This window comes from Nicotiana tabacum, chromosome 4 (genome assembly GCF_000715075.1).
Source record: "Nicotiana tabacum cultivar K326 chromosome 4, ASM71507v2, whole genome shotgun sequence".
Taxonomy (NCBI): Eukaryota; Viridiplantae; Streptophyta; class Magnoliopsida; order Solanales; family Solanaceae; genus Nicotiana; species Nicotiana tabacum.
Genome location: NC_134083.1, coordinates 103,279,856 through 103,351,944, shown reverse-complemented (window position 1 = coordinate 103,351,944; position 72,089 = coordinate 103,279,856). Strand labels below are relative to the sequence as shown.

At 40.7% G+C, this 72,089-nt stretch overlaps 1 protein-coding gene across 1 annotated transcript; it reads left to right on the top strand.

The window, feature by feature from the left end:
* Positions 1-53,419: 53,419 nt before the first annotated feature.
* LOC107793648 (uncharacterized) lies at positions 53,420-55,755 on the top strand. The gene has a single exon (XM_016616039.2). It carries the CDS (start codon positions 53,610-53,612, stop codon positions 55,572-55,574), a length of 1,965 nt encoding a protein of 654 aa, XP_016471525.1. The 5' UTR covers positions 53,420-53,609; the 3' UTR covers positions 55,575-55,755.
* Positions 55,756-72,089: the final 16,334 nt, after the last annotated feature.

Sequence of the window (72,089 nt, the reverse complement as noted above, 5' to 3'; positions counted from 1 at the left end):
CCTTTTGCTTGAACAAGTGCTGAAGACTCTGATGGTCAGTATAGACCTCACATGGAATGCCGTATAGATAGTGCCTCCAAATCTTCAGCGCGTGAACAATGGCTGCCAACTCTAACTCATGCACAAGGTAATTCCTATCATGAACATTCAACTGGCGAGACGCGTAGGAAATCACCCTACCATCTTGCATCAACACTGCACCAAGTCTAATACGATAATGTATCACAATACACAGTGGAAGATCCTGCACCCGTAGGCAACACAAATACTGGGGCTATAGTCAATGCAGTCTTGAGCTTCTGGAAGCTCACCTCACAACTCTTCGGACCATATGAAAAGAGCACCCTTATGGGTCAACTTGGCCAATAGGGCTGGGATAGATAAAAATCCTCCACGAACCGACGATAATAACTCGCCAAACCTAAGAAGATCTGAATCTCTTTAGTTGAAGTAGGCCTAGGCTAGTTCTGAACTGCCTCATCTTCTTAGGATCCACCTTGATGCTCTCGGAAGATATAACATGCCCCAAAAAGTCAACTGAGTCTAACCAAAACTCACAATTCAAAAACTTGGCATATAACTGACGATCCTTCATAGTCTTAAGTGCGATCCGTAGGTGCTACTCATGCTCCTCTCGACTACGAGAGTAAATCAAAATATCATTAATGAAGGCGATCACGAAGGAATCCAGATAAGGCTTGAATACCATTTTTATCAATTCCATAAAGGTTGTTGGTGCATTGGTCAAGCCAAATGACATCACCAAAAACTCGTAGTGACCATACCGAGTCCAAAAAGTTATCTTAGGGACATCTGATGCCTTAATCTTCACATTATGGTAGACAGATCTCAAATTAATCTAGTTAAACACCTTGGCATTTTAAGTTGGTCATATAAATCATCAATCCTCAGCAACGGATACTTGTTCTTGATAACGACCCTTTTCAACTGTCAATAGTATATACACATCCTCATCGATCCATCATTCTTATTCACAAACAACACCGGTGCACCCTAAGGCGAGACACTAGCCTAATAAATCCCTTGTCAAGAAAATCCTACAACTGCTCCTTCAATTCCTTCAACTCAACTAGAGCCATACTTTATGATGGAATAGAAATAGGTTGAGTGCCCAGAACAAAGTCAGTGGAAATGTTAATGTCCCTGTCGAGTGGCATACCCGGCAAATCCATGGGAAATACCTCTAGAAGCTCACTCGCCACCAGAACAGAATCCATGGAAGGCACCTCGACAGTATAATCACGGATATAAGCCAAATATGCCAAATACCCCTTCTTGACCATACGTCGAGCCATTACATATGAAATGACCCTGTTAGTGGAGTGATCGGGAGTCCCTCTCCACTCTAATCAAGGTAATCTCGGCATGGCTAACTCACAGTTTTAGCGTGACAATCCGAGATAGCGTGACATGATGACAACTAATCCAGGCTCAAAATCACATCAAAGTCCACCACATTAAGTAATAAAAGGTCAACCCTAATCTCATAGCTCCCAATGGTGACCAAAAAAGAACGATATACTCGGTCCACCATAATAGAATCCCCAATGGGCGTAGACACATAAACAAGAGTGCTTAAATAATCACAAACATATTCAAACATGAAGCAAAATAGGATGACACATGAATAAGTAGAGTCCAGATCAAATAAAACTGATGCATCTCTATGGCAAACCAAAACAATACATGTGATGATCGTATCAAATGACTCCGCCTCATGTCTATTTGGGAATGCATAGCAACGGGGTTGATCCCCACCAATCTGACCCCCCCTCTCAGACGTCTTCTCACTAATTGGCGTCCACCTCTAGTTTCCTGACCTTAACCTATGGCTACCTAACCCCCTCCTCTAGCTGGCTGAGCTGGTGGTGGAGAAAACGGTGCCGGAATCATGGCACGAGTACCCTGTTGTGGCATATTTCTCTAAAGTCTGGGATAGTGCCTCCTGCTATAACCCATACCTCCACACTCAAAGCACTCTCTCTGTTGACATGGCTGTTGAATTTGGGACTCACCTTGTCGATCCGAAAAACCACTATGATAGCTGTGAATCGATGGTGTACTAATGGGAGATGAAGGTTTATTGCATGCTAGTTTCTCAAGATGAGACCCATAAGAACCACATCTGCCCGAAGCACCATGTGATACCTGAAGTGCTAACTGAACTAGCCTGATAGGATGGCCTCTACCAAATGAATCCCTGCCTCTAGACGAGGCACCACTAACACTACTGAAATGATGAGGCCTCTTCTCAAAGTTCGCCTCTCTACCCTGGCCACGAATCCTCTCGATCCGCCTAGCGATCTCCACATCTCGAGTGAAAGAGATAGCATCCTCACTTTCTAGCCATCTTTAGCCTGATGCCCTAAGTAAGGCCATCTATAAATCTCCTCACCCTCTCCCTCTCAGTAGGGATCACGATAACTGCATGGCAGGAAACATCCACGAATTTGGTCTCATATTGAGTAACAATCATGCTACCCTGCTAGAGGTGCTCAAACTAACTACGGAAGTCCTCTCTCTGAGTGAAGGGGATGAAATTCTCCAAGAATAGCTCTGAGAACTGAGCCGAAGTGAGAGGAGGTGAACCTGTTGGTATGCCCCGAACATGCTCCTGCCACCACCTCTTGGCAGAGCCATGCATCTGAAACATTGCAAAGTCAACTCTGTTGGACTCCACTATACACATGTTGCGCAATACCTTATGGCAGCGGTCCAAGAAATCCTGGGAGTTCTCAGAATGTGTACTACCAAAGCGAACGAGAAACAACTTGGTGAACTTGTCCAACCTCGTCAGCCCCTCGGCTGACATCGTGGGTCCCTCCCCAGATTGTGTAGCAACAACGGGTTGAGCTATCCCAACTGGTAGAAAAATTGGTGTCTGATATTCATGAACTATCTACTTTGGAGTATGAGTAACGGGAGTCTAGGCTCCTCCCCCAGCCTGAGTGACAGGTGATTCCATAGGGAACACACCGACCTGGACCACATCTCCATAAGGCCAACTAGGTGGACTAGGGTATCCTGAAGTACTAGGGTAGCAATGAACCCCTCTAGGACCTGAGATGGTCCAACTGGATTGATCGGAACAGGTATCTCCTTATCCTGCTCGATCTGAGGCTCGACAATAGGTACTGCTGTGCGTGATCTAAGCTGATCTCTGCCTCTGCCTCTGGCCCTACCCCCTACCCCTGATAATGGTTGTAGCCTGGGGCCTGATCAACTACTGATGTAGTACGTGTCCTTACCATCTATAAGAGAATAAGAATAGAATAATTCAAACTCAATGATACAATATAGTCGCATGATAGAGAAAGAAAGAAAGTAAAATTTCCTAAAGCCTTATAACCTCTCGTGTTTGTACTGATTCTCAAGACACTACTAAGCTTGCTCATGACTCGTGAGACCTAGGTAACCTAGTGCTCTGATACCAACTTGTCACGACCCAAAATTCCAACAAATTAGAGTCATGATGGATCCTAACACCACTCTCTAGGCAAGCCAACACAACAAATAATACGAAAAGAAAAGCAATAAATATCTCACAAGTGAACAAATAACATAACGTAAAAATAACTATGTGATAACATAATAAGTTCTAAAACCAATAACTAACGTAAACCACCCCAAGATTTGGTTTCATAAGTACATGAGCTTCTATATCCAACTAAATACAAGGTTCTGAAAGAAATACAACACTTTCCGAAACAAAATGGAAACAGTACAACAAAAATAGGAAAGTGACTATAAGGCTTGTCAACGGGATGCAGTTCTGCCTCGAATCACTATCTGGTATCCGCTAAGTGTCTTTTGGGACTCCGCTGTACCAAAGTCAAAATCTGCACAAGAAGTGCAGAAGTGTAGTATGAGTACAACCAACCCAATGTACTCAGTAAGTGTCGAGCCTAACCCCGACGAGGTAGTGACGAGTCTAAGACAAGACACCTACTAAAAACGTGTGCAGACAAAAAAACAATTAAAGCATCAAAAGTAACAACAAGGTGGGACATGTAGAAAGGGCAATAAGTGGAACAATTAGTAAGAAACACCAAGTAAATCTATTTCAAAAAAATCACCAAAACCATCAAGTCAAGTCCATATTTCAAATATCAAGTCAAAGCAATAAAGTCAAAAAAGTGCACGACATCACCCTTTATGCTTTTACTCTCATCATCACCATATATCATAAATGCAAGTGCACGACATCAGCCTTCGTGCTTTTACTCTTTTCCTAACCATATATCATAAATGCAAGTGTACGGCATCACCCTTCGTACTTTTATTCTCATCCTCACCATATAGTGTAAATAAGCATGTGCACGGCATCACCTTTCGTGCTTTGACCTCACGTTCACTCAAACAAAGATATCAATATGCGAATAAGTCACGGGAACACCCTTCATGCTTTTCACTCTTCCTCACCTAGCAATCCCAACAACATAATACCAAGCAGGGTGGGAAGCAAGTTCGCCTTCAACAATAGTATTGAACTCTACTCGTCATATAAAAATCTTTCCAAAATTAGAGCCAACAACCAATCAACAATTTCCACATTTTCAACACCTAATATAGCAACAATCTCAATATAAGAAGTATCTTGAAAGCGAGTATTCAAAGAATTTACAATCTATCTAAGCCAGGGAAGACACAATAAGCAAATTAACATGGTACAAGTAAGGCAAATTCCACACACATGCTTATCCCATGGCCGCGCATATATACTCGTCACCTTGTATATACACCGCCCCCAATACATAATTCACATAGCAAATAGACTCAATTCTACTTTAATTCCCTATAATCGAGGATATGATAATCAAGATACTTACCTACTTCCGCAACAAAATCATCAATCAACCACGGCTTTTCCTTTCGAACAAGCCTCCAAACCAACTGAATCTAGCCAATTATCATTCAAACAATTCAAAACAAGCTTTAGAAACTACTCACGAATGAAAAAGGTTTAATTTTAATCATATTTGAAAAAGTAAAAAAAGTCAACCCCGGGTCCGCTTGGTCAAAATTTGAGATTCGGACCTAATTCCGATTACCCATTCTCTCCTGAGCTCGGTTATGTGATTTGTTTTGAAATCTGACCTCAATTTGAGGTCTAAATCTCAATTTTACAAAATTCTAAAATTCTACCTAAAACCCCTAGTTTCTACCTTGAAATTCATGGATTTAATGTTAAAATTCATGGAAAGGTAATTGGCATTGATTGAAAACTAGTTAAAGTTTCTTACCAATGAATTTGGAAAGAAAATCCTCTTCAAAAATCGCCTCTAGAGAGTTTCGGGTTGAAACATGGTGAAAAATGAGCTACGTCCCGATATTTCCCAGCCTTCACCCAGCTGCACGTGTTGCAATTGTGAACTCTTGTTCGCTATTGCGATATTTGTAAAACCGAACAACTTCTCGCAAAAGCGAAGAATCTCTTTACCCCTGATGTCACATTTGCGACCCAAGACTTCGCATTTGCAAAGTCCCACCTATTACAAAAGAAGTCCTGGCTTCGCATTTGTGAATCCCTCTATTACATCCTTTCAGTCGCAAAAGTAACATTTTGATCGCAAAAGCGAAACCCACCTGCTTGCAATTGCGAAGCTTGCCTGCCCAGCCCAAATTCATATTTGCGATCCGAGGATCACAAATGCGAGGCTGTAAGGCACCGTAAAATTTTTCCAAGGAATTTAAGGTTGTATGGTGCCGGACGGTATAGACTTTTTAGGTTGTAGAATGCATTGAGGAGTTGGTGGAAAGTTTTTCAGAAGGAGGAAATTCTGCTGTCCGTTTTGCGACTGCAGATCCATTTCGCGGGCCGCACACCCATCGCTGAGTTGAGTAGAAAAAAAAAGTTAAATTTTGAAGGTCGTTTGTGGTCCATTATGCGACCGCATTTCTGTTTTACAGTCTGCACTTCCGTTGCAGATTCAACAAGAGAAATTCCGGAGGGGTGAGTCTGCGGTCCATTTCACGATATATAACTGGTCTGTGGACCGTAAACCTACCGCAGACCTGACCCGACCAGCCCAGTTTTGGAGGATGATTTCGCGCTCCTTTATGCGGACCACATACCTGTTCTGCAGTGCACTCTGCGACCGCATAGTTGAGTTCGGAGGGTCCATTTTCTATTTTTATAACCCGACCCCATTTTGATTAAAAGCCATTGGGGCTCGTTGTGAAGGCAAAAACCTGATGTTTTAGAGTGAAGAGAGTATCTTAGAGAGAGAGAGGGAGAAGATCTATCAATTCTACTCATCCATTCTTTCCCCAATCTTCAAGAATCAAGGAAGCCACTCACTAGGCCATCAAGTATCCAGGTAAGTCTTTCTCCTAAGCTTTCATGCAAGATGTTATGGGTCTAAGTTAGGGGTGGCTAGTGGGCCGGTTAGGACCGGGACCGGCCCAGGACCGCAAGCCCACATGGGCGGTAGGCCTAAACGGTCACCGGATAGGACCGGGACCGTGGGGTGGTGGGCCGGGTAGTGGGTCGGTCTCATAGGGGAGGCCCGCGAGATCGGGACCGGCTCAGAAGTGGGCCGGTTCAAGCGGTCCTAAACGGTCCTAAACGGGCCCAACGGATAATTTTTAAAAAAATAAAATTTGACCGTTTGGCCATTTAAAAACTAGCTGTTTGGTCTGCCAAAATAGTCGTTGGCTATTTGCAAAATAGCCATTTAACCCCCCAAATTTTGTTTTAACCCCAAACTTTTTATAATTACACTTTTCCCTATTTTCAACTATAAATACCCTCTCATTCTTTCATTTTTCTCGCAAAATCATCAATCTCTCCCAATTTCTCTCTAATATTCTTCTATAATTGCTTACTTAATTGTTACAATTTGTGCAAAATTGTGAAGTTGGTGAATTGAAGTCTTCAAGTCTTCAACGATAATTATTTTTCAACAAGTTGTTCGTCAATTCGGTAAACTCATTCCAACTCTTAAGTTTTAATATTATAGTTTTGTTTGTTTTATTTACTTTGCTTGATTAATTAAGATGGCTTATTCCCTAAAAAGAATATTTAGTAAAAATAAGGAAAAATCCAAGAGTGGTGAATCTAGTGGCCAATCTGTTCCTCCTCCACTTCCCCCGGCTCCCCGGCCGAAACCTGTTACCCGTCCTACACCTGCTATTCTTGATAGCGATAATAGTTTGTTACAATTTACCGAGAGTTAATTTTGCCATAATATTGCACCCGGTGAACAATTAAACCATGAATATATGAATGCTCTTTATGGTAATCCAACTATTGATGAAAATGATCCGGATGATGATACACCCACTAGTCCTGCTTCTGAAGTTAACCCAACTAATAATAATCCAAATGATCCACCGTCTGACCCTCCTGTTACTGCTCCTACTTTTTCTAGACAACCTTCTAAACTGGCAGAAACATCTCTTATTTGGCCATTTTTTACTCAACTAAGAGAAAAAAATAGGGCTAAGTGTAAAACTTGTGGCAAAGAGTTAGCTTTTAAATATGTTGGAAGTCGGGAGGGAGGGGGAGGGGGGACGGGAAGTTTGACTAGACACATATTGCTACACCCTCAAGATAAAGCTAGATATTTTCGTATGAAAGCTTTGGCCGAGGGGACAAGTGCACCTAGTCAGGCTGACCTTAGTACCGGGTCAAATCAATTTCAACCGGGAATTAACACTGTTACCGGTGGTATTTTATATTATGATCCAAATAAAGATCGGGAAGAATTGACAAAAATGGTTACTGTTATGTGCTTACCCTACAGTTTTCCTACTAACCCTCACTTTGTGCATTATATTAGAAAAGTTTATAATCCTACTTATAAAGGTTTTCCTCGCACAACCGTAAAGAGTGATATTTATAAATATAAACATGAATATGAATAATATTTTCGCTATTTATTTACTCATATAAATTGTCGTGTTGCTATTACAACTGATATTGGTAGAAGTGGTAATGATTGTGATTACCTTACTGTTACCAGTCATTGGATTGATGAGGATTGGATAATGCAAAAGCGCATTATTGCTTATAGAATAATTAATTCACGTCACACAGGGCAGTTTATTTCTAGCACGATTACAAATATTTGTAGATATTTTTGCATTAGTGATAAAATAATGTCAGTTTCAATGGATAATGCTACTAGTAACACAAATGCTGTAACCTTGCTTACCACTACACTAAGTCCTGCATTTAGTAAAATTTTTCATGTTAGATGTATTTGTCATATTTACCATTTAATTGTGGGTGATGGTATGCGAATTTTAAATGTTGAAATTGAAAAGGTTAAAATGGCTCTTAATTGGCTTTTTTATTCAAACCGTAGAAGTAGACTTAGAGAATATTTTAAAAGATGCGATGAATTTGGCCTAAGAGAAAGAAAGGTTCCTAAACCTTGTCCAACTAGATGGAATTACATGTATGAAAGTTTAGTTGTTGCATATGAATATAGAAACCCCATAAACTCAACGTTTAATGCTCATGTAAGTGATGATGATGAGCACCTTACAAATGTGGATTGGGCTAATGTTAAAATGCTTGTAGATGTTTTAGAAAAATTTTATATTGCTACAAATGAATTTTCTGGGCAATATTATCCTACTATTTCTAACTGTTTAGTTTATATTGCAGAACTTGCTAATTTGTTTGATCATTTTTCAGAGGGTGGGGAAATTTATCAACTTGCTATTGATTCCATGAGAAAAAAATTTAAAAAATATTTTTTTCCTATTCCCCCTATTTATGGTGTTGCTGCATTGTTAAATCCTACTATGAAATTAAGAGGTCTTCAATTTTGGTATGAAACTGTTTATAGTGGTTTAGCACTTGAAGATGAGGAGTTGTCTACACTTGCGGACGCAATAGCCTCAATTAAAATAAATGTTAAAACTATTTATAATGCTTATCAAGTTGCATTAGATCATGCTAGACCAAATGTTCCAACTCCTTCTTTTTCTAGTTCTCAATCATCTAAAAGAACTGCGGGAGTAAGAGCACTTAGTGCTTGGGCAGGGTTCAGGGGTTCTCAAGGTTCTAGTACTAGTGATTTTTCACAACTATATGAGCTTCAAGTTTATTTGTCACAGGGAATTGAGGAAGTGAATCCCGACGGCTCCTTTAATATTTTGGAATGGTGGAAGGACAAAGAAAAACACTTTCCGATTCTTTCAAGGATGGCCCGAGACATTTTAACTATTCAAGCTTCAACAGTGGCATCAGAGAGCGCTTTCAGTCAAGCAAGACTTCAACTCGGTGATTATAGAGCGTCTATGAGGGAGAGCTTGGAAAAATCAGTACTTTTCAGAGATTGGATCCGTTCGGAAAGAAGAAATTTTGGACTTGCTGAATCACAACCAGAGGTAGACGAAGCTTATGAAGAAATGCTAGCTGAACTTGCAGAGGATGATGCTTCGCCTGGAAGCGGTGATGACCAAGCTTCATTTCCGCCACCACCAACGGAAATTCCTCCGGACCTTGAAGGATTTATGAAATTTGTAAGAGATACCATGTAAATTAATATATAACTTGTATTTTGGCACATCTTGATTAGTTTCTTTTTCTTCTCAATGATGGTATTAGCACCTTGTTGTGCTCATTCCATAGGGGGGAGGAAGACTAAGAAAGATATTTCCATGATTTTTTAATGCTATAATAAAAATATAACGCATTGTTTTGAATATCTCTTTACAATATTTTTGTCTTTTTATATACCTTAAGCTATACATATAGTATAATATAGTATATACTATACTCTCTCTCTCTCTCTCTCTCTCTCTCTCTCTCTCTATATATATATATATATATATATATATATATATATATATATAAGATGTATATATAGTATAGTATAGTGTATATATATATATATATATATATATATATATCTTAAGCCATATTCGATAGTATATATATATATATATATATATATATATATATATATATATATATATATATATATATATATATCTTAAGATGTATATATAGTATATAAATTGAATAATAATCTTAAGATGTATATAAAGTAAATCGAATATAGCTTATATATCTTAAGATGTATATATAGTATAGTATAGTATATATATTATAACGCATTGCTGTGAATATCTCTTTACAATATTTTTGTCTTTAAATTTGAATTAAAAAATTTAGGTGACAATTCTATAATATAATTTACTAGGAATTGCCTTAGATATTTTTATTACCATTTTTTTTTCTAACTTGTATAAAAATAATTTAAAAAATAAAAAGTTTTCGTTGGGCCTACTTGGGCCCGCTTAGGACCGTTTGGGCCCGCTTAAGCCCGGGACTTGCCCACTTAACACGGGACCGCTAGTTCGTGGTCCCGGTCCCGGACCGATTCCAACGAGAAGCCCGCGAAGCCCGGGACCGCCTAGGACCGGCCCGCCTAGGACCGGACCACTTAGGACCGGGCCCGCGAAGCACACTTAGGACCGGGCCCGGCCCACATGCCACTGCTAGTCTAAGTACGTTGTGAAGTTGGAGATAGGCCATGCATGTTCCAATAGGAGGTAGTATGTGGGGTTGTTGAACTATTTCAGATAGTTTCTTGTTGAAATTGGTTGAGGGAGGAAGGGATTACCATTGTAGAGCCTTGCATTCGATTTTTCATAGTAGGTGTTTGACGAAATTCCCAAGAGACTTATATCATGAGAATCCTTCTAATTAGTATTTGATTTTCACTATCTTCCTATAGATTGAAATTACTAGAAGTATTGGGATGTTGTAGTAATCTAAGGAAAGCTCAAGCAAGGTATGTTGGCTAAACTCCCTTTCTAGAATCGGAATCTATGAGTTCTCCGTAAAATCTAAATGTGGTTTGTTCAAACTCTCATTCCAACTGTTCCAAATTGATTCCGAAAGTTGATTTGCCAAAATGCTTATGTACTCGAGTCATGTTCGAATTGATCCTATCCTATTATGCTTCCCCTTAATGGAAAAATGTTCAAACATGGTTGTTGTAACTAATGCATATGATTTGAATCCATATTTCAATCGTAAATCACCATGCTCTCCTTTGTAAGTGTTCCCAATATGTTTTGAGTTCTTACATACTCATGAGTTGAAATTGTGTATTGCCTTTGAAAAATGTATTTCAAGAATAAATGGTGTATTACGCGTTTATGATTTTAACTTGTGCTTTGATTGCCAGTCATTTTGCTCCATTATTTGGAAATAAATCCATTGTGTTTAAAGCCTTCACTACTAATGAATTTAAAGCTATAATTTCCAGAATATTCTATATGTTGATGTTCATGATAATGATACTTGAAAGTAAAGAAATGAAAGTGTGAAATATGAAATACGACCATCGTTCCATGAATGAAGAACTCTATGTATGGCCAAGAGAGACAATAAAATAATGATGTTGTGAGTGGTTGAAAGTACTAATGAAGCCATATATGGTGTGAAAGGTTATGATATGAATGCATTTGTATTTATATTTCCTTTGTATACAAAAATATTTTTGGGAGTATCATTAGCGAGCCGAGGAAGGGTGGGTTGTAACGACCCACACCTGAAACTACACGTGCCGGTGTAGGAGTTGATTGAGATTATTCCCCTTAATTGGAATGATATTGATGTATTGAGATTATTCCCCTTGATTGGGATGAGATTATTGCTGGCCTTGGATTGGATGTCGACTCACGCGACATATGTAGGGAGATGACCTAGCCGATCGGGTGGTGATCGGACGCCATGTCGCACGCATGGTGGTTCCTCCTTCTTATTATCATATTTTATTTGCATCACCATGTCAATACACATTGATTCGTGGAGAGATGGATCAGACGATCGAGTTTGTGATTGGACTCCATGCCTCGTGTATGGTGTGATGATCGGAGGCTAATGATCTCCCAACCAATAATGTTAATATCTTATTTTGAAAATTATTATGTTTTGACTTGACATTTGGATATCTTTGGTTTTTCATGGTGGCTTACATGATTTTTCCCTTTTTATATTGGCATTCTATTTCATGAGAGGGTATTTAGATTTACATACTAGTGCTATTCCATATATACTAACGTCCCTTTTATCGGGGGCGCTGTATCTTTAATGGATGCAGGTGGTTCCTCACCATGTGGTTCTGATCCTCGTTAGTAGTTACCCTCTACTTAGCAGACTTGGTGAGCCATATTTTACTTTGGGGCCTTATGACATTTGATTTTACATATTGTGTTTTGAGGTATAGTCGGGGCCTTGTCGCCGACACTTCCATACTACTCTTTTGTTGTACTTAGAGGCTCCATAGACAGGTTGTGGGTGGTGTTCGGTTTGGGAAAATGAACTAGAAATGTTGTAGTTTCCAATTATGTTTTTTCCTTCGTAATTATGAACGTGTAATATTTTGAAAATTGTGAATGAAGCCTCTACAAGTAATGGATAAAGGATGTGGTACACTTTACTTTCCTCATGTCTATTTCCTGTTACTAATTCTTAAAATGTTCATGGGTAAGATTGGGTAGAAGGCATCAAGTAGGCTTACTTGACTGGAATGTCTCGGCCGAGCGCCGGTCGCAGTCCCGAAGGTCGGGGCATGACAGAGGCTCACAATTGCTATTAGGTCTTCGCAAATGCAAGACCTGCAACCTCAACGCACCAGATGTTGCATCAGCAGTTCAAAACATCCCAAAACGCATCTGAGCCCCTCGGGCTCCAATCTGAACATCCACACAAGTGTAATAATATCATATAAACTCGCGCGCTACCTCAAATCATCAAATTAATATCTAGAATAATGAATCGATCATCAAAACTCAAAATTTCAAGTTTAAAACCAAATTTTCCAATCTTTCACATAATGCGCCGAAACGCCCTTGGGTCACTTAGGACAATTCAAAACACCGATCTGAGGTCGTTTACCAAAAATATTGAATGTGGGTAACTCTACCTTATTTTAAGTCAAAAATCACATTTTTCAAAATTTCACATAAAAGTTTTTCGGAAAATAACACGGACCACGCACGTAAGTCATATAATACCAAATGGAGCTATAAGAGGTCTCAGAACACAGAAATTAAGGCTAGTAATCAAAATGACATATCGGGTCGTCACAAGCACAAAGTAACACTGTCCAGGAAAATGCCCTACGTGATCACGTCTGAGCCCCGCAATTGCGAAAGCCAATGAACATCAGAAGAGAGAATGCAAGCCAATCATGCGAACGAGGAAGCCAATGAGCCAACGTGCCTCCAGCACACTCCGCGATTGCGAATTGACGAATGCAATCACATAGCCGGCTCCACCACCTTTCGCGAACGCGAACATGTTTCACAAATCGCCAGTTGCCCAACAACCTTCTACACGATCGCAAAGTTTCACCCGCAATCACGAAACGCATCAGATGCACCAGAAACCAGCAATGCCCAACACCTCAAAAATGGTTCGAAATTTCCCCGAATCACATCCGAGGACCTTAGGACCCCGTCTAAACATACCAATAAGGCAAAATACGTTATCCAAACTTATCCAAAAGCTCGAAACTTCATAAATAATATCAAGACCAAGAATCGAAGACCAAGATCATTCTCTTAACTTTCATACCTTCAAACTTCGTCGAACGCGTCCGAATCTATCTAAATCAACTCGGAATGAAACCAAAATTTGCACACAAGTTCCAAATGACAAAACGAAACTATTCCAACATCTAAAATAACAATCTGAATATGATATCATCAAAGTCAACTCCCGTTCAAACCTATAAACTTCTAAATCTTTAAATTGCCAACTTTTGTCAATAAAAGCCAAAATCTTTTGGGGACATCCGAATTCGAATACGGACATACGCCTAAGTCCAAAATCACCATACGAACCCATCGGGACCATCAAAATACAAATTCGAGACCATTTATACAAAAGTCAAACCTTGGTCAACTCTTTAACTAAAAGCTTCCAAATTGAGAATTACTCTTCCGAATTACTCCAAAGTTCCCGAAATTAAAGACCAACCATGCACGCAAGTTGTAATACCTCATATGGAGTTACACAATACCTCAACCCACCAAATGGAAATGTCAAGGCACAAAACGATCGGTTGGGTCATTACCTTCTCCTCCACTTAAACATATGTTCGTCCTCGAACGTGCCAAGAGTCGTTCCAAATCCATTAAATAGCCGAATAAACTCATCATACCTATACCCATGGGAGGTCCCGGGTCACCAAAACCTATATAAGCCCATTAGCACAATCCAGAATGAAGATTCTTCCTCCACCTTAATCCATAAACCTTATAACCCAAGCTCCAACATTTGAGGTTCCTTATAAGATCTTATCCTTGTATATATACATTGTATCAATCTCAACAAACGGAATCAAGCCGTCAATACACTGCCTATATCAAACCAGACGATGTACCACATAATTCATGTACTCATATTAATATCTTCATACTATAATAGTTGCTCATTATCAAACTCGAAACCGGTAATATACCGCATATAAAATAAAACCTTGTTCCAAACATTGAAAACACTGCTAATGATGAAAGAAACAAGCAGAAATTCATAACCACCAATGAAATCAATAAGGCATGGAATCCTCACTCCCGACAAGAACCATCGCCAAATTCTTAGCCGACTAATGACATTATTCTTCCAAATATACCTTATCCAAATCTAACTGCTCTAATTCCAAGTCCAATAACCTCATCCCACCTGGTACAAGTTGCTCGACCGACATGCCACACCACATGTCACCTAGTCACATACAACGCAATCCGTGCACCTAACAAGTAACAAATCAAATACAACCAAAGATACAAGGAGAGCCAAATAAGAGAAGCACCCACTAACTTTAACAAATACCATTGCAAAGCATAACGCTATAAACCCATCTCATAAGGGAGAAGCAAAGCACACGAAGTAAGCATGAAGAATCATGTCCTATCATATCTTCGTTGTGGCACGTAACCCAGTCCAAACATACCGACCCACATGAAATACATATCGAACCATAATGCTCATAATCAAAAACCACATGTGTATCAACAACAAACACGCAAAATGCATGACCATAAACATAGAAAACGGATAGCAAAATATACCACATACAGAAAAATCATAACCAAGCGCAATAAACAATTCAACTCCCTCTGAGCCATCTCTCTCGAATCTTACCACAAGGCCTAAACAGGTCCACATCATATGTGTAACTTGTCAACAGTCTCACAACCCATCATAGCACAAGAGAGAAACACATGAGACATACCAGGAAATGGATAGATCAAATCTAGTCACTAACGCACACCCAACAATAGATGTATTGAGTAAATAATCCTGATACGATACAGAATACACATTCTCATTAAATCTACCAATGTGCCCCCAAATCGATTTCGATCATCCTAAAATAGGTAAATAACCTTCCAAAAGTCAACAATAACATATATAATCAACTGTCTAACTCTTAACATATCTTCAAAGTCCATAACCAAGGATTAGTCTACCTCTGAGAACATCCAGTCTCTAAACCTCAAGAGTATAAGAATCTCCATATCCGATCCCAACTCTACCACTCAATAACTAACACGTCACTCATAAACAATCATCTCACAGAAAATACTCACACAAATCTTCTGCGCCATGTAGCAAAACCTAAACCTCTGCAGCCAACAACCAGGTGATTACACTGAACAACATGTGCTCCACCAACATATGAATATCCAAAAGAAGCAATCAAGTGATTCTTTTTTTCCTTGCACTCTACATCCACAACAAATACCACACCTGAATCATTGCAGACTCACCAATAAAGTATAGTACATCATGCACCCGACGGTCTCCTTGCTCGTGTCACCCTCAAACTCATCCTCTTCAAGTCATAACTAACCCATCAGTGTCCTTTAATCTAGAAACCAATATAACACATGACCATGCGATTTGATTGTGGATAGCAGACTCCCCCACTTGGTTCGAAGCATAGAACACATCATTTGTAACTCATAGTACTCTTTCTTTATAACTGCCCCGATCTTGCACTGTTAACCAACTGGATACTTCATAAACTAATGTAACACCCGATATAAAACACTCCAAAGACTCTGCCAAGTGCATATTCATCTTGGTGATAGTCGCACGAACTACTTCAAGCCCTTCAAAATAGTAGTATATGCATTCCACTGAATAGAAGCCTTATACGAATCACACAACCTCAAATCTTCTCACTTGAGATAACCCACCTGCTTAGCCTACAATTGATATCTCTCTATGACCTTACTACATTCACAACCACTATACAATCAATAATGTCGAGTTTATACTCGTCAACCAGATATAAGAATCTGCTTCATCCCACAAATGAACAACTGAAAGATCTACCAACATATCCGTATTCTAAGTCTGGACAACATATCGAGAAAATAATTAAGCATCCATAGCCCTTCGTAGTCCATTTTCAGCATCACAAGCCATCGAGAATTGCTTATACCGAGTGCGTAACATCACATACTAGTGAATGGAAGAAAATCGAAGATATAAGCTCCAAGTTGAAACAAAGCCGCACGATAAGGAAGAAAGAAGAGAATTTTCCTAGATGCCCAGTAACTTCTCGAAGATTGGTATGGACGTCATCAAAACAATTTGCAAGACTCTACTAGACACTTGTTCATGGCTCGTAGAACCTATGAACCTAGAGCTCTGATACTAACTTGTCACGATCCAAACGTGATGGCACCTAACCCAATCTGCTAAGTAAGACAAACAATATAACTCACTACTACAATGAGAAATCATCAATACTATAAATAAAACTACAAAAATAATTCGATACAACTACCCCAAGGACTGGTAGTATAAGTCATGAGCCACTAAGATTTAGATTTACAAAGCTGGTGAAAGGAATAAATACAACATCTGTTTGAAAGTTACATAAGCAAAAAATGAAATCCTAAGCTACCATGAACAAAAAGGTAGCATGAATCCGGCACGCTGGTACATCTCCAATGCAAAGCTCCGTCGTAACAGCTACTCAACTCTAGAATCAACACGCAAGGTGCAGAAGTGTAGTATGAGTACAACCAATCCTATGCACTTAGTAAGTTTCTTGACTAACCTCAGAGAAGTAATGACGAGATTTTTAAGTCTAAAGATACTAACTTTACAGAACCTATGCAGTTCAATAACATGTATAATATAGATAAAATATTTCAGAAAGACAATCATAGAATAAAGAATATCAACAGTAAAGGTGCACAACTAGGATAAGGTAATAAACAAGCTCTACCAATTAGACAAATTCAACAAATACAATTTGCACTAACCTCACTCACAAAGAGGTATGAACCACATAACATTTGTGCTCAATACTTATACATGACTATATATTTGTGCCCAACATGATCTGATTCCGTATCAAATGCCAAATAAAACGTTTAATAGAACCTTTCAAGGATCAGATATATCAATGCACAATGGAAACTTCCTTATCGCGTCAATCTGATATGCTACCAATAACTCAACAAAAGATGAAATATCAACTCCACATAGGTAGATCCTTCTTGACCACCAAATCATCAAATAATAATAGAGGCATAGATTAGCATGTTAGATGCAACGCAAAAAAAAATGTAAAAATGTATGACACGCATAAAGAAGTCATATGCACAATCAAGAATGTCACTCTCGTACCACAACATAAACATAAACAATAAAATCTCCCTCACGCCATCACATACATTCCCACAATACTATCATTATTTCGTCGCATGTGCACATAACAATGGAATGCCTCCCTTATTTTGCCACATGCGCATATCGCCACCCTTATTTCGCCATAATAACATCAACAGTAAAATTCCGTACTTATACTCCATATAACATCAACAGCAAAATGCCACACTTATACTCCGCACAACATCAATAGTGAAATGCCACCCTTATACTCCGCACAATATCAACAGTAAAATGACACCCTTATACTCTACACAACATCAACAATGAAATGCCACCCTTATACTCTACGCATTAATAATCAACTCGCACAACATGTCCACAAGTGCCATAATCACAATAATGCAAGATAACAATTTATCTTCAAGAGGTATATCGTCATAACTCATTAATAAAGCCCACAAGGACATAATAACAATAAAAATGTGGATACAGTATGACTACGGCTAAATAAATTATAGCAACCAAGTTCAAGTAGTCATACAAAGAATTACATATGTATCACAGAGTGTACATGTCCCAATTGAAGCACAATACAAGAATAAGTACGGATGGATGTTCATAACCTACGTGTATCTACCTCTATGAAAAATATATCATAAGTCTCAAGATTTGCTCATCATGTTTAAAATACGGTACCAATAACCTCAACATTTCTCTAGCATGATTTATCATGCTCACGTACTCAATTAATTGAATAATACATAGAATCAAGTAGAACACACAGCCAAATAAGGCATAGAGTGAGCTAGGATCTACCCCGAGCATGAATACCCATTTCACATGTATATATGCTTGTCACCTCATAAATACATCATCTCCTATGTAGCAAACAATAACAATTAGTAGGAAACATTCCCTCAACTAAAGCTAAGCAAGACACTTACCTCAAACAAGCCAAATCAATGCTCTAAAATGCCTTCCCGTATTAATCGACCCCTGAACGGCTCGAATCTAGCCAAAAATAACTCAATAACATCACATAATGCCATAGTAATCAAACCTAAGCGATAAAGGTCAAATATTTAATCAAATACTCAAAGTCAACTAAAAAGCCAATCGAGCCCGCACCTTGGAACCCATCAAAACTTACACATCCCAAACACTCATTCGAATACGAGTCCAAATATACAAGTTTCATCATAAACTAACTCCAAATCGGGGTCCAAATATCCATTTTTCACTTTAGAAAAGTTTTGTCAGATTTGGGTAAGTGTTCTTGACTCGGATTTGATTATTTTACATGGCTCCAATTTTTCTCTCTTAGATTCACTAATCAAATGCTAAAATCAAGGATGGAATCATGTAAAATAATTAAATCCGAGTCAAGAACACTTACCCAAATCCAAGTGGTAAAAATCGCCTCAAAATTGCCTTAATCTGAGCTCACAATCTAAAAATATGATAAAATGGGTTCAAAGTCTCAAAAATAATATCTTATAACACTGCCCAGTTATAGACATTGGGATCGCGGAATAGCCTTCGCGATCGCGAAAAAAAAAAGTAACACCGCCCAAAAAATGCCCTATGTGATCGCGTCTGAGCCCCGCGATTACGAAAACTAACAAACCTCAGAAGCGGGAACGCGAGCCACTCACGCAAACATGAAAGTCAATGATCCAACCTGCCTTTAGCACACTCCGCGATCGCGAATTGATGAACGTGAACACGATAGACAACTCCACCACCTTATGCGTACGCGAACCATCTACGCGAACACGTTTCACAAAATCGCGAGCTATCCAACAAACTTCTATGGAATCAAGAAACACATCAGATGCACCCCAATACCTCCAAAATGGTCCGAAACCACCCTGAATTGCAACCGAGGCCCCCAAGACCCCGTTCAAAACCAACGAGTAAAAATACATTATCCAAATTTATCCAAAAGCTCGAAGCATCATAAATAACATCAAAATTAAGAATCAAATACCAATATCGTTCTCTTAACTTTCAAACCTTCAAACTTCGCCGAACGCGTCCAAATCCATCCAAATCAACTTGGAATGAAACCAAAATTTTCACACAAGTTCCAAATGAAAAAACAAAACTATTCTAACTTTAAATAAAAATTCAAACCTGATATCATCAAAGTCAACTCCTAGCCAAACCTACGAACTTCTAAACCTTCAAATTGCCAACTTTCGTTAATTAAAGCCAAAATCTTCTAGGAACATCCGAACTTGAATCCGAACATACGCCCAAGTCCAATATCACCATTCAAACCCATCAGGGCCATAAAAATGAATCAAAAATCGTTTATATAAAAGTCAAACCTTGATCAACTTTTCAGCTAAAAGCTTCCAAATTAAGAGATACTCTTCCAAAATACTCCCAAAGTTCCCGAAAATCAAGAGCAGTTTTGCACACAAGTCGTAATACCTCATATAGAGTTACTCAAGACCTCAAACTACTGAACAAAAATGCCAATACTCAAAGCGATCGATTGGGTCGTCACACGTAACTTGTGTCAAGCACATGGATTTGTGTTGTGAGGTATTGAGAAGGGATCCTGATCATGCATATTCATATATCTTAGACTCATGCAGTGGATTTTATATATATGTTATTTGATGCATATCATATTTATATGCGAGGATTGAGGTGTATGACATCCGGTACAATCTCTTTCATCTGTAAAGCATGCCTAAATTCCATATGTACTGTGTCTCTAGCATTCGTACCTATTTGATGATACCATGCCTTACTTTGTATCTTATTTATGCTTTCACCTGATTATTGGACTGATAGTAAGTGTCGATATCGATTCCTCGCCACTACTTCTTTGAAGCTAGACTTGATACTTACTAATCTTGGTTTTGTACTCATGCTACACTTCTACATATTTTTGTACAGGTTCTGAGGAAGGTACTAGTAGTACCCATGGGGCTAAGTAAGAGTATATTTGGAGACTTCATCATGAGCTGCTTTATTTAATCTGATCTACAGTACGTGGATTTCCCTTCCCTACTTATCTATCTCTGTATGTTTATTTTCTTTCCGACAAATGTTATTGTTCAGTTAAGACTATTTACTCTTATTAGATATTCGTAATGATGTGGCACTGAGTTTGGGCATTTGTTAGATAGTTGTGATGGTGTTTAGACCCTATCTTAGACTTATTATTTATGATATTCATTAGAGACTTATTTTGCATTATTATTTATATCATGACTTTGTTAATGACTTAATAATTCACTTTTATCATTGCTATTGAGTGTTGACTTGCCTAGCAAATAGGTTAGGTGCCATCACGACCTTTGGAGGGATTTTGGATCATGACATTCATAATAAACAAACTATAGATGTGATTCTTTTCAATGTAAATTAAATTAAATTGAATTAATGGTTTGCCTTAGTAAAAATGCAGCAAAATTCTTTAATAAAGCTAGTATTGTAGGTGATCTTAGTAAAAATAAGAAGCATTTTTGTGACGACCCGACCGGTCGTCTTATGTATTGTAGCTAAGTTTCTATGTTTATTTCTTATTTTATGTTCACTTGTGGTTACGTGACTTGATTGGGTGGTTGGTTTGGTTCCGAGGATGTTTCAGAGTGAATTGAGACACTTAATCCCAAGGTTGAAAGCTTAAGTTGAAAGAGTTGACCGAATGTTGACTTTTGTATAAACAACTCGGAATAAAGTTTTGATGGTTCCGATAGCTTTGTATGGTGATTTTGGACTCAGGCGTATGCCCGAACTTTGATTTGGAGGCCTGTAGGTCATTTTGGCTTGAATTGATGAAAGGTGGAAAGTTGAAGGTTTGGAGGGTTGAGAAGTTTGGCGGAGAGTTGACTTTGTTGATACCAAGCTCGGATTTTGGTTTCGGGAGTTGGAATAGGTCTGTTGTATCATTTATGAGTTGTGTACAAAATTTAAGGTCAATCGGAGTTTGTTTGGTATGATTCAGCATTAGTTTTAGAAGTTGGAAGTTCATTAGTTCATTAGACTTGAATTGGGGATGTGATTCGAGGTTTTGATATTGTTTGATGTGATTTGAGGTTTTATTACTGAATATTTTTGTTCTTCACGATCGCGAGGGGCTTTCCGTGATTGCGAAGTGTAATAACTGGGCACGAGGTTTTAAAATCCCAAATCGAAGGGTAAAGTATCATTTCACATTTTGAGTTGTAGAGCTCAGTTTTAGAGGGAATTTTCATGTCTTGGATTAGGGTAAGTGTTTTTGACTCGAATTTATTGTTATATCATTATTCCACATTTTTTTAGTATTTAATCAGTGAATTAAAGTGGAAAAATAGGAGATTTTGTAGAAACTTTGCAAAAAATGAAAAAATGGAGGTTTGAAGGTCGATTTGAGGTCGGAATTGGAGGATTTTTATGTGGTTGAACTCGTAATCGAATGGGTACTTGGAATTTATGAATTTTATCAGGTTCCGAGGTGCGGGCTCGGGGTTGACATTTTGGGTTGACTTTTAGATTTTTGTTAAAGATCTAAGCTTTATCATTTGGAATCAATTGCTTTAGTTTTTATTGATAGTATTATGTTATTTTGACTAGATTCGAGCCTTCCAGAGGTTGATACGCGCGGGAAGAGCTTGTTAAGGGAGTAATTTGGCTTGTTTGAGGTAAGTATCTTATCTAAACTTGGTTGCGGCATTAGTTACCTGAATTATTTGTGATAGTTACGTGCTATGGGTGGCGCATATGTGTGGGGTTAAGCCCATATGCGTGCACCATGGGTATTCTTTCCATGCTCGAGGTAGTGCTTAGTCTATGACATGCCTTGAAATGATTGTTAAGCTCAAGTTGAGATGTTTCTCCTATTTGTACCCCTCTGTGAGCTAGTTGTACCATATTTGAGATTTCGTTGAGGCTATTCTTCCGTTTGAACCTGATAAACTGCTAATTTATGATGGAAATTGTTTGTTATAGATGTGATAGAACACATTGCACATGCCTACACTATAGCATGCTATTTATACCAGTCCAGGAGTATGAACTTGATAATCATTGATCATGTATATGTATTCCCGCATATTTGCTTTCTTTGTGTTATGAGCTGGACTGGTAGCATGTGACCATGGTAGGCGGATTGTGATTATTAGCATGTGAGTTGTCCGTACGGATCCTATTATTGATATTATTAGCACGTGAGTTCTCTGTGCGGTTGATTCTATTATCACGTGAGTTATCCATGTAGTGCATGAGTTGTCCGTGCAATGTGTGGATACAGATCCATCCCCATAGGGTCACCCTCTCATGTTTCTCTCTTGATGGTGTACACGCGGTTATTGAAGAAAACTGATCAGCAATTTGGTACGGATATGGAAAGGTTGAGGAAAGTCTGACTAGTGTTATTTTGGAATTGCATTTCATCTTTACTTGCAATTTCCATGATTTATTATCCGATTATCTGCATATCATCTTATATGTTGTATCCATGACTGAGTAGAGATTTTGAGTAATTGTACACACACACACACACACACACACACACACACACACAGAAAGAGAGATAGTCCTCTCAGTATCTTATACATGTTCACATTATTGTTCTGTACTTGTTAGATTATATGAAACTATACAAGTTTTAGTAGGTATCATTTATAATTCTTTTTTCTTTTACCTCGCCATGGTTAGCTATGATACTTATTGAGTATATTGGGTTGGTTGTACTCATACTATACTCTGCACTTAATTGTGCAAATCCAGGTGTGGAGACCAGTTACCAGCTGTAGGCTTGCTTGTTGAACTTTCTTCGAGAGGCGAGGTAGAGCTGCATCCTTGGTCGCAGTTTTGACTTGTCCTTTACTTACATATTGTTGTTACAATTCAGACAATGTTATTATTGTTTAGTTTTAGACTTGTATTCCATTGTAGAGTTCATGACTCCGTATTTACCAATTTCGGGTGGATTTATGTTGTATTAGCAGTATTTGGTTGTATTGAGATTTCAGATTTATGCTATTTCTATAAGTTCAATCGTTCTAATTTATTTATTTATTATTATGGTTCAGCTTGCCTAGCCGGTGTGTTATGCGCCATCACGACAAGTTGGGACTTTGGGTCGTGACAAATTGGTATCAAAGCCCTAGGTTCAAAGGTATTACGAGTTATGAGCAAGTTTAGTAGAGTTTTGTGGATCGGTATGGAGACATCTGTACTTATCTTCGAGAGGCTACCGAATTGTTAGGAACTTCACTTTCTTGTATTCTTGTCATGCGAATTTATTATTTCCGAAATTTAAACTTGACTCTTCTATTCTCTCATAGATGGTGAGGAGACGTGCGACCAGATCAGGTGGACGGCCACCAGTACCACTAGCTAGAGCCGCGAGAGGTCGGGGCCGCGGTAGAGGCTGGAGTATGGCTCGTACTACTGCCAGAGCAGCCACCAGTTGTTCCAGCTCAAGAGAAGGTACCACATGTGGTTGCGCCGGTGGGACCAGCTCAGGCACTACTAGTGCCCATTGTTATTCCTGACCTTCACGAGGCCTTAGCCCAGATTTTGACTATGAGCACGAGTCTGGCTCAGGCAACCCCAATTTTGCTGCACCAGCCACTTCTCAGGCCGGAGGAGGTGCCTAGACTTCTGGTGCCCATACTTCAGAGCAGCTAGCTCAGGGACTCCAGACACCGAGTGTGTTGCCAGTTCAGCCGGTTACTGTCGCTAGGGCCGAGGTTGGTCCCCATATGAGTGATGAGGAGCAGAAGAGACCGTAGCAGTTTGGGAGGCTTAAGCCTCCACAGTTCAGTGGATCTAAGTTGGAGTATGCTCAAGATTTTATAGACCAGTGTCAGCGGATTCTTCGCACAGTAGGTATTTTAGACACTAGTGGGGTTTCATTCACTACTTTTTGGCTGACCAGGGCAGCCTATCAATGGTGGTAGGCTTATGAGTTGAGCAGGCCAGTCGATGAAGCACCACTTACACGGAATGAGTTCTCAATTCTCTTCTTAGAGAAGTTTGTTCCACAGACTCGTAGGGAGGACCAGCCTATGCTAGGAGGGTATGTCTGTGACTCAGTATGAGATGTGGTTTTCAGATTTGGCTCGTCATGCGTTATGTTTGGTTCCCACTGAGAGGGAGATAATTAGGAGGTTCGTTATTGGCCACAATTATGGGTTACGCTTCATTATGGCTCGGGAGGTTGCGACGGGTGCGAGGTTTGACAATGTGGTTGATATCGCTATATGCTTAGAGCTGGTTCACAAGCAGAAGCATTAGGAGCAGGAGGCCTCGTAGTTCAGTTGGTTTCAACATTGCCTCATTTGGAGGCCAGTCCCATTACAGTAGTGGTCGTTATTCTAGACCCGTTCATACAGCTTACCATGTTCCTTGTGGTTCTTCAATTAGCCATAGTTACTATAGTGCACGCCCACCTTAGGAATCATTAGGTGCGTTGCCAACACAGAGCTCTTATCATGCTTCATTTGCATAAGGTTCCTCGGGCAGCTATTCAGACTATCAGGGGCGGAAGCTCCGTCAGAGGAGAGGTTGTTTAAATGCGGGGACTTGAGTTATCTCAAGAGGGATTACCCCACACTATTGAGTAGGGTTCCATAGTAAAGTTCTCAGCCTATGATCCTAGCACCAATAGCTACACCACTCGCACAGCCAGCTTGGGATGGGGCCCAGTCAGCACAAGGCCACCCTAGAGAGGGAGGTCGATCAGGTGGTGGTCAGGCTCATTGCTCCCCATTCCCAGCCAGACCAGAGACAGTTGCCTCTGATGCCGTGATCACATATATTGTTTCAATATGCCACAGAGATGCTTTGGTATTATTTGATCCTGGTTCCACTTATTCATACGTTTCATCATACTTTGCTCATTATTTGGATATACCCAGCGATTCTTTAGTTATGCATATTCATGTATCTACACCAGTGGTTGATTCTATTATTGTGGATCGTGTGTATTGGTCGTGTGTGGTGACTATTAGAGGATTAGAGATGAGAGTTGATCTTTTACTGCTTAGCATGGTTGATTTTGATGTGTTATTAGGCATAGATTGGTTGTCACCATGTCACGCTATTCTGGATTTCCATGCTAAGAATGTGACGTTGGCGATGCCGTGTTTGCCTAGGGTTGAGTGGAGGGGTTCTCTGGACTATGTTCCTAGTAGAGTGATTTCATAGCTGAAGGTCCAAGGGATGGTTGGGAAGGGATGTCTGGCATATCTGGCCTTTGTGAGGGATGTTAGTGTTGATACTCCTACTATTGAGTCCATTCCAGTAGTGAGAGACTTTCTAGATGTGGTTCCTACAGATATGTCGGGCATGCCACCCGACAAGGACATTGATTTTGGTATTGACGTAGTGTCGGGCACTCAGCCCATCTCTATTCCACTGTATCGTATGGCACCAGTAGAGTTGAAGGAATTGAAAGAATAACTTCAGAAGCTACTTGATAAGGGATTCATTAGGCCTTGTGTGTCCCCTTGGGGTACACTGGTTCTATTTGTGAAAAAGAAGGATGGTACTATGTGGCAGTGCATTGATTATAGACAGTTGAACAAAGATACAATTAAGAACAAGTACCCCCTGCCTCATATTGATGACTTATTTGACCAGCTTCAGGGTGCTAGAGTGTTCCCTAAGACCAATTTGAGGTCCGGGTATCACCAATTGAAGATTCGAGATTCTGATATTCTAAAGACGACATTCAGGACCCGCTATGGTCACTACGAGTTTCTTGTGATGTCTTTTGGGATGACCAATGCCCTAGCAGAATTTAAGCATATGATAAACAGTGTATTCCAACCATATGTTGATTCTTTTATCATAGTATTCATTAATGATATATTGGTGTACTCACATAGCTAGGAAAAGCATGAGCAACATCTGAGTATTGTGCTAAAGACCTTGAAGGAGAAGAGGTTTTATGCTAAATTCTCCAAGTGTGAGTTTTGGCTTGATTCTGTGGCGTTATTGGGGGCTGTGGTGTCTAGTGAGGGGATCAAGGCGGATCCGAAGAAGATTGAAGCAGTTTAGAGTTGGCCCAGATCATCTTTACCTATTGAGATTCAGAGTTTTCTTGGTTTGGCCTAATATTATCGCCGTTTTATGGAGGGTTTCTCATCCATTGCTACACCTTTGACCATATTAACCCAGAAGGGTGCCCCATTCAGGTGGTTTAATGAGTGTGAGGAGAGTGTTCAGAAGCTCAAGACTACCTTGACCACAACTCAAGTTCTAGTTTTGCCTTCAGCATTGGGTTCATATACAATTTATTGTGATGCCTCTCGGATTAGTATTGGATGTGTCTTGATGCAGGATGGTAGGGTGATTTCTTATGCTTCGTGCCAATTGAAGCCCCATGAGAAGAACTACCATGTTCATGATTTAGAGTTGGCAACCATTGTTCATGCATTGAAGATTTGGAGTCATTATCTCTACGGTGTGTCTTCTGAGGCATTTACAGATCATCAGAGTCTACAACACTTGTTTAAGCAAAAGGATCTAAATTTTAGGCAACAGAGATGGTTGGAGCTGTTAAAAGACTATGATATCACCATTTTGTATCATCCCGGGAAGGCCAATATGGTGGCTGATGCCTTGAGTGATAAGACAGAGAGTATGGGTAGCCTTGCATATATTCCAGTTGGTGAGAAACTGCTAGCATTGGATGTTCATGCTTTGGTCAATTAATTCATGAGGTTAGATGTTTCAGAGCATATTCAGGTTCTTGCCTGTGTGGTTTCTCGGTCTTCTTTGTTTGAGCGCATCAGAGAGCGTCAGTATGATGACCCCCATTTGTTTTTCCTTAAGGACATGGAGCAACACAGTGATGTCAAGGAGGTTTCTATTGGATATGATGGGGTGTTGTAGATGCAGGGTCGAATTTGTATGCCCAATGTGAATGGGTTACGTGAGTTGATTCTTGAGGAGGCCCACAGTTTGTGGTATTCCATTTATATGGGTGTGTTTCGGATCAAGTTCGAACTCATTATGGACTTTGGTTGATTGCTGATGTCATGCCTGAACCTGGGCCTGGACATAACACGGCACCCGGTGCCTGACTACATCTTACCGAGCGAACCAACTGGCTGACTAAATCAACATGTGGTATCATAACATACTGAATGCAGAAAATAAACTAACACATGCTGAATGCGGAAGATAAACTAACACATGCTGATATACTCAAAGTCTAAATGATATAAATCAATGTGCGGAAATACTAACATAAGTCTAAAATATATCTATAGCCAACATTACTTGACATGAAAATCATGCGACTATGTCTAACTGTTACTGTAGTCTATGATGTCTCTAATAAAATACTGAAAACACCAACTATGTGTAAATACTGGAACACTATAAAGTAATGATAATGCCTTGAAAGAATCGAGGATCACCAAATAGCTGGTACAAGAATCCTAGCGCTCTGAATCATCAACCTATAAATCATTTCTTGCATCGTGAGATGCAGGCCCGAGCAAAAAGGGACGTCAGTACATTTGAATTGCACTAGTATGTTAAGCAACTGAAAGAAAGAACTGTAAATGCTGAAACTAAAACTGAACTGATAACTGAGAACTGCTAACGGATAACTGAAATGATAACTGCTGAAACTAAGACTGAAATGATAACCAATAACTGAACAAAGGAAGTAAGGATATGAATACTCCCTCTTCTGATTGATGAACCACCTGTTTATCTGAATAAACAAACTGCGGCCTCAAGACCAATATATATGTGCACAAACTGTGGCCTCGGGCCAAAGTATACGTATACCTAACTGCGGCCTCAGTCCCAAAGATGCATAAAGCATAAACTTCGGCCTCAGACCCAAAGATGCATAAAGCATTAACTGCAGCCTCAGGCCCAAAGATGCATAAAACATAAACTGCGGCCTCAGGCCCAAATACACGTGTTCAACATTCAAGGATTTAAAATTAGGAACTGAGAATCATACTGCAATATATGATAGTAAAATACTACTGAATCATATTGAGTTACATGATATTGAAATGATTAATAGAACTAGACTGAGACATTTATTCACGAACTGATTATGAAAACTGAAACTTCAACTGCTTATGACATGCTGACTAATCTAGACTGAGACTCATGGGCATTAAACCTAAGTCTATATTGATTACACACTGATATCACAACGTTCAGAATGAAAGTCACGAAGCTAGAGAGTAGAAGTTCTATAACTATTCAAGGAACTAGGCTTAACTATATTTCTGAGGTAATTAGTAACGTCCTAAATGAAACGCAGTGTAGGGAGAATTATTAACATTCCCAAACATAGAGAGTTAGCCTCACATACCTTGACTCTAGCCTTTTTAAGCGTATCACAATATCCGTCGCCTCTTTCAAAGATAATTTAGGTCAATATATATCAAGAGGAACCAATATTAGCACTAATGCTCATGTTTTTGTAGCATAGGAATTCTATCAAACACCCTTTGGGCGTAAAGCCTTATAGCCCTCATATTTTCTTCACCCAATTCTCATTCTACTACTTCTAGGTGGTTCTACAATCCCAAATAGATGTAACAAACCCCATTTCTCGTCACACATATGATTATAATAATCTTAAGTCAACAACCCAAAACCCTAGCATAGTTCATTTCATTCCCTTTATCAAACCCATATACTATTCTCCCAAAAACTCATCAATTCATAGTTATAAATGATTAGGGAGTAGAAGCATTACGTATTTGAAGTTCAATCCTCTTGAATTCGAGTTCTAGGGTTTCTTTTCTCAACAATTATGTCTCGATCGAATATCTAATGATTTGAAGGATTCCCCCATGTCAATAAGGTGTTGGAGAATTGAAATTAACTTAGAATCATAGCTAGAACTTACCTTGGATGATGGAGGGACCTTGAGGAAGTTAGTTCTTAAGAGCTTCCCTTTCTAGAGTAGGTTTTTGTGTTTGGGGTGTGGTGGACAAGGTAGGGCTTTTAAATAAGTGAACACGTCCCAAAATTGAGGAGGAAATAAAAGTAGCTCGGTTAAACATCATCGGCATGGGGGATCGTCAGGGGCACCAACATAACTGTGCAAGGAGCCATCAGAGGTTCCAAAACTATAGTGCCTTGCACTGTCAGGGGCGCTGAGGTTAATGCCTTGGACACTACCTTGCACTGTCTATGGCCGTGAGTTTTCATGGCCACTGTCTATGGCCGTGAGTTTTCATGGCCTTGCACTGTCTAAGGCTATAAGACGGACCTCCCATAAACTTAGTCGATTCCATCGAATTTTATGCATCTCACTATCGGTCTTGATTCAAAAACAACGGTTTCCACCCAAACTCATCCCGATAGGACTTTACATGTTAAAAGGTCACATTAATACTTATTTAATGCATCCACAACTAATTCAGATTTATGGAGTGTTACATTATCTCACCCTTGTGATCATTCGTCCTTAAATGATTGTCCTAATTTTAACTATGGCTAACTATGGACCTTTAACAGGACCGATGGAAACATGTGAACACTGAAATGTCATGAACACGTGCATACTAAACTGAATGAATACATGATTACTGAACTGCTGAGTTACTGAATTGAATAGGTACTAAACTGAATGGCTACTGAACTGACTAAATACTGAAAGACATGGAGATTATAATATAAGGTCTGAATCAGAACGTTAGTTACCTTCAATATTTCTCCAAAATACCTGCTAGAAAACAGAGCATAACACAAGCCTCACAGGGTATCATAATATACATAACATGAAACATATACGTGATTGCTGTTCTGTCATAGACACGTGAATACTAAACAAACATGGATATATGAATATTGAACGGTCACGAATGTTTGAGTACTGAACTGACATGAATATCTTAGCACTGGACTGACATCAATATCTGAGTACTAAACTGGCATGAATATTTGAGTACTGGATTGACATGAGTATCTTAGTACTGAACTGTCATGAATGTTATAACATGACACGTGAAATACTGGGTGTATAGACGTCAATTCTGGTGGAAACTCTAACTCATAAGCTACTTGCCTGACCCTTCGTAGGATCCTATACAACCCAGTGTGTCTGGGACTGAGCTTTCCTTTCTTCCCAAATCTTATAATACTTTTCTTAGGCAAAATTTTTAGAAACACCTAATCATCAACTTGAAACTCTAGGTCTCTACGCTTCACGTCCGAATAGGACTTTTGGAGACTCTGAGCTGTCTTCAAACGTTTTTGAATCAACTTGACTTTCTGCATAGCCTAATATACCAAATCTAGTCCCAACAACTCTACCTCGCCAAGTTCAAACCAACCAATTGGCGATCTACACCTCCCATATAGAGCTTCGTACAGTGTCATCAATGACAAGTATGTGATAATCTCAAATAGCGTTAAAATCAAGGACATATCCTCAAGTATCTGAATAGTGCGCTCTGCCTAGCTATTTGTCTGAGGATGAAAAACTGTGTTGAGGTTTACTCTTGTGCCTAATTCTTTATGAAAGTACTTCTAAAAGTTCGTTGTAAACTGAGCACCATGATCTGAAAATGATGGACAATAGAGTCTCGTGCAATTGGACGGTCTCCTGAATGTAAAACTTGGCATAATCTTCTGCTACGTCTATGGTCTTTACTAGCAAGAAGTGCGCTGACTTGGTAAGTCGATCTACAATCACCCAATCAAATCATGCTTTCAAAATGAGCGAGATAATCATGTTATAAAGTCCATATTTACAATCTCCACTAAATAATATGTATATTTTGTGGTATAACACTAGGCTTTCTACTTCTCGACTTTCACTTGCTGAAAATTTTGAAACTTGGCCACAAAGTCTGCGATGTTCTTTTTCATGCCGTTTTAGTAATAAATATCCTTCACTTCAACTATTAAGGAGGAACAAGTCATGTTCTAGACAACAACTCCACCACCTTCAGATTCCTAAAGTTGAACTCCTAGCTTGACAAAGCAGTGAACTTCTTTCACCAGAGTTCTTTTGTCTGCCTCAATCATGAGCTATACTTCCCATACTTGATTATCTTTTTAAGGTAATTCCTGAAAATACTTATAGTATTGATGTGAGCTAAGTATTTGACCAGTACTCCAAAGATTAAGGTCTTGTTCAATGGCACTACCCTAGTGATACATAACTAGGCATGATTTTATAGTTTTCATATCCCATGCTAACTATGCGGGTTTCAAATCTACAACTGGACTTACTAACGATTTTCTCATCTCCCCCTTAGACCAAAGATAAGGTCTTGTACTTACGGATCTTTCTCTTTTGTTGGAATCCAAATGACTTTCCTTATCTTTTGGAATTCTTTGCACTTTATGTCAATGACGACTCATCTTCCAACTTTCTTATGAGCAATCTTTCTTACTAGGAAAAACTAAATTACTTACATAAAGAGAAAGCTAATGTATTAACAACTATCTTACACAATCTTAATGGTTTAACTCTGATCACACAGTCAATCTTAGGGAAACCCTTTTTCAATAACTCTTAAAGGTTTCTTCTGTTGTTTGCTCTCTTACTGCCTAGCTGTTTTTTTCTTCCACTGTCAATGTACTTCGGATTTAACTTAAACTCTTTGGGTTCTAACACGCGTTTGGTGTTTTAAACTGTTACCCACGTACTAGTGTTAACCTAGCTAAGTAAATCAAATCATACCTCTACTAGCTCTGCTGAAATTGCTAACTCACTGTATCTACTCAAAACTTACTTACTATTGTTTTACTAACCACCTACTAGCATCATATTTTCTTGTTCTGCTTTGATTAACTAAAGTGAAGCATAAGGTTATTCCTAACTTCCCTCATCATCTGGCCATATTCTACGGTCGCACACTATCTTTCTTTTGTACTATGTACATGGATCACACTTAGGGAAATTTCATCTGTCTTAAATGAAATTGGAATATCTAACCCCAAATGTTCTATACAGTTAAAAATCAAATCAGACTATAAACATCCAGGGTAAACACTTAGTCACATAACCTAAAGTAGAAACTGTCATATTATTTATCTCCCAATAACAACTACTTCTTATAGTTAATTATTAACGTGGTACTTTCTAGTTCTAATATGAATAAATCTGAACAACCTTAAATCATTCCCTAAAATTTAATATCAACTGCTCTTGATTCTTATTTCGTACATCATATCTTCTTAGTCATATGCATGAATCGTATGAAAGGCACATCTTTGGTAATAACAAATGTTTTTGACTCCTATTTATTTTTCCCTTACTCTTTTGTGTTCAAAATTATAGTGATCAATTCTATGCCCGATGTGGTTAAATCCTTAACTTGTACGTGAGATCTGACATCTAAACTATCATCATCCAACCTGTGGCTCTGTTTCAAAGAATTAAAATGAAATTGTTCTATGAAATAAAATACATACGGATACACTACCATACACAAACAAGTCCGTTAGAGTATACAATTCTCTGATATATCACTTCTTGCATCATCCGTCGAGTATTAAGTCTTAATCTGGACCTAAAACATGCGAAGATTTCACTATATTTGTTACTTACCTTTTCTTTTAGCACCCATAGGCATCATTGTATGCTCACAACTCACCATAATTTGGATACACTTAAAATTGGAGATCTGGTAACTGAATACTGGCATACTTAATAACCATATATCTGCTAACTGAAAGACTGTATAACTAGTAACTGAGGTAAACTGATAACCAAAAACATGATAACTCTTTTTTTACTTTCTGATAAGGGGATGCTCTAATATGTACTACTATCCATTGCATCCAACTTTCAACATCCTCTCAAATCTCATTTGTTACCAACCTGTACTCCATAATTATACCCCAATAGGCGATCATCCTCTCTAGGACCTTGGGTTTATCCTGCCCGTCACTTGGGCATTCGATACGTCTGGAATTCGATAGGAAGAGAAGGTTACCTATTGCTCTAGGCTTCATGGCACGATCTATAGTAGAAAGAAATAAGACAATCCTAAATGTCTTGGTAGTTACACCATTTATATGTCTGGATGGCACACACATATAAAGGAAACTCCACCGGACACGGCTTCATAGACTCCCTAGGACACTTGAACCTATTACATCCCGAACCTGGGCCTGGACATAACACGGCACCCGGTGCCTGACTACATGTGACCGAGCGAACCAACTAGATGACTGAATCAACATTTGATATCATAACATTCTGAATGCGGAAGATAATCTAACACATGCTAATATACTAAAAGTCTGAATGATATAAATCAATATGCGGAAATACTAACATAAGTCTGAAATATATCTGTAGCCAACATTACTTGACATGAAAATCATGCGACTCTGTCTAATTGTTACTCTAGTCTATGAAACCTCTAATGAAATACTGAAAACACCAACTGTGTGTAAATACTAGAAGACTGTAAAGTAATGATAATGCCTCGAAAGAACCGGGGCTCACCAAATACATGCAGGCCCTGGGAAAAAAGGGACGTCAGTACATTTGAATTGCACTGGTATGTAAAGAAACTGAAAGAAAGAACTGTAAATGCTGAAACTAAAACTGTACTGATAATTGATAACTGATAACTGATAATTGAGAACTGAGAACTGATAGTTGATAACTGAAATGATAATTGCTGAAACTGAGATTGAAATGATAACCGATAACTGAACAAAGGAAGTAAGGATATGAATACTCCCTCTTCTGAATGATGAGCCACATGTTTATCTGAATAAATAAACTGCGGCCTCAGGACAATATATATGTGCACAAACTGCGGCCTCGGGCCCAAGTATACGTATACATAATTGTGGCCTCAGGACCAAAGATTCATAAAGCATAAACTGCGGCTGCAGACCCAAATATGCATAAAGCATAAACTGCGGCCTCACACCCAAAGATGCATAAAGCATTAACTGTAGCCTCAGGCCCAAAGATGCATAAAGCATTAACTACGGCCTCAGGCCCAAATACAGTTTTTTAACATTCAGGGAATTAAAATTAGGAACTGAGAGTCATACTGCAATACATGATACTGAAATATTGAATCATATTGAGTAACATGATACTTAAATGATGAATAGAACTAGACTGAGACATGTATTCACAAACTGATTATGAAAATTAAAACTTCAACTGTTTATGACATGCTGAGTAATCTAGACTGAGACTCATAGGCATCAAACCCAAGTCTATATTGATTACACATTAAGCTCACAATGTTCAAAATGAAAGTCACGAACGAGTTACGAAGCTAAAGAATAGAAGTTCTGTAACTGTTCAAGTAACTAGGCTTAACTACATTTCTAAGGCAATTAGTAACGTCGTAAAAGAAACGTAGTGTAGGGAGAATTATTAACATTCCAAAACATAGAGAGTTAGCCTCACATACCTTGACTCTAGCCTTTTTAAGCGTATCACAATGTTCTCGTCTCTTTCAAAGATAATCTTTGTCAATATATATCAAGAGGAACCAATATTAGTACTAATGCTCATGTTTTGGTAGCTTAGGAATTCTATCAAACACCCTTTGGGCGTAAAGCCTAATAGCCCTCATAAATGGTGTTTTCTTCACCCAATTCTCATTCTACTACTTCTAGGTGATTCTACAATCCCAAATAGATGTAATAAATACCATTTCTCATCACACAAATGAGTATAATAATCTTAAGTCAACAACCAAAAACCCTAGCATAGTTCATTTCATTCACTTTATCAAACCCATCTACTATTCTCCCCAAAACTCATCAATTCATAGTTATAAATGATTAGGGAGTAGTAGCATTACCTATTTGAAGTTCAATCCTCTTAAATTCGAGTTCTAGGGTTTCTTTTCTCAACAATGATATCTCGATCGAAAATCTAATGATTTGAAAGATTTCCCCATGTTAATAAGGTGTTGGATAATTGAAATTAACTTAGAATCATCGCTAGAACTTACCTTAGATGATGGAGGGACCTTGGGGAAGTTAGGTTCTTGAGAGCTTCCCTTTCTTGAGTAGGTTTTCGTGTTTGGGGTGTGGGGGACGAGGTAGGGCTTTTAAATAAGTGAACACGTCCCAAAATTGACGAGGAAATAAAAGTATCTCGGATAAACATCGTCGATGCGGGGCATCGTCAGGAGAGCCAACACAACTGTGTAAGGCGCCATCAGGGGCGCCAAAACTACAGTGCCTTGCATTGTCAGGGGCGCTGAAGTTAATGCCCTGGATAGTGCCTTGCACTGTCTATGGCTGTGAGTTTTCATGGCCTTGCACTGTCTATGGCCGTAATTTTTCATGGCCTTGCATTTTCTAAGGCTGTAAGACAGACCTCCCATAAACTTAGTCGATTACATCAAATTTTATGCACCTCACTATCGGTCTTGATTCAAAAACAACGGTTCCACCCATACTCATCCCGATTGGACTTAACATGTTAAAAGGTCAAATTAATACTCATTTAGTGCATCCAAAACTAATTCAGATTTACGTAGTGTTACATCTGATTATTTGTGCTTCTGGTTTCCTCTTTCGCGATCACGAAAGGATATGTTCTATGCGTTTGCAAGGTTAAGGCTGCGATACAAAGCTTTGAGGGATTGTGCTATGGGAACGCGTGAGAGGAGACCCATTCGCAAAGAAGGAAGAGAAGGCTTGGGATTTTCTCTGTGTTGTTCATCGTGATCGTGTGAGGCTGTCCGCGATCGCATAGGTTTGGGAGATTGGTCACCACATTCGCAACCTAGAGAGTGCGTTCGCGTAAAAGGTTTTGTTACTGAAGATTTTAGTTCTTCGCGATCACTAGGGGCTTTCCGCAATTGCGAAGTGTAATAACTGGGCAGGAGGTTTTAAAATTCCAAATCGATGGGTAGAGTATCATTTCACATTTTGAGTGGTAGAGCTCGGTTTTGGGCGATTTTAGAGTGGATTTTCACGTCATGGATCGGGGTAAGTATTTTTGTCTCAGGTTTATTATTATATCATGATTCCATATTTGTTGTTAGCATTTAATTAGTGAATTAAAGTGAAGAAATGGGGGATTTTGTGGAAACTTTGCAAAAATAAAAAAAATGGAGGTTTGAAGGTCGATTTGAGGTCGGAATTGGATGATTTTGGTATGGTTGGACTCGTAATCGAATGGGTGCTCGGAATTTATGTATTTTATCAAGTTCCAAGGTGCGGGCCTTGGGTTGACATTTTTGGTCGACTTTTTTTATTTTGGTTAAAGATCTTAACTTTATTATTCTGAATCAATTTCTATAGCTTTTATTGATAGTATTACATTATTTTGACTAGATTCGAGCCTTGTGAGTATGAACTTGATATTCTTTGATCATGTACATGTATTCCCGCATATTTTCTTTCTCTGCGTTATGAGCTGGACCGGTAGCCTGTGACCACGCCGGGTGAATTGTGATTATTAGCACGTGAGTTTTCCATGCAGGACGTGAGTTGTTTGTGCGGTTGATTCTATTAGCACGTGAGTTGTCTGTGCAACACGTGAGTTGTCCGTGCAATGTTTGGATACATATCCATCTCCCTAGGGTCACCCTCTAATGTTTCTCTCTTGATGGTGTACACGAAGTTATTGAGGAAAACTGATAGTGATTTGGTACAAATATGGAAAAGTTGAGGAAATTCTGGCCAGTGTCATTTTGGAATTGCATTTCATCTTTACTTGAAATTTCCATGGTTTATTATCTGATTATCTGCATATCTTATATGATGTACCGGTGAATGAGTAGAGATTTTGAGTAATTGTACACACACACACAGAGATAATCCTCTCACTATCTTATACATGATCATATTAATGTTCTGTACTTGTTGGATTATATGAAACTGTACAGGTTATTGTAGTTATCATTTATAATTCTTGTTTCTTTTACCTCATCGTGGTTACTGTTACGCGGCGCCTTCCTAAAGTTCCTTAGAAGGGCGATGTAAGGACACGTAAAAAATTTAAACCAAAAACTCGGGGTTTTGGATTGAACAGTACCCTACGGACTTAGAGAAAAATGTTTTGCAGAAGAACGCATTTCTGCGGACCATTATGCGGCCGCATAATCACTCTGTGGACCGCATAATGGCCGCAGAGTGAAGCAGTAAGGTTGCTAATTTGAGGTCAACTTTGCGGTCGATGATGCGACCGCATAACCACTATGCAGACCGTATGTCGGTGGCATAATCCCTCTTAGGTTTTTGCGGAGGGAGTTCTGCGGTGCATTATGCGACCGCAGAACAAGTATGCGTACCGCATACTGGTCGCATACCTGGGCCAAAAGTTCAGGCCCCTAAGGGCCATTTTTGCGGTCACTTTGCAGACCGCATAACCATTATGCGGTCGCATATGCGATCGCAGACCTGTATCAGGGCACCCATTTTCTTAATTTAAAAACCGACCCCCATTCCGTTAAAACACCCCTTTAGTCTATTTTGAAGCTCATTTCTGATATTTCTAGAGTAAGAGAGAGAGAGTTCTAGAGGGAGGGCCTAATTCTCATCAATTAATCTTCAACCATCACTCAAACCTTGGAAATATTCAAGTAGAGCACCAAATTCTTCATCCTAAAAGGTAAGACCTCAACATCCCAACTCTTAATTTCAAACATAGCTATAATGGGGGTACTAGGGTGATACTTCATGGGAAAGAGGGTGGTTTATCTCACATGCATGTGTGATAAAGTGTGTGGGCGAAAAAGTAAGCTAGAACCATGAACGTTTTCCTAATTCTGGGTTCAATTTGTATATTGCTAAACTAGATTGAGGTTGATAAGGGTTCCGGATAATTGTAGAGTCTAAAGAAGCGCAATTGAGGTATGTATGGCTAACTCTCTTCTTCTTAGAATCGAACTCCTGGTGTCCGAATAATTGGTGTAAGTTCCGACTCGATCATAGTAGAATTGTTTGCATTAGTGTGCTGGGTGGAAAGATTCATATTCCCTAATTGTTTTAGATGTTTACCATGTCATCATGATATTTGAGAACGTAATTATGATTTTTCAAGCTCCTTCCCTTATGTGTGCAATGCCTTATGTGATGGTACTTATCGACATGAATGATGATGTTATTTGAACGAATAAAAAAGGGGAAGACTTGAATTGTAAAATGTTCCCAAGTGCCAAGAACTACTTAATAAATGAGACTGTTTGTGCCATGAAAGGAAAATGGGAAAGAAATGTGAATTGGGTGAACAATTGAAAGACGTTATGTCTCAAGTGAGATGGCTTAGCCGATCGGGCCGAGATCGGACGCCATGCTGTACAAATAGGGGCATTTGTGTTGGAATTATTGATTTACATTGTGGATATGGATATGTCTCACTTGAGATGGCTTAGCCGGTCAGGCCGAGACTGGACTCCATGTAAAAATACGGTGGCAATGTGAGTTGTGGCATTTGGCACTAAAGATTATTAACCTTAAAAGATGGAAAGATTGAATTGGAAACTATGTGATCCTTACTTGGTGTTTCTTTGCATCTCTATGAAGTAATTATTGATTATTGTGACTGCCTTCTCTATGTTTCACTGTTCATTCTACTAAGATTGGTGTTTGCCTTACATACTAGTACTATTCGACAGTACTAACGTCCCTTTTGCCGGGGGCGCTACATCTTTGAATGGATGTTGGTGGTTCCATCGTAGATAGTGGTGCTCTCCCTCACACTCATCACAGCAGTCTTGGTGAGCCCCATTTCTTCCTGGGTTCATGTAGTCCTTCTTTTGTATAAGTTTTCATATTTTGAGGTATAGCCGGGGCCTTGTTGCCGGCATTGTCATGTTGCTCTTTTGTACCCTTAAAGGCTCCGTAGACGTTTATGTGAGTCATGTATGTGTGTTGGGGTGGTCGTTGGATCGAGTTGTATTTTGGAAACTCAACTATGGCATAATGTACCTATATAAGGAAAAATGAACTAGGGCAGCCCATGTTGTGGAGTTTGAGATGCTTAAATAGGGTAGTAAGAATGTGTGGGAGTATCATATGGAGTTTGTGCGCCTGTCAAAGTATGTTGTTCATATGATGCCTACTATGGAAGCTAGGGTGCATCGATTTGTGCAGGGCCTTAGTCCTTTGGTTATTAATAAGGCTGCCACAGCTGCTCTAAATTCTGACATGAACTATGGAAAGATGGTGGAATTTGCCCAAGCTACATAGGCTCGAAAGGTAAAGCTCAGGATAGAGCGGGAAAGTAGTAGTAGGGCCCGATCAGCAGGCAACCTTGGGGATTCATTCGGAGGTGGGAGATCAGCTTTTCGGGGAGGATCATCAGGGCCATCCCAGTCTTATGCTCAGTCTTCAGCTAGTGCCCCGCCATCAGGGCACGGTCAGCAGCAGGGGAGTCGCTCTAGGCCCGGTCAGGGCACCAGGGGGTCCCACCATTAGGGCCGATCAGGAGGGAGATTCCAGCAGTAGTAGAGGCCCCCATGCCCTAAGTTTGGGAGGATACATACAGGAGTTTGCTACCTGGACATGCCAGTATGTTATGGATGCGTAATGAGGGGCCATATTCAGAGGGAGTGTCGTGCACCCCGTCAGGGTGCAGGCAGGGGCACAACTCAGTCATCCAGCCCTACAGCTGCTACATCTTCAGCACCCCCTCCAGCTCGAGGCTCTCCAGCACCAAAAGGGCGTGGTGTAGCTAGGGGTGGTGCACAGAGTTCAGGAGGACCCATCCGATTTTATGCTCGGAGTGGTCGGCAGAGTGCAGAGGCTTCCCCAGATGTCGTCACAGGTATATTGACTGTTCAATCTCATGATGTGTATGCCCTTATTGATCCCGGATCTTCTTTGTCTTATGTTACTCCTTATGTTGCTACGAGCTTCGGGATAGAACCGAAACAACTTCATGAGCCATTCTCTGTATCTACTCCAGTTGACGAGTCTATTATGGCCGCACGGGTTTATACGGATTGTGTTATCAGGGTGCGTGGTCGGGATACCATGGCCGATCTTATTGAACTAGGGATGATTGATTTTGACGTAATAATGGGAATGGATTAGCTTTATTCATGTTTTGCCAAACTCGATTGCCGAGCCAGAATCATGAGGCTTGAGTTTCCTAACGAGCCAACTGTTGAGTGGGAGGGGAATAATGTTATGACAAAAGGTAGGTTTATTTCTTACCTTAAGGCCACAAAGATGATCAGGAAGGGGTGTATTTATCATTTGATTCGAGTTACGGACACCATTGCTGAAGTGCCTACCCTTGAATCTGTACCAATTGTGAATGAATTCCCCGATGTATTTCCGTATGAGCTCCATGGAATTCCTCCAGACAGGTAGATTGATTTTGGGATTGATGTGATGCCGGGCACGCAGCCTATATCCATTCCACCTTATAGAATGGCGCCGACAGAATTAAAAGAGCTAAAGGAACAACTAGGGGATTTGCTAGAGAAAGGTTTTATGCGACTGAGTGTGCCGCCCTGGGGCGCACCGGTTCTCTTTGTCAGAAAGAAAGATGGATCGTTGTGGATGTGTATTGATTACCGGCAACTCAACAAAGTCACAATCAAAAACAAATACCCATTTCCTAGAATAGATGATTTGTTTGATCAATTACAAGTTGCTAAGTTCTTCTCCAAAATTGATTTGCGGTCCGGGTACCATCAATTGAAGGTAAGGGAGCAGGATATTCCGAAAATAGCTTTCAGAACCCGGTATGGGCACTTTGAATTTTTGGTAATGTCTTCCGGGCTAACAAATGCCCTGGTAGCTTTCATGGATCTTATGAATCGAGTCTTCAAGCTGTTTCCTGACTCCTTTGTTATAGAATTCATTGGCGACATCCTGGTATATTCACGAAGTCGAGAGGATCACGCCGACCACCTCAGGGCAGTTCTGCAAACTCTTCATCAACACCAATTGTATGCAAAGTTATCGAAATGTGAATTTTGACTTGAATCTGTTACATTCCTGGGTCATGTCGTCTCCGGAGAAGGAATTAAGGTTGATCCTCAAATGATTGCAGTGGTAAAAGATTGGCCTAGACCTACTACTCCAACAAAGATTCGCAGTTTCTTGGGTTTGGCCGGGTATTATAGGAGGTTCGTGGAGGGGTTCTCCACTCTTGCCTCTCCATTGACTAAATTGACGCAGAAGATGATTAAGTTCCAGTGGTCCGATGCTTGTGAAAGGAGCTTCCAGGAATTGAAATCAAGATTGACTTCGGCGCCAGTATTGACCCTGCCAAAGGGTACCGAGGGGTTTGTGGTATATTGCGATGTTTCAAGGATCGGTCTTGGGTATGTATTAATGCAACATGGTAAGGTCATAGCATATGCTTCAAGGCAACTTAAGAATCATGAAAAGAACTATCCAACTCATGACTTAGAGCTTGCGGCGGTGGTTTTTGCATTAAAACTTTGGCATCATTATTTGTATGGAGTCCATGTAGATGTATTCACGAACCACAAAAGTCTCCAATACATTTTTAAGCAGAAGGAATTGAACTTAAGGCAGAGGAGGTGGCTTGAGTTGCTCAAAGATTATGACATCGATATTTTGTATCATCCGGGGAAAGCTAATGTGGTGGCAGATGCTCTTAGTCAGAAATATATGGATAGTTTGGCTCACTTGGAGGCATGTCAAAGGCCCTTGGCCTGGGAGGTTCACCAGTTGGCCAATTTAGGAGTTCGTCTTGCGGATTCTAACGAAGGGGGAGTGATTGTGCGGAATAGGGCGGAATCATCGCTTGTGACGGAGGTCAAGGAGAAGCAATACAATGAGTGTTGATGCAGCTGAAAGAAGGGATTCATAAACATAAGACTATGTATTTTTCTCTTGGCATGGATGACAGTACATTACGGTACCAAGGACGACTATGTGTTCCAAACATAGATGGTCTTCGGGAAAGGATCATGGCAGAAGCGCATACTTCTAGATATTCCGTGCACCCAGGTTCTACGAAAATGTATCATGACCTCAAGGAAGTTTACTGGTGGAATGATATGAAGAGGGGTTTGGCGGACTTTGTGGCAAAATGTTCAAACTGTCAACAGGTGAAAGTCGAGCATCAAAGGCCCAGTGGGTTAGCACAGAGTATAGAAATTCCAATATGGAAATGGGAAATGATCAATATGGATTTTGTGGTAGGGTTACCGCGCACTCCGCGTAAGTTTGACTCAATTTGGGTGATCGTGGACCGACTCACGAAATCAGCTCACTTCTTGCCGGTTAAATCCACCGACACTACGGAGCAATATGCTCAATTGTATATCAAGGAAATAGTCAGGCTTCATGGAACTCCAGTTTCCATCATTTTCGATCGAGGGGCCCAATTTACAGCTAATTTCTAGAAGAAACTTTAGCAAGGTTTGGGTACGCAGGTAACTCTTAGCACGACTTTCCACCCACACACTGATGGGCAAGCAGAGCGAACTATTCAGACGCTTGAGGACATGTTGCGTGCTTTGTGCTTGACTTGAAGGGTAGATGGGATGATCATTTGCTGCACATAGAATTTGCTTATAACAACAGCTTCCATGTCAGTATTCAGATGGCGCCATTTGAGGCCTTGTATGATAAAAGATGTAGATCGCCGATGGGGTGGTTCGAGGTTGGAGAAGCCGAACCAATAGGACCAGACCTTGTGCATCAGGCTATGGAAAAGGTTAAGATCATAAAAAAGCGGTTGAAAACTGCTCAAAGTCGTCAAAAATCCTACTCGGATGTTCGTCGCAGAGACTTAGAGTTCAAGGAAGATGATTGGGTGTTCTTGAAGGTATCTCCCATGAAGGGGATCATGCGGTTTGGAAAGAAAGGGAAATTAAGTCCGAGGTATATCGGGCCGTATAGAATCATTCAAAGGATAGGTCAGGTGGCGTACAAGCTTGAGCTACCACCTGAGATGTCACTAGTGCACCCGGTATTCCATGTGTCCATGTTGAAGAAGGTAGTTGGAGATCCGTCCGCTATCATGCCGGTTGAGACCATCGAGATTGGTAAAGAACTGTCATATGAAGAAATTTTGGTTGCTATTCTTGATAGGCAGGTCCGAAAGTTGAGAAACAAAGAAATTGCATCCGAAAAGGTATAATGGCGAAACCAGCAAGTCGAAGAAGCTACTTGGGAAGCCGAGAATGAAATGAAAAAGAAGTACTCTCATTTTGTTTGAATAACCATGTAATAACTCTATAAAGTTGTTCCCCTTAAGTTTTGTATCACTTGTTCGGCTAATATAAAGACATTACTTTCTAGTTATATGTCCCACATGAGGCTTCGATTGGTGTTATTTTGTATTCTGTTGTGTCATTTAATCCTATATATATATTGCTAAGGTGTATTTCGGGGGCTCTCTGAGAGGTGGATAGGCCTAAATACAAAGGAAACTCTGGCGAAATTTTCAGAAAGTTAGGAAGTTAGGCAAATTTGGGGATGATGGTATGTGGCATAACTGAAAATGTGTCAAGAGAACCTTGATCCTCATTCGAGGACGGATAATCTTAAGTGGGGGAGAATGTAAGGACCCGTAAAAAAATTTAAACCAAAAACTCGGGGTTTCGTGGTGCCAAGATAAATTCCTATGTTATTATAGTAGAATTCTTTACGGCGAGCTTGCGAGACGCGGTTCAGACGTTTTGGATTGAACAGTACCCTACGGACTTAGAGGAAAATATTTCGCAGAAGAACGCATTTCTGCGGTCCATTATGCGGCCGCATAATCACTCTGCGAAGCACATAATGGCCGCAGAGTGAAGCAATAAGTTGTCCAATTTGAGGTCAGCTTTGCGGTCGATTATGCGATCGCATAAACACTATGCGGACCGTATATCGGTCGCATAATCCCTCTTGGGTTTTTGCGGAGGGAGTTCTACGGTGCATTATGCGACCGCAGAACAAGTATGCAGACCGCATACTGGTCGCATACTTGGGCCGAAAGTTCAGGCCCCTAAGGGCCATTTCTGCGGTCACTTTGCGGACCGCATAACCATTATGCGGTCGCATATGCGATCGCAGACCTGTATCAGGGCACCCATTTTCTTAATTTAAAACCCGACCCCCATTCCGTTAAAACACCCCTTTAGTCTATTTTGAAGCTCATTTCTGATATTTCTAGAGTAAGAGAGAGAGGGTTCTAGAGGGAGGGCCTAATTCTCATCAATTAATCTTCAACCATCACTCAAAGCTTGGAAATATTCAAGGAGAGAACCAAATTCTTCATCCTAAAAGGTAAGACCTCATCATCCCAACTCTTAATTTCAAACATAGCTATAATGGGGTACTAGGATGATACTTCATGGGAAAGAGGGTGGTTTATCTCGCATGCATGTGTGATAAAGTGTGTGGGGAAAAAGTAAGCTAGAACCATGAATGTTTACCTAATTCTGGGTTCAATTTGTATATTGCTAAACTAGATTGAGGTTGATAAGGGTTTCGGATAATTGTAGAGTCTAAAGAAGTGTAATTGAGGTATGTATAGCTAACTCTGTTCTTCCTAGAATCGAACTCCTGGTGTCCGAATAATTGGTGTAAGTTCCGACTCGGTCATAGTAGAATTATTTGCCTTAGTGTGCTGGGTGGAAAGATTCATGTTCCCTAATTGTTTTAGATGTTTACTATGTCAACATGCTATTTGAGAACATAATTATGTTGTTTCCAAGATCCTTCGCTTATGTGTGCAATGCCTTACGTAATGGTACTTATCGACATGAATGATGATGTTATTTGAACGGATAAAAAGGGAGAAGACTTGAATTGTAAAATGTTCCCAAGTGCCAAGAACTACTTAATAAATGAGACTGTTTGTGCCATGTAACGAAAGATGGGAAAGAAATGTGAATTGGGTGAACAATTGAAAGAGGTTATGTCTCAAGTGAGATGGCTTAGACGATCGGGCCGAGATCGGACGCCATGCTGTACACATGGTGGCATTTGTGTTGGAATTATTGATTTACATTGTGGATATGGATATGTCTCACTTGAGATGGCTTAGTCGGTCGGGCCGAGACCGGACTCCATGTAAAAATACGGTGGCAATGTGAGTTGTGGCATTTGGCACTAAAGATTATTAACCTAAAAAGATGGAAAGATTGAATTGGAAACTATGTGATCCTTACTTGGTGTTTATTTGTATCTCTATGAAGTACTTATTGATTATTGTGACTGCCTTCTCTATGTTTCACTGTTCATTCTACTAAGATTGGTGTTTGCCTTACATACTAGTACTATTCGACAGTACTAACGTCCCTTTTGCCGGGGGCGCTACATCTTTGAATAGATGTTGGTGGTTCCATCGCAGATAGTGGTGCTCTCCCTCACACTCATCACAACAGTCTTGGTGAGCCCCATTTCTTCCTGGGTTCATGTAGTCCTTCTTTTGTATAAGTTTTCATATTTTGAGGTATAGCCGGGGCCTTGTTGCCGGCATTGTCATGTTGCTCTTTTGTACCCTTAGAGGCTCCGTAGACGTTTATGTGGGTCATGTATATGTGTTGGGGTGTTCGTTGGATCGAGTTGTATTTTGGGAACTCAACTATGGCATAATTTACCTATATAAGGAAAAATGAACTAGCAACGTTTATATATTTATATAACTGATCTCTCCCCTATTTTACAAATGGTGATGCGTTCCCTTTTTGGATTATGAATAAGTCGGGTAGGAAATGTTTAATAGGCTTGCTCGACCGGGTTCACTCGGTTGAGCGCCGGTCGTGCTCCCCGAGGTTTGGGCATGATAGGCGACGTAAGGCTAAGCAACCGATGTCAGTACGATTGTTGACCGCCAACTGAGGTCCCCTCCGTACGCGAGACTTGATTGTTAGTGCCGTACGGGAAAACCAATGCCGTGAGGAATTGAGCAGCGGAAATGAGCAATGATGATGAAAGATGATGATTGTATTGCTTATGATGAAAGCTATTACAAGATGCAATACGGTGTTGGAGGGGAGAGACACCAGTACAGAAATGATTGATTGCTTGAATATTTGAATGCTTTAGTCCCCATTAATAATGCTTAGAAAAATAAACCAAAGTTATATGAGTTGACCTATGAAAGCTATTGAAGCACACTGAAAATAAATGAAGTAAACCTACTCTATAATTACCATGAAAAGGACTTAGTCTTCTACAAGGTGGAAGCTAGTCCGATGGCAGCAACTTTGTCTTGAGCATCAGCGTCTGCGCGCACATTGCTATTGGCGTGCGTGGTACTATTTGGATCTGCCAGTGGCTGGGTGCTAGCGCTTGGCATTGGATCTGCGCGCGGGGCACTGTCTATGCGTGTGGCGCTGTTGGCAACATGATGGTTTGTGCGCACGGCATTGTTGGTGCGTGCGGCACTATTGGCACTCGCCAGCCACTGGGCACTGGCACTGATTATCAGTGGGGAGACAAAGGCGCATACACGCTTGTCACTTGGCGCTGCAGAGACCACGGGGCCAACTGTGGCGCTAGGTGTTAGGAGACTTGCCAGGACGCCACGGGGCGCGTCCAAGGGGTCATGGGTCGATGATGGAAAGCAGCCCATGATATTCTCCCCCACCTGAGTTGGAGACATCCTTGGAGCCTTACCTGCATGATGATGATGATTGGTCAGGCTCTTCTTGGTTGGGAGGTCTGTTCCCCTTGGTATTGTGAGGTGGTTTTCTAAATGATCTTTCATGTATTTCTGAAATGACCTGAGGCGGCTGACATGAAAGACTGGATGGACTTTCCACCATGCTGGTGTGTTCAGCTGGTATGTGGATTTCCCGATGCGCCTTTCAATGGAAAAGGGTCCGATATATCTTTGCAATAGGCGATGGTCATGGGTCCTCTTTGCAAACAAGTTCGGCCTCGGGGTTCTCACCATCACTTTGTCTCCTACTTGATGTTGGACAAAGTGAAGGTTTTGTTCTGCATACCTCATTGTCCTCTCTTGGGCTTTGACAAGATAGCTCTGCACTATCTCCAAGGTTTGCTCCCATTATTTTGAGAAACTGGTAGCTCGAGGTGATGTTGGCATGTTTGGTGCATTCACCATCTATGGGAGTAGCGGTTGCTATCCGGTAACAATTTCAAAGGCGCTTTTGTTTGAAATGGAGCACTTTTGAGAATTGAAATACAGTTGAGCAACATCCAAGAGCTTCACCCAATTTGTTTGTGACCCGGTTGCAAATTAGCGAAGATATTCCTTCTAGCATGTCATTAAACCGGTCTGGCTGGTCATCTGCTTATTGATGGAAGTTTTAGTTATGACTTAATTTGGATCTGAGGCAACTGAAGAGATGGGCCAACAACTTGCTAGTGAAGCGTGAGTCGCAGTCACTAATGATGTCTTTGGGCATGCCCCAATATTTGACAATATGAGAGAAGAAGAGTCGAGCTGTATCTTCTGCCAATATGTTCTGTGGAGCTGCTATGAAGGTAGCATACTTGGAAAACCGATCTACTACCACCATGATGGTTGCAAGATTTCCGACCTTGGGTAATCCTGTGATGAAATTCAGGGAAATACTTTCCTAAGGTCTCTGTGGGACAGGTAATGGCTCTAAGAGTCCCACCTGTGCTGAGTGATCCGACTTGTCCTTTTGGAATGCTTGACAAGTCTTCACACAATGAGGGGTGCCATGAGTTGTTGGACGCCGATGATCTGATGTTTGATTGATGATGTTGAGGGCAGCCGGAACCGTAGGTTTAGGTCTTTTGATTCCCTTCTCTAACTGCATGGCTGAGATGTTTTCAACAACCATCTTTATGGGTATGCATGGTATGGTGCGTGGTTTGGCCCCATTGTCTCCCATAATTAGGAATATGTTGGCATATGGTACCGGGATGGTGTTGGTTTGCCCGAGGAATTCCAATCCCACTATCAGTTCGCAGTCATCGATGATAGCTATGCGTAGGTTGAATATTCCCTTGTATGGGCCAAGCTTCATTGGCAGTTCTTTAGCTATTCCACTTATTGGCTGAGATGGAGAGTTGATAGCCTTGACATGACCCCTACTCTTTTTCACCGCTAGACCGAGGCGCTGCACCTGAGTTGAGGCCAGGTAGTTGTGGGTAGCACCCATGCCTATCAATGCCCGAATAGGTTTGCCGTTTACTTTCATGTCAACGAACATTAAGGTCCTCTTTTGTGTTGTGGGAGGCCTCTCATACGCCTTTCCTTTCCCTTTCTTGACGATTGGGCAAGCGTTCTTCTTGGGGTTACCAGCACTGGTTCCTGCCAAGGTATCATGAATGGAGCCAACAAATGCGTTGAAGGCACCTACTTATTCTGCGTCGACTGAGCCGTCATGATCTGACTCATCATCGTCAACAGTCTGTTGAGCATTGATTTGTGTATTGGGGCATTGATTGTTCCAATGTTCCCCACTACAATGACGGCATTTTGAAGGGGGCTTTCTCCCCTGATTGTTGTTGGCTGATGCAACACTGTTGCTTCTTGAGGAAGGAGTCTTAGATTTGGATGCACCTTGATCTCCTTCGTTTTTGTTGGGGCCACCATTTCTAGGTTGGCTCCCGTTGTATCCCCCTCGGACAGACGGCTGGGCCTATCCTTCTGAGTTTTCAAATGGTAATCCCCAAGGCAATCTGCAGCTTGAATGGCCTTGGGCAGGGTATCTACCCATTGTCTTTGCAGCTCCATACGAGCATGAGGTTTCAAACCTTCTATGAATGCGAATAGTTTGTCTTTGTCCCTCATATCCCGTATGTTTAGCATGAGTGCGGAGAATTCTCGCACGTAGTCCCACACCGACCTGGTGTTGCGGAGTTTACGCAACTTTTTCCGTGCGTTGTATTCCACTTTTTCGGGGAAGAACTGCAGGCGTATGGCTGTCTTCAGTTCTGCCCATGTGCTGAGAGTATCTTCACCGGCCCTGATGGCTTCGTATTTGACTCGTCACCAGAGTTTTGCATCGCCTTGAAGATACATGGCAGCAGTTGCTACCTTTTTGCATTCTTCCAACTGTCCTACGGCATCGAAGTATTGTTCGATGTTGAAGATGAAGTTTTCTACTTCTTTAGCATCCTGGGCTCCATTGTATGGCTTTGGCTCCGGAATTTTCAGCTTTTGTGGCATGGGGGCAATGTTCATGGCACCCCTGATTTGGTTTTCGCCTCCTTTGAGCAAGCTTTGAAGGGCATCATTGACAACATTGAGCTGGCCTGTCAAGTTTTCTATGGTTTGCTGTATGACGGTCAGTCAGTCTGCCTCTAGTTCCCGATGGGCTAAATCCTCGGCACGCTCTTGTTGGAGGTCCTAGAATTTGCCATGAATTTTGGTTGCCTCGACGGCTGCCATTTTCCGGTCTTCCTCAGAGTCACGACTGATGTTTGCTATGTCAATTTCGGCTTGCCGCATTCTGCAGTCCAGGTCGTCCAACCTTTGCACTAGGCTAGCTTTTAGATCAGGCACCGTATCCACGATGGGCCGTAATACGATCCCCGTAATTCACCATGGTCAGAAATGGTGATGATGGCAATGAGTTCCCTCGTCCGATGTCGAGCCTAGGATTTGATACCAACTGTTACACGGCGCCTTCCTGAAGTTCCTTGGAAGGGCGACGTAAGGCTAAGCAACCGATGTCAGTACGGTTGATATCTGCCAACTGAGGTCCCCTGATTGTCAGTGCCGTACGGAAAAATCAATGTCGTGAAAAATTGAGTAGCAAAAATGAATAATGATGATGAAAGCTGATGATTGTATTGATGATGATGAAAGCTATTACAAGATGCAATGCGGTGTCGGGGGGGGGGGGAGGGGGGGGGGGAGAGACACCAGTACAGAGAAATGATTGATTGCTTGAATGTTTGAATGCTTTGGTCCCCATTAATAATACTTAAAAAAAATAAACCAAAGTTACATGAGTTGACCTATGAAAGCTGTAGAAGCACACTGAAAATAAATGAAGTAAAACTACTCTATAATTACAATGAAAAGGACTTAGTATTCTACAAGGTGAAAGCTAGTCCGATGGCAGCAACTTTGTCTTGAGCATCAGAGTCTGCGTGCGCATTGCTGTTGGCGCGCGCGGCACTATTTGGATCTGCCAGCGGCTGGGCACTGGCACTTCGCATTAGATCTGCGCGCGGGGCACTGTCTGTGCGTGCGGCGCTGCTGGCAACATGATGGTTTGTGCGCACAACACTGTTGGCACTCGCCAGCCACTAGGCGCTGGCACTGATTATCGGTGGGGCGACAGAGGCGCATGCGCGCTTGTCACTTGGCGCTGCCGAGACCACGGGGCCGACCTTGGCGCTAGAAATTGGGAGGCTTGCCAGGACGCCACAGGGTGTATTGATATTATTAGCACGTGAGTTATCCGTGCAGGACGTGAGTTGTTTGTGCGGTTGATTGTATTAGCACGTGAGTTGTCTGTGCAGCACGTAAGTTGTCCGTGCGGATCCTGGATACATATCCATCTCCCTAGGGTCACCTCTCATGTTTCTCTCTTGATGGTGTACACACAGTTATTGAGGAAAACCGATCAGTGATTTGGTACAAATATAAAAAAGTTTAGGAAATTCTGGCCAACGTTATTTTAGAATTGCATTTCATCTTTATTTGCATTTTTCATGGTTTATTATCTGATTATCTGCATATCTTATATGATGTACCCGTGAATGAGTAGAGATTTTGAGTAATTGTACACACACACAGATAATCCTCTCACTATCTTATACATGTTCACATTACTGTTCTGTACTTGTTGAATTATATGAAACTGTACAAGTTATTGTAGGTATCATTTATAATTCTTGTTTCTTTTACCTCGTCGTGGTTATTTATGATACTTATAGAGTACATTGGGTCGGTTGTACTTATACTACACTCTGCACTTAATTGTGCAGATCCAGCTGTGGGGACCAGTTACCAGCAGTAGGATTGCTTGTTGGGCTATCTTCGAGAGGCGAGGTAGAGCTGCATCCTTGGTCGCAGTTTTGACTTGTACTTTCCTTGCATACAGTTGTTACAGTTCAGACGACGTTATTATTGTTCAGTTTCAGACTTGTATTCCATTGTGGAGCTCATGACTCTGTATCTACCAGTTTCTAGGGGATTTACGTTGTATTAGCAATTTTTGGTTGTATTGAGATTTCAAATTTATGTTATTTATATAAGTTCCGTTGTATATTTCATTTATTATTATGTTTTTGCTTGCCTAGCCGGTGTGTTAGGCGCCATCACGACGGGTTTGGATTTTGGGCCATGATATTTTTTTAATATTATAACAAAGGAATGGTGTACTAATAGTAAGATAAAATATAATTCATTTGTTGTATGTTGCAAATATTATTTTACAAGTTATCTGTTATATTCACAAACTATATAATCATAATATTTGTGTTATACAATAGCTAATAACTGACGATATGGTTTATTTTCTTAAATTTCATAAACTTTTCTTTTTGAATACATTGCCTAGAGAAAAAATGATAGGTGCAATTCTGTTGAAACAATTAGATTTAATGTGCTCATATAAGCAGAAATCGTATTTTATGAGTATTTAACTTTAATATTAACCGTGCATCGAGAGGTCCTACTACTAATATTTAAAAAAAGTAATTGAAAAGGAAAACATTAAAAGCACTAGTCATTTTCCTAAGGGTATGTTTGGAAAGCCCTCGGTGATTAGAATTGGTGTAATTACTAAGATAGTAATTATACAGTCTAGTAATTACACAGCCTAATAATTACGACGACCTATTTGTTTATCATAGCATAATTACAGTGTAATTACAAGCGTGTTGTTTGGTTGCACAAGTGTAATTACACAGTTAGATTAAATTTTAAATAAAGTAATTATCAAAACATAAAATTTAATATAATAAATATATGCCTATACATAATTTTTTATAATTATAAATGATATTAGATTTGGTATTTAAGATGCATAGTTTTTCTTGAATATATACTAATTAGTAATCATATATTTATAACTAATATTGTAAAAATAATTGATATATATATTTTCCAAATTAATAATATTTAGTTTAATTATTTATAAAAATTAAAAATATACATTTTGTAAGAACATCATGGAATGCATGTTTGATAAAATAAATTGATATTTATAAATATAATGTTATAACATTATGCAAATATTTGACAAAATTAATCTATCAATTCTAACTAAAAATTGAATAACTTACAATATAAAATAACAAGCCAATATTACGAAAACAAGTAAACTGAAACCATAAATATAACACAATTTCAAAATCCCACAAAAATAATACTTTAACATATGTCAAATTACAACATAATAAAAATAAGTTCCAATACAACTTAAAAATAGGAAACATAATAAGTTTATAATCTCATTCAACAACACATGCCATGTTTGTTAATGATTCATTATTTCTAATATTAGGAGGTGTAATTTCAAAAACTAGAATAATGACGCAGTGACGCAAAATGAAAAAAATAAAATAAATAAGAAATAAAATATACGAGCAATTATATGATATCACAAGAAGTAAAGGTAGAGAGATAAAAGATAATTAATGTACAACAAAAATGTATTTAAAATAAAAAAACAAAATAAAAAGAAATTAAAATAATGGAAATAAAAAGTTATAAAAAAAAATAAAATAAAAAGAAAAAAGAAAGAAATTAAAAAGTAAACTTGTCATTATAGAGTGTAATTATCATCAATTCACACCTCATCTTGAGAATTGGATAGTATAATTATACCTCTTAAATTATATCTAATTTCATGGTGACCAACTAATTATTTGACCAGACAAACATGGCAATTGTGTAATTACATCCGAATCTATTTTCTAGGTGACTTTCCAAACCAGCTGTAATTGCAAATTGAAAATGGCTATGCTGTCCTATTTCTTCAAATAGGAGGAATGGTTCTAGTTGAAAAATCAAAAGGTAAGCGAAGTAATTACAAGTGAATTACCATTGATTGCAAACTTGCAAACACCACGTAACCTTATGTCATTTCACGCGAACACACACTGTTGTCTTTTTTCGTCCATAAAAAATACACACACTCCCCTTTCACACTCACTCTTCCCTTCTTCCTTCTTCCTTCTTCCTTCTTCCTTCTTCCTCCATTTGTCCTAGCTTACTCTACATTCTCTTCCTAAAATCCTAATGGAGCATCCCTTCTTCATCAATGCCCCCCCCTCTAACCGACCTGAAGCATTGCGTTGGCTATTCATTGCTGAAAAGCTCTTAACGAATCGTGACCTAGTCGGCAGCAAATCATTCGCGACCCGTGCACGTGAATCCGACCCAACATTAGCGCCTGCTACCGACCAAATACTCGGCATCGTTGATACTTTAAGCGCCGGCGACAAAAGGATAAACAACCACCACTTCGACTACTACTCTATTCTCCAAATCCCTCCTAACCAAACCCAAAATGCCGACTTCATCGCTGATCAGTATCGCCGATTTGCTCTTCTTCTCAACCCTCAGAACAACAATTTCCCCTTTTCGGATCAAGCTTTTCGCCTTGTTGTTGATGCATTCTCAGTTCTTTCTAACCCCTTGAGAAAAAGTATGTATGATAAGGAGCTGGGTTTCTTCCTTAACCTTTACCCAGTTGCTTCTACACCTACCCCTGTGAATTTTGTGCATCATAGTGCGTATCCTTCATTACCCAGTTCAAATGCAGACCAAATGTTTGTGAGTTTGGCCAGTCAAGATCAAGGGTCACATGCTGCTGGAGTGAGCTTTAGTAGAGACCCAGAAGCTGGAATTTCTATGCCAGTCAAATTTCTGACCCGTGAACAAGAAACTGTGACCTCTATGGCAGGCTCGGTTACAGAGCAACAACATCAGCAACCACAACAACCTGTAACATTTCTGAGACAACAGGCACAACCACCAGTGACGTCTATTTCATTTTCTAACACAGATGAACAACCTGCGACATTCTTGAGTTTGAACCAACCACAGCCGGTAACCTCTGTGAGAAGCTTAAATACAGAAAACCCACCATTTGGTATCGGGTTGAGCTCGACACGAGGGCCAGAACCGATGGTTTCTGTAGAGCAGCATGGGAATCAACAACCCCCAGAAAGGAATGAGAATGTGGTAGGGAACAATGAAAACAGGTCTGCTAGTACTAGTGACAATGTGAGTAATGCCAACGAGAAAGAAGGAAATGTAGATGCTTCAGATAATAGGATACCCAGTTTCTGGACTGCATGTCCTTATTGTTATATTATGTATGAGTTCCCTTTGGAATATGCTGATTGTACTTTGCGGTGTCAAAATTGTAAGAGGGCTTTTCAAGCTGTAACAATTGCGTCCCCTCCACCAATTATTGATGGAAAAGACGCTTATTTTTGTTGTTGGGGATTTATGCCTTTAGGATTGTCTTTGGAGAATTTTGAGAGAAATAGAGATAATGGTTCGAGCTGGTCTCCATTTACGCCGATGTTTACTTGTCCGCATGCTGGGGGGGATGGAGGGAGTAATATACATAATCGTGTTGTTGGAGAACAGAGTAATGTGGATAATCTTGGCGCTTTGCATAATGCAGGTGCATCGATCAGTGGGGATGGACGAGAGCATTTTGCTCCAAGAATATACGTTGATGATGATGATGATGTGTTTGTTGAGGTGTCGGAGGCAGGCGAGGAGTCTGATGAGGATTGGAATCGGAATAAGGAGAGGAACAAAGCGAAGAGTGGGAAGCGGAAGAGTGCAAGGACGGGAACCCCAAGTAATAATGCCAAGGAACAGCAAGCTGTTAAGGCTAAGAACGTTGAAGGGAACAATGATGTCAATTTGCAAGATGGTTTAGCAACTCAAGATGGTGTAGAAATGTCACATGTTGTGGCAGTTGAGTCAAATAAGAAAGGTATTGCAAGTAAGACAAGAAGGCAACCTGGCACGGACGCAAAACACTTTGGGAATTTGGATTTGAATGTGGAGTTCAGTAATGATGTTGAAGAGCCTATAGTTCAGATAAGCGACGAAAATGAAGCAGGAGAGGGAGAGGATGACACTGTTGAAGTGATTGGGTTTTTTGAAGGTCTTGATGAATTTCTTAGCAGTCTTCCTATGCTCAATGTTGTGGATGGTGATAAGGTTGAGGCTGCCTAGTGAAGTAAGATACTTCTTTTATTGTAGTTATAGCTTTAATTTTTGTCTTTTGTATGCTGTAGTTAAGAATGGTGTAGAATTACTCAGGCATCGTCTTAATATTTCTACTGTAATGCTAATGTATAACTATTCTCTTCCGAAATAGCTGCAGGAATCAGTTTATTGCTTCTATTTGCATACTTAATAATCTTAGTTCTTTTTCAAAATATATCTCTTAATTCGTCCTTTCCCAAAAAATTATCTTTTCATTTTTAAGAGAGGAAATGGGTCTGTAAATGGCCTCATTCGCCCACTTTCTGAGCATCGGAAAACAAAGTTGAATTGCAACTTGAACTCCTGTCTATGTCAAAAGTAAGTATTAGTCTATTTTTGCAGGCAATTGATAGTGCTATTTTTCCTTTTGCTTATCTGGAGCTAGAAGTTGAGGATCTTATTGGTTAAAAATATTTATTACAGTGTGATAAATACTTTTAACCAATAAGATCCTTAACCTGTGGCTTCAGCTAAGCAAAAGAAGTAGTCATTGCACGTTGACGACAAAATATTTTGTTACTTTAGTTCTGTCCCTTGTTACTACATGCCATATCAATATTTTCACCATCTTTAATTCTAACCTTTCGGTCGGCGTTGCTCTGAAATGCTAAGCTTCAACTTAAGCAAAACACGCAACGCTAAGCTCCAACTTAAGCAAAACACTCTCATCTGTCACTACAACAACAACAACAACCCAGTATAATTCCACTAGTGGGGTCTAGGGAGGATAGTGTCTACGCAGACCTTACCCCTTCCGATAGACCCTCGACTCCATCCCTCCAAGAACTCCCCACCTTGTTCTTGGGGTGACTCGAACTCACAACCTCTTGGTTGGAAGTGGAGAGTGCTCACCACTAGAGCAATCCACTCTCATCTGACTGTACTCTGCAAATATTCATCCGTTTTATTTTATATGTGATTGGTTGCTTTGATTTTGAAGTCCGTTAAAAACTGATTCAGCTAGTTGATTATGATCTCCCAAGTATTTTACAATGATGTATCCATGTTTGAGATTGACGGCTGGTTTTGATGTTTCTTCTTCATATTCTTAAATGGTAACCTTCTTTAGCTGATACATATATGCCGCTCACATAGGCATGGGGCAAGTAAAGCACACATAGGACGTGAGTTAGAATTGAATTAGAACGCTTTTAGGTAAACTTCAAGATAGTAATTGGGTAGCAAGAGATGATAGTATGTGCATGCTTAATAATATGAGAAATCCTTATACTTAAGAGAGTTGCGAAGTATTATTATGTTGAACGGGGTGATCCTTTAGGCTAAAAAATTTAGGACCCCATACATGATTGCTACTTGTACACTTGTTTATTGAACTTAGATTGGACTAGGATATACATTGTAATTCTCAAAAGGATTGTACCAATCACTTATTAGTTGATAAGATACTTCTTTCATATGTACAATGTTTTTGATTACTTGTTTCATCCTATAATTTAGTTAGTCATTTTGGACTCCCTTTTTTTCTTTAATTTATATGATCACATAGGGTAATTATAATTCGATAATTCACATAGTGTAAAATTCATGTCAGGAGCCACAGTTGTGGACCTCAAAATATTTCAAATCCGTTCTCTTTGAGATAATTTGAGCCCTCATCCGATCTTTGATGACACATACTAGTTAAAACAGAGTTATTTGAAAATTGGTTCTCTAACACACCTTAAAATCACTAGGTGACAACTCTTCTCTTTTAATACCCATCTAAAAAAGTTGTCACACGTTGAAACCCGCTTTCGCGAGAAAACGGGGCGCGATACCTGGACCACTAGGTTAGTTTGGTATTGGGGTAAGAAGAATAACGACGATATCTGGAGCGTGGGCTGCTCATCCATATAGGGATCTAAGTCTATTTGAAGGCCAGAAGCATCTCTGGGTTATTTTGTATTTGTATTAAATCTGTAACTATTCTATTTGGGCATGTAATAATATGTAATAACGAACAATGGGGGAATTAGTGAATGTGGGGGCTGGGATACTTTAATCCTCACATGAATAGGTAGAAAATATGCCTATAGGGTCTAAATGTCTTACTTGACATGCTCTATCTTTGAATTATCTGTGTATAGACAACATGCCTGTAAGGCCCCGCAAAAATTTTACCTAAAACCCGGTTTCGTGGCGCTGAGGTAGAGAAATGTGATTGAGGGTTACGGACTTTGTGGATTGTACAATACGTCGGGGAGTTGAAGGAATCATTTTGCAGACCATGGCATTTTTGCGGTCCGCTATGCGATCGCAGAACCACTTTGTGGGCCGCAGAGAAGCAGAACTTGAGCTAAGTTTTTGGACCATTATGCGGTCCATTATGTGGCCGCATAATCATTTCGTGGGCCACACAATCCATCGTAGATCCAGCATGAGAAAACTTCGGTGCGGTCCATTATGCGACCGCAGATCCGTCGCAAACCTCTCCAGCCCTGCCTAGTTTTTGGGACCCTTTCTACGGCCCCCTTTGCGGGTCGCATACCTGTTTTGCGGTTCGGTCTGTGACCGTAAACCCGGCTTTGTAGAGTTTAAATTTTAAAAAATTTCACCCGATCCCATTATTATAAAAATAACTTGGGATTTATTTTGGATGGTCCTAACTGATATTTTAGAGAGAGGAAAATGGTCTAGAGTGAGAAGGGGATTCTTAAGCTAATTGTTCATCAATCTTTACTCAAGACTTGGAGAATTCACAAGAAAAAGTCACAAGGTATTCATCCAAGAGGTAAGGTTCCATGCCATAGTCTTCAATTTCGAGTTTGGGGTAGAAGATGGGTAAATGGGAGTGTGATTCTTAGGTATGGGGGTGTTATCTATGCATGCATGTACCAACAAAGTTGTGGGAAGGTTGTTGAGTTCAAAATTATAGATATTGGGTTGTGGGACGAAGGAATTCGCCGTAGGAGGACCTTGAAATCATAATGCCCACCTAGTGTTTGATAAAATGCTCAAATGAGCTAAAACCCCAAGTATCTTCCTAATTATAGTCCAATTTTTGTTATGTATCTAAATAGATTGAGGTTGTTAGAATTCCCGGATCATTGTAGTATTTAAGGGAGCTCAAAACAAGGTATGTTGGACAAACTCCTCTTGTAGAATCGAATCCATGATGTCCTTGTAAGTTGTAGTTATGATTGGCTCAAGCTCTTATGTCTCATGTTCCGAGTTGTTTCTTATAAACTTGACTATTCCGAATAACTCTGTGTCGAAAGTTATATGTTCAAAATGTATTCCGAATGCTCTTATCATATTGTGTTATTCTTCGAGATTGTATTCAAATGTGACCATGTGTCGAAATATTATGAATTCAATTATGTCTCAAATGCTAGTTATTATACCAGGTTGTGGAAGAAAAACCAATGTGTCTAAGACTCTTATTTGTTCATATGTGTACTTAAAGTCCTTGATTAATAATGTCTTATTGTTAATAATCCATGCCGATGTTTGAAAAATGAAAGGAGTGGGCATGAAATATGAAATACGGCCAACGTGCCAAGAATGATATTACATTTGGGGCCACTAGTGCCAATGAAATGAAAAGATGAGTAAAAACTATGAAATGAGCTGAAAGTCCTTTATATAATAAACATTTGGGAGTATGGTTAGTCAACGAGTCGGGGTAGGTTGAAATGACCGAACCCTGAAACTACACGTGCTAGTGTAGGTGTGTATTGTGGTTTTTCCCTTTGTTTGGGATGAGATTGATGTGATGAGATTATTTCCCTTAAATAGGATGAGATGATTGCTAGAAAAAGTGATGTCGATCCACACAACATTGTGGTGAGACGGCTTAGCCGGTCGGGTCGAGATCGAACTCTATGCCGCACACATGGTGGTGATTGTGCTTGAGATTGTGATTGAGATAATGATTTAGAGCTTGATAGTGATTGTGATTGTGGTTGATATCTTTGGGTGAGACGGCCTAGCCGATCGGGCCATGATCAGACTCCATGCTAAAGTCTTGGCATTGTTTGAGGCTCCCATTGACTCTATGATTGTTCTTCCTTGTTTTATTACTCGTTCTATTGAGAGGGTGTTTAGTCATTCACACTAGTACTATTCCATATGTACTAACGTCCCTTTTGCCGGGGGCGCTGCATCTTTAATGGATGCAAGTGGTTTCATAGCAGGTGGGTATTGATCAGTGATAGCGGTACACCCTCTTCCCAGCTCACTTGGTGAACCCCACTTTATTTCGGGGTCGTGTATCATTTGTTCCTTGTGTATTATGTTTTGAGGTATAGCCCGGGCCTTGTTGCCGGCACTATCATCGTACTCTTTTATATGTATTAGAGGCTCCGTAGATATAGTGTGGGTTGTATGTTGGTGTTGGGAAAGTCAAACTAGTAATGTTGTATTTGTACCACTTGTTCCACTTCAAACTATGAAAGTGTATGTATTTTGAGAACTTATAAATGATGTAACTAATGGTAATGAATTGGTGTTGCGCACATGATCTTCTCCTAGTCTAATTAATGAAATAGATCTTCTTTTTGTTCATGAGTGGGGTCTAATTAATGAAATAGATCTTCTCTTTGTTCATGACTGAGGTGGGGTAGAAGGTATTGTACAGTCATGCTCGGCCGGGTTATCGCGGTTGAGCGCCGGTCACGCTCCCCGAGGTCGGGGCGTGACAAACTTGGTATTAGAGCCTAAGGTTTTAAAGTGTCTTAGGAAGCCGTGTCTAGTAGAGCCCTTCTTATCGGTGTGTTGTCGACCACATCTATAATTTGGAGGCTACTTGGATATTTAAGAATAACACCCTTCTTTGATGTTCTAGATTTTACGATAAAGCTGATTCTAAGACTGTTCCTCCTCTAACTCGTGCATTGCTCTAATTTTCAGTATATGGCGCCTAGGAAGAAGGCAAGAACTGGCCAAGGAGCCAATGCCATCCCAGGAGTGGCAGTTGATTCTATACTTGATGATGCGGGTGAGCACCCGAGGGGTAGGGATATTCCGCCTATTACTACACCGCCTGATTCTACTACTCCTGCTCAAACTGCATCAATTCCTACACCTATTGAGGGTGCAACGGTTCCTCCAACTGATATTCCAATTCCACCTCCATCCCCATCTTTCGACCCCGATGTTTCTGAGGGGGATCTTACGGGAGTCATACAAATGTTGGATCAGATAGTGGCTTCTCAGGCCTAGAGATCGAATGTTACGCATACTTCTTCCAGTTAGCTAGGGGATTCTGCTAATTCCAGGGTGAACCAGTTTCTTCAGTTAGATCCTCCAGTGTTCACGAGTACTAATCCCGAGGAGGACACCTATGACTTCATTGATGAGATGCACAAGACACTTCGAGTTATGCGTGCTACTGAGACGGAAGCAGTGGAGTTGGCTTTCTACCGCTTGAAAGAGGTGGCATTGTCACGCCCCAAACTCATGGAGCGCGACCAGCGCTCAACCGAGTGAACCCGGCCGAGCAAGCCTAATAGATTTCCTTCTACCCAAACTCATCCATGAATAAGGATAACACATATTTTCGTTAATTAGACAATAAGGTGATCATGTCTATAATACCAATTCATTACCATTAGTTACTCCACTAATAAGTCTCAAAACGCGCGCACACACACACACACCCCTTCATGGTTCAAAGTGGAACAAGTGATTTAATCACAACACAACTTGTTTAACATTCCCAACACCCATACACAACCCACACTAGTCTACGGAGCCTCTAAAAATACCAAAGAGTACAATGATAGTGCCAACAACAAGGCTCCGGCTATACCTTAAAACATGATAACACATACGAAACAAAAGATGCACAGCCCCGGAATGAGATGGGCTCACCAAGTCAGCTGGGAAGAATGAGCACTGCTATCACTAGTCAATATCCTCCGCTGTGGAACCACCTGCATCTATTAAAGATGCAGCGCCCCCGGCAAAAGGGACGTTAGTACATGTCGAATAGTACTAGTATAAAAACCAAACACCAATTTAAGAACTTGGAAATACAATATGAACATGATGAACCAGGGCGATAATAGAATAGCATAGATAGCCGGTTAAACCAAAACAAGCTTATCAAGAGCTGTCATTAACATTTATATAATTCAAGATGAGATCATCTGTAACCATTTTCACACAAAGCGGCCCCACCGCCTCACCCCAATGTATGCAGGTGGAGGTGTAAATACAATATCAAAACTCTACTCAAGCGGCCCTGCTGTCTCACCCTAATGTATGTGGGTGGAGGTGTAAACACAATACCCATTTTCACACAAAGCGGCCCTGCCGCCTCACCCCAATATATGCGGGTGGAAATGCATCAACGATAGCAATACCTACACAAAGCGGATGTGCCGCCTCATCCCAATATATATATGTGGGTGGTGGTACAACAACAATACCAAAATCATACACAAAGTGGTCCTACCGCCTCACCCCAATATATGCGGGTGGATGCGTAACCCCAATCATAATCTCTACGCAATTTGGCATAATAGTTTTCCACATAAATCACGACTTGGAATCATAACACGTAGATACACAATCCATAGTTTGGAACACATCCTCAATTTATAATACAATATCATGAGAGCATTTGAAACACAAATTAAACATATATCTTTGTCACAAAACTTATTCGGAATACTCAACTTGTAATAAATATCTTGGAACTTACAAGGATATTGGGGATTCCAATTCTTAAAGAAGAGTTTAGCCAACATACCTCAATTTAGCTTCCTTAAACTTTAAAATGTTCCGAAATTCTTAGCAACTTCAATCTATTTTAAAAATATAACAAATTGAACCAAAATTAGGAAGATGATCATGGTTCTAGCTTATTTGAGCATTTTATCAAACACTAGGTGTGCATTAAGGTTTCAAGGTCCTTTTATGGAGGATTCCATCATCCCACAACCCACTCTTTACCATTTTTAGCTCACAATCTTCCTACACCCTTTGATAACACACGCATGCAAAATAAACAACTTCCATACCCAAGAATTGTCTTGCTAATTACCCATTCTTATGTAAATTTCGAAATTAAGGGCTAGGGAATAGAATCTTACCTCTAGGATGAAGACCTAGTGAGCTTTCCTTGTTAATCTTCAAAGGTTTGAGCAAGAATTGAAGGACAATTTGTTGAAGATCACTCTCCCACTCTAGGGCGCTCTCTCACTCTCTAAATATCAGGTTTTAGCTCAAAAATGGTCCATGGCGTCTATTTAATCGAAGTAGGGTCGGGTTAAAAAAATCCAAAAATGAAGCTCCGGAACAGGGTATGCGGTCGCATATGCGAGCACATAATTCTTATGCGGTCTGCAGAATAGGGCGCATAATTGCCTTCTAGAACTGGGCAAATCTGACTCGGTCTGCGGTCATTATTCGGCCCGCAGACCTGTTGTGCGGTCGCATAATGCACCGCAGAACTGGTCAGCGGTCGCATAATGCGCTGCAGAACCTTCCTCCCAAAAATCTCAAAGATGGATATGCGATCAAAGTGCGGCCCGCGAAATGGTTTTGTAGTCGCATAATGGGCCGCGGAAGTGACATAAAAAATGGCCCAGAAGACTGTCTCACTCTGCGACCATTATGCGGTCCGCAGAGTGATTCTGCGGCCGCATAGTGGGCCGCAGAAGTGCATTTCTTCTGCCCAAATTTTTCCTTTACTCCTCAATGCATTGTTCGACCCAAAACGTCCGAGCTGCGGCGAGCAAGCTCGCCGCGAAGAATTTATATAATCCTCAAACATGTAAGCCCAGTTCGGCACCACGAAGCATTATTTTTTTTCTGTGCAAAATTTTACGGGGCCTTACAGGCATATTCCTGGTTCGAGCTATGGGAGGAGTTCTGTGAGAAGGGGAGCCCTCCGGCGAGGTGGATTGAGTTTGCCGATGCCTTCATTGATCCTTTCTTGCCTACCGAGACAAAGGCAGCCCGCGCCGCTGAGTTTGAGAGCCTGAGGCAAGGTAGCCTTAGTGTGTGGGAGTACCATATGAGATTCGCGCGCCTGTCCAAGTATGCTATTTATATGTTGCTCACTATGGAGGCTAGAGCGCGCCAGTTCGTGTAGGGCCTCAGCCCCTTGGTTATTAATGAGGCTGCTACTGCCGCCTTGAATTCTCATATGAACTACGGGAAGATGGTGGCAATTGCTCAAGCCACAGAGAACCGCAAATTGAAGAATAGAATGGAGCGAGAGGGTAGAAATAAGGCCTGATCCGCGGGTAACTTTGGTGGTTCTTCTGGTAGTGGTGGTGGTAGGTCGGCATTTAGGGGAGGGTCATCAAGGCCATTCCAGTCCTTTGCTTAGTATTCAGTCAGTGTACAACCATCAGGGCCCCAGTCAGCAGTAGTGGAGCCGTTTTAGGCCCGGTCAGGGTAGTAAGGAATCTTACCAGCAGGGTCGGCCTGGTGGAAGATTCCAGCAGCAGAGGAGGACCCCATGCCCTAGGCGTGGGAAGATGCACTTAGGGATCTGCTACATGGACTTACCCATATGCTACGGGTGCACGTTGAGAGGCCACATTCAAAGGGATTGTCGTTCGTCCTGCTAGGGTGAGGGCAGGGGTACGTCACAGCCAGCTAGTTATGCATTTATTACATCCGCAACACCTCCTCCAGCTCGAGGCACTCCAGCACCCACATGGGGTGGTGCAACTAGGAGTGGTACACAGACGGGAGGACCCATCCGTTTCTATGCTATGAAGGGTCACCCGAGTTCAGAGGCTTCTCCAGATGTTGTCATAGGCGTATTGACTGTCCAATCTCATGATGTATATGCCCTTATCTATCTCGGTTCCACTTTGTCCTATGTCACTCCTTATGTTGCTATGGAATTTGGGATAGAACCAGAACAACTTCATGAGCCGATTTCTGTATCTACTCTGGTTGGTGAGTCTATTGTGGTCGCGAGGGTTTATAGGGATTATGTTGTCATGGTGCATGGTCGGGACACCATGGCCGATCTCATTGAATTGGGGATGGTTGATTTTGATGTAATAATGGGGATGGACTGGCTTTATTCATGTTTTGCTAAGCTTGATTGCCGAACCAGAACAGTTCGGTTTGAATTTCCAAATGAGCTAGTTATTGAATGGAAGGGGATGATGTGGTGCCGAATGGTAGGTTTATTTCTTACATTAAGACCACGAAGATGATCAACAAGGGGTGTATTTATTATTTGGTCTGGGTTACAAACACAGATGCTGAGGCACCTATACTTGAGTCCGTGCTAGTGGTGAATGAATTTTCGGAGGTCTTTCTTGATGAGCTCCCTGGGATCCCACTAGACAGGGAATTTGATTTTGAGATTGATATGATGCCAGGCACGCAACCTCTATAAAATAGCACCGGCAAAATTGAAGGAGCTAAAGGAACAATTGAAGGATTTGCTAGAGAAGGGCTTCATCCGGCCGAGTATGTCGCCTTGGGGCGCACCGGTCCTCTTTGTAAGGAAGAAGGATGGGTCACGGAGAATATGTATTGGCAATAGGCAGCTCAACAAGGTCACGATCAAGAATAAGTTCCTACTACTAAGGATAGATGACCTGTTTGAACAATTGCAGGGTGCTAAGTACTTCTCCAAAATTAATTTAAGATCTTGGTATCACCAATTGAAGATCAGAGAGCAGGATATTCCGAAAACAACTTTCAGGACCCGGTATGGGCACTTTGAGTTCCTGGTGATGTCTTTTGGGCTAACAAATGTCCCAGCATGTTTCATGGATCTTATAAATCGAGTCTTCAAGCCTTTTCTTGACTACTTTGTGATAGTATTCATTGATGTTATTCTAGTATATTCACGAAGTAGAGGACCACGCCGATCATCTCAGGGCAGTTCTGCAGACACTCTATCAGCACAAGTTGTATGCGAAGTTTTCGAAGTGTGAATTTTGGCTTGAATCCGCCACATTCTTGGGACATGTCGTCTCCCGAGAAGGAATTAAGGTTGACCCTCAGAAGATTGCAACGGTGAAAAATTAGCCTAGACCTACAACTCCAACAGAGATTCACAGTTTCTTGGGCTTAACTGGGTATTACAGGAAGTTTGTGGAGAGGTTCTCTACTCTTGCCTCTCCGTTGACTAAATTGACGCAGAAGGCGGTTAAGTTCCAATGGTCAGATACTTGTGAAAAGAGCTTCCAAGAGTTGAAATCAATATTGACTACGGCACCGGTGTTGACCCTACCAAAGGGTACAAATGGGTTTGTGGTATATTGTGATGCTTCAAGGATCGTACTTGGGTGTGTATTAATGCAACATGGCAAGGTGATAGCTTATGCTTCTAGGCAACTCAAGAATCATGAAAAGAACTATCCAACACATCACTTAGAACTTGCAGCAGTGGTATTTGCATTGAAGATTTGGCGTCATTATTTGTATGGGGTCCGTGTGGATATATTCACGGACCGTAAGAGCCTTCAATATATTTTCAAGCAGAAGGAATTGAATCTGAGGCAGAGAAGATGGCTTGAGTTACTCAAGGATTACTACATCAATATTCTATATCATCTTGGGAAGGCTAATGTTGTGGCAGATGCTCTTAGCCGGAAATCTATGGGTAGTTTGGCTCACTTAGAGGCATATCAAAGGCTGTTGGCCAAGGAGTTTCATCGGTTGGCTAGTTTGGGAGTTCGCCTTGCGAACTCCAGTGAAGGAGGGGTGATTGTACAAAATAGGGCTGAATCATTGCTTGTTGTGGAAGTCAAGGAGAAGCAATACAACAATCCATTGTTGGTGCAGTTGAAAGAAGGGTTACATAAACATAAGACCACGACTTTTTCTCTTGGAATGGATGATGGTACACTAAGGTACCAAGGGCGGTTATGTGTTCCAAATGTAGATGGTCTTCGGGAAAGAATCATGATCGAGGCTCACAATTCTAGGTATCCCGTGCACCCGGGCTCTACAAAGATGTACCATGACCTTAAGGAAGTCTACTGGTGGAATGATATGAAGTGGAATGTAGCGGACTTTGTGGCAAGATATCCAAATTGTCAGCAAGTGAAGGTCGAACACCAAAGGTCCGGTGGGTTGGCACAGAACATAGAAATTCTGATGTAGAAATGGGAGATGATCAATATGAACTTTGTGGTTGGACTACCTCGCACGCCTCGCAAGTTCGACTTGATTTGGGTGATTGTGGATCGACTCACGAAATCAACACACTTATTACCTGTTAAGGTTACCAACACAGCATAATATTATGCTCAGTTGTATATCAAGGACATAATCAGGTTGCACAACACTCTAGTTTTTGTTATCTCAGATCGAGGGGCATAGTTCACGGCTAATTGTTTGAAGAAATTTCATCAAGGTTTGGGTAATCAGGTATATCTTAGTACATCCTTCCATCCATAAACCGATGGGAAGGCATAACGGACTATTCAGAAGCTCGAGGATATGTTGCGCGCTTAAGATCATTACAGAACGGTTGAGAACTACCCAGAGTCCTCAGAAGTCCTATTCGGATGTGCATCGCAGGGATTTGGAGTTCAAGGAGGATGATTGGGTATTCTTGAAGGTTTCCCCCATGAAAGGTATAATGCGGTTTGGTAAGAAAGGGAGGTTGAGTTTGAGGTACGTTGGACCGTACAGAATCATTTAGAGGATTGGTCGGGTGGCTTACAACCTTGAACTCCCTCTAGAGATGTCTTTAGTGCACCCAGTGTTTCACGTATCCATGTTGAAGAAGGTGGTTGGAGATCCGTCGCATATTGTTCCTGTTGAGACTATTGAAGTTAATGAGAAATTGACTTATGAAGAGATTCCAGTTGCCATTCTTGATAGGCAAGTCCGTAAGCTGAGAAATAAAGAGATTGCCTCCGTGAAAGTGCTATGGAAAAACCAACAGGTCGAAGAGGCCACTTGGAAGGCTGAGAAAGAAATGAAAAAGAAGTACCCTCATTTGTTTGAATAACTATGTATTTGTGAAGTTGTGTTCTATGAAAATGTTAAGAGTTTACCTTGTGTGAATTATGTTTCACTTGTACAGTTAATGTTAAGGGTGATCCTTTTTGGTAATATATTGCTCATGAGGCCACGACTGGTGTAGTTTTCATGTTATGTTGTGTCGTTGGATTATGTATATGTTGTTAGGTTTGGTTTCTGGGGTTCTCTGACAAACTGCTCTTGTAGAATCGAATCCATGATATCCTCGTAAGTTGTAGTTATGATTGGCTCAAGCTCTTATGTCTCATGTTATGAGTTTTTTCTTATAAACTTGACTATTCTGAATAACTCTCTGTCGAAAGTTATATGTTCAAAATGTATTCCGAATGCTCTTATCATATTGTGTTATTCTTCGAGATTGTATTCAAATGTGACCATGTGTCGAAATATTATGAATTCAATTATGTCTCAAATGCTAATTATTATGCCAGGTTGTGGAAGAAAACCCAATGTGCCTAAGACTCTTATTTGCTCATATGTGTACTTAAAGTCCTTGATTAAAAATTCCTTGTTGTTGATAATCCATGCCGATGTTTGAAAAATTAAAGGGGTGATCAAGAAATATGAAATACGGCCAACGTGCCAAGAATGATATTACATTTTGGGCCACTAGTGCGAATAAAGTGAAAAGATGAGTAAACGACTATGAAATGAGCTGAAAGTCCTTTATATAATAAACATTTGGGAGTATCGTTAGTCACCGAGTCGGAGTAGGTTGAAATGACCTAACCCCAAAATTACACGTGTCGGCGTAGGTGTGTATGTGATTTTTCCCTTATTTGGGATGCGATTGATGTGATGAGATTATTCCCCTTAAATGGGATGAGATCATTGCTATCAAAGGGTGATGTCGATCCACACGGCATTGTGGTGAGACGGCCTAGTCGGTCGGGTCCAGATCGGATGCCATGCCGCACACATGGTGGTGATTGTGCTTGAGATTGTGATTGAGATAATGATTTAGAGCTTGTTAGTGATAGTGATTGTGATTGTGGTTAAAGTCTTTGGGTGATTCGGCCTAGCTGATCGGGCCGTGATCGGACTCCGTGCTAAAGTCATGGTGGTATATCGGTGCTAAAGATCTCCAAACCTAAAATAATGTAATTTACATGAAATCTTATCTTGCTCCCAACTTGATGTCTTGGCATTGTTTGAGGCTCCCATTGACTCTATGATTGTTCTTCCTTGTTTTATTACTCGTTCTATTGAGAGGGTGTTTAGTCATTCGTACTAGTACCGTTCCATATTTATACTAATGTCCCTTTTGCCGGGAGCGCTGCATTTTTAATGGATGCAGGTGGTTCCACAGCAGGCGGCTTTGATCAGTGATAGCGGTACACCCTCTTTCCAGCTGACTTGGTGAGTCACACTTCATTTCGGGGTCGTGTATCTTTTGGTCCTTGTGTATTATTGTATACGATTAAAATCGGGCCCACGCGATTTTACTGTTTCACTGAGACCGAGAGTTTGCATCGAAGGATGACTCCGAAGTGGATTGGATAGAGGCACAAAGACAAGGTACCGAGATCAAGATTCGAGGCACCAACCAAGATCGAGGCCGACGGCAATCGAGACCAAACGAGACAAGCATCGAGCAATACTGAGGATAGCGTAATAACGGAATAGCGAGATACCTGCGACTGGTCGAAGATCACGGCAGAAATCTCGGAACGGATCGAATCAAGACCGGTTGTTTAATTAATCATGGATTTTTCTTCTGTAATTAGAATTTTCCTTTCGAAAATCCCCAAGTACAATGGGACCACCGATCCAAATGAGCATGTCACCTCCTATACATGTGCGATTAAAGGAAATTATTTAGAAGATTATGAGATCGAATCAGTTCTACTAAAGAAATTTGGAGAAACTCTATCGAAGGGGGCAATGATATGGTATCACAATCTGCCACCTAATTCCATCGATTCCTTTGCCATGCTTGCAAACTCTTTCGTAAAGGCACACGCTGGAGTAATAAAGGTTGCGACTAGGAAGTCGGACCTCTTCAAGGTAAAATAGAAAGATAACGAAATATTGAGGGAGTTCATATCTCGGTTCCATATGGAACGCGTGGAACTACCACCAGTCACAAACGATTAGGCTGTTCAAGCTTTTACTCAATGTTTGAACGATCGGAGTTCGGTGGCCTCATGACAGCTAAAGCAGAATTTCATCGAATACCCAGCAGTAACCTGGGCCGATGTACATAATCGATACCAGTCGAAAATCAGGGTCGAGGATGATCAATTAGGGACCCCTTCCAGTTCCTCTTATCCGATCAGGCACGTTGGAAAAACTCAGAGAGATATCGACAGAGAACCTCGGTCGAACAAAGACCGATATCAACCATACAATGCAGATCGTAGAAATAGCGGCCCAGGACACAATCCCATCCGAAATGATCTAAGGAACGATCGAGGATAGAGTTCTCAAGGGCTCATGAGCAAAAACGGTTTCGATAAACGGGCCGATCCCACAGAGGCACCACGATTATTAGAATACAACTTCAGCATCGACACATCAGGTATTGTGTCAGCCATTGGGAGAATCAAAGATACTAGATGGCCCAGGCCCCTACAGACCGATCCATCCAAAAGGAACCCCAATCAAATATGTAAATACCATGGTACACATGGTCACAGAACCGAAGACTGCAGACAACTAAGGGAGGAGGTAGCCCGTCTATTCAACGAGGGTCACCTTCGAGAGTTCTTGAGCGACCGAGCTAAAAATCATTTTAGAGATAGGGATGCAAACAGGAAAAACGAACAGAAGAACAACCACATCACGTGATTCACATGATCGTTGGTGGGATCGATATTCCACAAGGGCCTGTTTTCAAATGCACTAAGGTATCTATCACCAAGGAAAAACGAACTCGAGACTATGTACAAGAAGGCACTTTATCATTCAAGGATGATGAAGCACAAGGGATCTCACAACCCCACAATGATGCATTGGGTAATCTCTATCCTTGTGAATACAATTCAGGTTAAATGTGTTTTAATTGATCCAGGAAGCTCGGCCAATATTATTCGATCAAGAGTTGTGGAGAATCTCGGCCTACAAGATCAGATCCTGCCGGCAGCTCAAGTTCTCAATGGTTTCAACATGGCAAGCGAAACGACTAAAGGAGAAATCATTTTACCAGTGAATATAGCTGGGACTATTCAAGAAACCAAGTACCATGTGATCGAAGGCGATATGAGATATAACGCCCTGTTCGGAAGACCCTGGATTCATAATATGAGGGCAGTCCCTTCAACACTTCACCAAATGCTGAAGTTCACAATACCGGATAGAATAAAAATGGTGTACGGGGAACAAAACACTGCCAAAGATATGTTCGCGGTCGACAAAGTGATACCAATATCGACACTTTTGTCAACAAAAGGATCAGAGTCCAAAGGAAAACATGAAGCTAAATAGCAACCACAGCTGCCAGCCTCGACTCAATCGAAGAAATAGGGAACATATGAGGACGATGACCATTAGATCCCTAAAATACCCGAGCCCCTCGGGACCCCGTTCGAATAGACCAACAAGTCCCAAAACACAATACGGACCTACTCGAGGCCTTAAATAACACATAACAACATCAAAATGATGATATGTTGATATATGACTTGTTGGTATTTTTGTTTGAGGTCCCAAGGGCCTCGAGTGTATTTCGGATGGTCGACAGATTGGTTATTGGTTTTTGAGAGCTGCTGGTGTGAATTCTGCTGGTGTTTCCGCACCTGCGGAATGGGAGTCGCAGGTGCGAGGCCGCAGGTGCACTTGGGAAGTTTGCAGGTGCGGACAGTGCTGGGCTAGGCAGGATACGCAGGTGCGAGATAGTGGTCGCATCTACGAGCCCGCAGGTGTGAGACCTGGGGCGCAGATGCGGAGAAGAGAATATTGGTCAATTTTCGCAGAAACGGAGTATGAGCGCATAGGTGCGCTTCCGTAGGCGCGGGATTTGGAGCGCAAATGCGGAAAATAGGAGGCTAAGGCTAAACCGCAGGTGCGAAGGCTTGGCCGCATCTGCGAGACCGCAGGTGCGAGACCTAGCCGCAGGTGCGGAGGCTGAGAGTTTAAGTGATTCTCGCAGGTGCGAGGATGTTGAATGCAGGTGCGGTCCCGTAGGCGCGGAAAATAGGCCGCAGGTGCGAAAGGCCTGGGCAGAAAGTATAAAGGAGACTTCGCAAATTTTGGTTCATTCTTCACCGTTTTCAGTCGGTTTTGGAGTTTTTGGGAGTGATTTGAAGAGGGATTCAAGGGGGTTTCCATTGAGGTAAGTTGCTTGAGCCCTAATACTCGTATTTATGGTGATTTTCCATTGTTTAATCATGTAATTAGTGGAAATTAGGGGTGAAAATGAGGGGTTAGGGCTTGGGATTTTGGAGAGTTTAATTTAAGGATTTGAGGGACCGTAGCAAATGTAAAGTTGCATATTTTGTTGAAACTATATGATAATTATGAGTTTTAGAAATGAGTTTCTATAAATTGGGCGGAATGCCATGTTTGGACCTTGTGCCAGTGCTGTTTGGACCCTTAGGGGCCTTTTTCTTACTATCA

Coding starts and splice junctions, on each gene's coding strand:
- LOC107793648 (XM_016616039.2), top strand. CDS start 53,610: ATGGAGCATCCCTTCTTCATCAATGCCCCCCCCTCTAACCGACCTGAA.